The 72089-nt window shown below is 36.3% G+C and overlaps 1 protein-coding gene and 1 long non-coding RNA gene across 2 annotated transcripts; both read right to left on the minus strand.

Annotated features, from left to right (window-relative positions):
* Positions 1-23245: 23245 nt before the first annotated feature.
* On the minus strand, positions 23246-24385 carry LOC145016577 (F-box protein At2g27310-like). The gene has a single exon (XM_078974848.1). It carries the CDS (start codon positions 24383-24385, stop codon positions 23246-23248), a length of 1140 nt encoding a protein of 379 aa, XP_078830974.1.
* Positions 24386-41313: 16928 nt separating this feature from the next.
* On the minus strand, positions 41314-41890 carry LOC145014547 (uncharacterized). Its single transcript, XR_013665559.1, has 3 exons — positions 41724-41890; positions 41566-41652; positions 41314-41466 (listed from the first exon to the last, which is right to left on the minus strand). It is a non-coding gene; the product is annotated as an uncharacterized LOC145014547 (long non-coding RNA).
* Between the last annotated feature and the right edge of the window lie 30199 nt (positions 41891-72089).

Here is a 72089-nt window from a genome sequence, read left to right on the forward strand (position 1 = left end):
TTAGCGGCAACACCAATAGCGATGACTATTTCATTAGTCACCGCTAAAGACCCATGTTGCCGCTATTAGTGTCGCCGCTAAAGGTTGAATACTACGGATCCGCTTTTTGATGTTCTAGTAGTTACGAACCGTCCGATCATGGTTATAATCCAATGGCTAGGGTGCTCGTGGAAGGGATAAAGGAAATATTAGCGACTTTTTTCGCCTCTAAGGACCTAAATTAGTCGCCGCTAAAGATCAAAAAATGAAGCGGTAATAATTCCCTCCTGATAGTCGCCGCTATTGAGAACTGTCGCCGCTAAAGCCTAAAGTGGCGTTGGTAAAGACGTTGTCGCTAAAGTCCTACACACTTAACCCCAGAATCGTCGATCTTCTCCGATTTTCTCTTCTGTTTCATTGCAAATCCCGTTTCTTTCTCTCGTCTGCATCGCTTCCTTCGTCACTTTCGTCGATTAGAGTGGGAATATGTCACATTTATGAAGTTTGGGTGAAGATACCATTAGTGAGCAAGGATTTTATGGTGAGGACCAAATTTTTTCCAGCGAGACCAAGAATATTCCGGCAAAACTAAGCTTATCGGTCACTTTTCTCTTGTAACATTGATTTTAAGCTTATTGGAGTGGTTAATTGCAAAAAAAATCAATTTCAGTTTTGTTAATTGTGTTCCCGACCACAACCCGCCACTACCGCCACTAGACCACCACACGCCACCACATGTTTTCTTCCTTTTATTTATTGTGAAATATTAGTTTAATTGCAAAATATATGTAGTTGTATCAATTATTTGAAAATTGTTAATTGTATATATATTTGAAATTTGTATGTGATTATATGTAAATTTGGTGTGTGTAGGTTAATGTATGTGTGTTTGATGTATATGTAGTATATGAGTATTTGGTAGAAATATGATGTTACTATATATATATATATATATATATATATATATATATATATATATATATATATATATATATATATATAGGTGTGTGTGTGTGTGAAATTATGTGTATTTGGAATAAGTAGGATGTTATTATATGTGTATGTGAATGTATGTATGTTTGTTATATATTTGCTATATGAATGTGAAATTTGTGTATTTTGTATAAATATGTTATTATATATATATATATATATATATATATATATATATATATATATATATATATATATATATATATATATATATATATAAGTATGTGTATTTGGTATAAATAAGATGTTATTATATGTGTATGTGAATTTATTTTTATTTGGTGATTAGTTGCAAAATATTTTCAATTTCAGTTTTTGATTGAGTTAACCTTAATTGTTGTATACGTTGATTGAAATAAGCAACTTGTTAATTGTTGTATAAGTATTTTACTATATTATATAGCAACATTATACTACTGAAAATATATGTTGACTCAAATAAACAACTTGTTATCTCAAACATCAACAAATGTTGTGTTTTGGCAAATGCTTTTTGTGGGAACAAAACTCATAAAGTGGAAGATGCTTTTATTTGTAACATTTTACATTTATAGCATCTTAATATTATATATATATATATATATATATATATATATATATATATATATATATATATATATATATATATATATATATATATATAGTAAGATGCTATAAAAGTACAATGTTACTATTTCTAGGCTTTAGTTTGTGTATACCACAGCCGTCGCAACCACCACCACAATCATCACAACCATCACAGGTAAAGCAAAATTTTTAAAAATAGCGATACAATGCATGTTGATTTGGTCATTTTGATTTTGTAGTGAGTATTTGCTACAAGCTTTGGTATTTGAGTTTTTGTCTCATGTGCAAGAAATAACAATGTACTTTGGTTTTTTGTCTTTGTTTAAAAATAGCAATGTACTTTGGCGTCATAAAATGTATGTGGATTTGGTAATTGTGTTTTCGTCCCAAGTGCAATAAATAACAATGTATTTTTGTTTATCTTGTATTTAAGTGCAAGAAATAGTAAGGTACTATGGTAGTTTTTGTTTATGTTTGATAATTTAACTTATAATATATATATATATATATATATATATATATATATATATATATATATATGTTGTTATTTATTATGTAGTTGGAAAATCTTCGGGCATTGCTCAACGACCCGACATGTAGGGAGGAACTTTATTCGTTTTTTCAATCACAGAATTATCAAGGAGGAAATGATGGGAACGAAGATGATGATATGTAGTAAGGAGCTTTATTTGTATGTTATACTTGTTGTCACACTTTGCTACTTGTTAGAATTATAAAACTTACTTTGCTACTTGCTAGAATTGTCAAACTTTTGGTTGTTTTATTTTGGTATTAAATTAATTATAATAGTATTTGGCATTTAATTTGATGTTGTTATGTAATTTTTGGTATAGAATTAATTATAACAGTATTTCGAATTAATTATACCCAAAATTGCTAATCTAAAAACAAATGAAAAATGTTATTACCGGCAACACTATTATCGGTGACATGAGTATTACAGACGACGTTCTCTTTAGCGGAGACAGGAAGTATTACCGGTGACAGGTGCATTAGCGGTGACAATCTAATCAATAGCGACGAAGCAGTAGCGACGAATCTTTACCGACGATGTGTCACCGCTATTAGCTTTAGCGGCGACATCTCGACCCTTTACCGGCGACTTTTGTTGTGACAACCCGATATTTCAACTATATGTAAACGACCTAAAAAGTCAAGTATTATAACCACGTTCGTTATAATGAAATTAACTTCGAAAATAAAATATACAAAAATCACTAATTAAATTACCTATTATGTTAGATGTCGATAAACCGTGATCGTACGTAAAAAGAACGCCCAAATCCAACTTCGTATAAGAAAGTTAGGAATTTTCCAAGTTCGGCTTAGCAACGGACAGCTAAAAACTCGAAACAGAGATCGAGCAACTTTTGACCAGAATGACCTAAACGAGAATTGAAGGTCTCGTCAATGGTTTTTCAACGGTAAAAAGTCTGGCAAAAACAGACGTCAGATAATGAAGTTATAAATTTTTAAAGAAATTTTCTTACCGTGACCTTTTAAAAATAAATAATAAAAATACTTTCAAAATTTGCCGACGGGATCTAAACGAAAGTTCTAGAGTATGGTATCACCTACGCGTGGATATAAAGAACGTCGAAAACAGAGTTTGTATGAAGAAGATATGAATTTTTGAAGTTTATTAAATATTAAATATATATATTTCTCATGAAAACTTTGGTATTATCCGAAGGCTGAGTCACACGAGTACGCCCAGCGTACTCGAGGCCTTGGCCTCGGATCGTCCACGTCGCACCCTATGCGAGGCTATGCCGCGTCCCATCCGGAGTCCAAAGCAGTCGAGGATGTGCTCATGCGTGACGCACAGGTACGCCTCGCGTACGCCCGTACGCGCCGCGTATGAGGGCGGTTCACACCCCCTATAAAAGGGATGTGAGGGTTCCGAAGAAAAGGGTCTTTCTCTCTCATTTCTCTTGCGTTTTTGCCTCGTTTTCCGTGCCCGTGCTATCCCGAAGTCCTGAACACATTGCTCAAGTCCCGAGGGTCGTTTGTGCTCCCGAGATTCTCGAGAATCCCGAGAAAATCCGCTTTCTCGAGTCAAAATTCTGTTCGGTTTTCATCCCGCCTTCTCCGATCTTTCAAGTGAGTTCATACTCCTATAATTCACACTTTTAAATGTTTTATGAGTACTTTTATATGCTTTTAAGGGGGGGGGGGGAATACATGTAAAACACTCGATTATTATCGTGTGTTATATAAAGTTTCACTATACGCGTTTTATCAATGGAATCATATGTGATTTATAACTATTATAGGGAAACTTTCATATACAAATTATAACACGACAACATTTTATCTTTTGAAATAAGAAATGATTTATGTATTTATGTAAATTAGACACTCTGCTTATACTATATTTATGTGTGTCGGTTTTGGCACTACAAAAACTATACTTTTCATAACAAGTGAGCATTTTCACTAAGGGTTTATTATACAAACGAAACACACTTTTAGGAAACTATAATAGGTATAGTTTTACGAGAATACTACGAACTTTTACATACATGGAAATACTATTTCAAGAAGCTACTTTCATATACAATAACAAACGAACATTTTCACACGTAAATCTATTTTATACTAAGTTTTGTGAGACATTAAACTTCATGTACGCACGAGTACACATTTCAAGTCCTGTATTATATACCAGAATCCCTTGAAGGGGGAGCATGGTGTTTGTGTATAGATCTATACGGGATTGACAACCCTGCGCCCTGACTGTTATCTACAGTACACCATTTGGGCTGACAAACGTCAGAACATTCCAACGCCTGAAGAACGTTGTGTATAGGCATTCCTTGTCAATAGCATGGTTATAAAACTCACATAGAGTATTAAAAACACATTGATTTACGGGGGTTTTTAGATATAATAGAGGTTTTATACATACATAAGTTCATTTATTTTATGCATTAAAAAACCCAATTGTGATATAAGTTTGGAACTTCTACCACTACTCATAGATGGGAAAACATCAACTATTTAACATATATTGTTCTTGATTTAAAACTACGTTTATACTTGTAGAAAATATAGGATTTTCTAGAGACTAACAAACAAAAACGAACCATTTCATTTTCATACAAATACTATCATTAAATGCTTATGAAACTCACCAGCTTAAATGCTGATCTACTCATTCAAAACTACTTGTATGTCTCAGGGACTCAGTAATTACAGATACTAAACAACTTTTGAAGAAGGAACGCTATGGCACTAGTTTAAATTCATATTTTGGCATCATATTCTAATTGGTTTTGAGCATGTACTCTTTTGAACAATGTAAACTTTCAATCATATATATGATGGTTGTATTGCTTTCTTTACTGTGTATTCATTTGTTACGTTACAACATGAAGTCATCTGCCCCCGAACGTTTCCATCGTTCTAGTTTGGGGGTGTGACAGATTGGTATCAGAGCAATGTTTATAGTGAACTAAGTATATCGAACCTCATAAGATATACAAACTATAAATTCTTAGGGACTCAAAGTCTCTAACAAAAGGTCTTCACACTTAAAATCCTTATTTTATTTAAATAGATTATTTTAAGTCATTAAAATACAAAATACATGCATACAACGACATATTTTCACGATGAGAACTATACAAAAAGTATGAAGACAAGTTGGACACTACGATTAGTTCTCGAGATATGTAATCAAATTTGGGACGAATATAGCCTGATCAACTATATTTATCCGAAATTAGACTAACGTATATAGAGGAATGATCGTAGTGAGCAACAAGTCAAAACTTAACAAAATGGACACTAGTATCAAACGTACAATTTAAATACTATAGGAGTATTTGGTGCATACAATAGATTAATTAGTATTACATGTTCTTAAGTTTTGTTCAAATCTTATAACCCTATTCTCGTATAGTCAAATGGTTGGATTTCACCCACAAGGGGACCCCTACTACCCGAACCAACTCAATGGAGGATGGGTAGAGGAGGATCCGGAAGAGGATGAAGAACCTATCAAGTTGGAAGAAGGGGACGACTCTGGTATAGACTCGGAACCAGAACAAGGGATACGCTCTCCCTATGGTATGTGTCGAGACTTCTACGACATCAGGGACGGAGGTTCAGCCGACCGAGCACTTCCGGTCATGGTAGGTAAACTAGCCAACCAGTCCTACTAATCGGGGGTCCAAGCAAATCGAATCCGCGAAGTCAAAGTGGAAGTACAAGTTCACGCGGCCAATATCTGTCGCCTGGATATGTTGCAGAATGACACCCACCTCCACGCTGATGCATTCCAAACACAGATGAATGCATCCCTCGTAGAGTTGAGGGAACAACAAGCCGTCTTCGATAGGCGTCTTATGGAGTCAAAGCAATCGGATGCGGAGTCAAGCTCCAAGCGCAACACACGTTGCAAGTAGTACTTGCGAAAACCTCAAATTTTATTATAAGTTAGGACCTCGGATAAAAGTTTTTACTTTCTCAAAATTCTTGTAATCAGAGACCCTTTTAAGGGTCAAATTTTCGTGATCGTTGTATCATCTATTATATTAATATAATTCGCACGCTATTATTACTATGTTGAGTATCTCGTTCAATCTTTAAAATATTATGGATAAACCATACGCTTGTTCATATATTCAGTTTACTAATAATCTTCGTTCTTCTATCATTGAGACTTATACTATCTTCTGATGTTGAACTATAGCAATTTAGTTCATGAGACACATACATTTTCTATACTATGGACTTCTTACCCTTGTCATTTCAATCTTTAGTTGAAGGATGTCTCCGTGTAGAAATCCGAGACGAAACAACAGTGGGGAAACACCGATACCACCACCACCTCAACCTCCTCAATTTGATGCTGTCATGTTCTAGGCAGCAGTCACCGCAGCTGTAGCAGCTGCCATGTCACATATCAATACCCTTATTACTATTGGTTCAGGGATTGGCATATATCCTTCCAACCATGGCGATAGTCATGGGCAACCCCGAGAGTGCACCTATAAAGACTTTACGAATGCTAAATCCCGAATGTTTAATGGAACGGGTGGTGTGATGATTTTAAGGCAGTGGATTGAAAGGATGGAATCAATCTTTGAAATCTGCTCTTGCCCCGAGCACAGTAAAGTCAAATTTGCAACTTACACACTTACTCATAGGGCTTTAACTTGGTGGAATGGCCACGTTAAGGTACTTACCCTGATAGTGGCAAACTCAATAAGCTGGGAGAGCTTGAAAATCATGCTGATGAGGGAGTACTGTCCACGAGGAGAGATTCAAAAACTCGAGCATGAACTCTGGACTCTGGGAATGATTGGTACTGACATAGCAACTTATACCATCAGGTTCTACGATCTGGCAATCCTTTGCCCAGATATAATTGCTCCCGAGAGCAAGAAAATAGAGCGATACATTTGGGGACTGTCGCTCCAAATTCAGTTAAGCGTGTTAGCTTCAAAACCTGACACTTTTGAAAGTGCCAAGGAGCTGGCACAATCGCTTATTGATCACGGAAATCATCAAAACTCAACAACTTCTGCACCATAACCACAAAAGGGAAACAACAATAACAACAACAAGAAGAGGAGAGGGTGGAATTAGGGGAAGGGTGGGTCTTCCCAAGAATCCTCGAAGAAACAACAACTAGTTGCCGTAAACGGTGCGACGGTACCTACTACTGTTCCTACAAATCTCTACCCAACAAAGCCTTATGTGGGCAACCTCCCAAAGTGCACCAAGTGCAATTACCACCACCACGAACCTTGTCGGGAAATGTAGTGCTCCAAATGCAACAGAAAGGGACACACTGTCCGTTTCTGCAAGGCCCCCGTAAAGCCGATCACTCAAGTTCCCAATGTTGGTGTATGCCAAGCATGCTACGGTTGTGGCGAGGTGGGCCACTACAAAAGAAACTGCCCAAAGGAAGCGAATACCGACGGAGTGGGACGAGTATTTGCTATTGGTCACGAGGAAGCCATTGATGATCCTACAGTAGTTGCTGGTACGTTTCTTCTCGATAATTCATATGCATGCATCCTATTCGATAGCGGAGCAGAGAGAAGCTTTGTGAGCCAAAACTTTATTCACTTACTTAAACGTAAACCTAGCATGTTAGAAGAATCATTCACTATAGAAATGGCAAATGGAAAAACGGAAAACACTAATTGCATATACATGGGTTGTACATTAACTTTAGATGGTCACTCTTTCCCAATCAACCTCATGCCAGTCCAAATAAAAAGTTTCGACGTTATAGTTGGCATGGATTGGTTAAGTCCTCTTCGCGCCGACATCATATGCTTTGAAAAAGCCGTTCGTCTAAATCTCCCTAACAATGAAACATTACTGATTTACAGCGACAAATCAAGTACAAACCTTCGCATCATTTCGTGCATCCAAGCTCGAAAGTGTTTACGGAAGGATTATCAGACCTTTCTTGCACACATCATCGATACGAGTCGGGAAGTAAAGGATATTAACAACATTCTATAGGTATGTGACTTTCCCGATATCTTTCCAGAAGAACTACCGGGATTACCACCACAACGCCAAGTCGAGTTCAGGATCGATTTAATTCCAGGGGCTACCCCTGTAGCAAAATCGCCTTATCGTCTGGCACCAGCAGAGATGCAAGAACTTTCTAGTCAACTTAACAAACTCCACCAAAAAGGATTCATTAGACCTAGTTTCTCACCTTGGGGAGCACCGGTCTTGTTTGTGAAGAAGAAAAACGGATCGTTCCGGGTGTGCATCGACTACCGAGAGCTGAACAAACTCACTGTAAAAAATTGTTACCCTCTGCCCCGCATTGATGACTTATTTGATCAACTTCAAGGAGCGAGCTACTTCTCGAAGATAGATCTATGATCCGGATATCACCAATTACGAGTGCTAGAGGAAGACGTTCCCAAGACAACCTTCCGAACCCGTTATGGACACCACGAATTTGTAGTGATGTTGTTCGGATTAACCAATGCACCAGCAGTATTCATGGACCTAATGAATAGAGTATGCCATTCTTACTTGGATCAATTCGTCATCGTATTCATCGATGATATACTTATCTACTCCTGAAGTAAGGAAGAACATAGTCAACACCTACGAAGAGTCTTAGAAACACTACGATCGGAGAAGCTCTATGCGAAGTTCTCTAAATGTGAATTTTGGATTTGAAGAGTCGAATTTTTGGGCCACGTTGTTAGCGGAAAAGGGATATACGTGGACCCCTCCAAAATTAAGGCCATTAAGAACTGGTCGGCACCGAAGACACCTACAGAGATTCGTCAATTTCTAGGTCTAGCTGGCTACTATCGCAGATTCATAAAGAACTTCTCTAGCATTGAGAAATCTCTTACTACATTATCCCAGAAAGGTGTGGCCTTTGACTGGGAAGCAAAACAAGAGAAGGCGTTCCAAACACTGAAACAAGCCTTATGCACCACACCGATACTATCCCTCCCCAAAGGGATAGAAGATTTTGTAGTGTATTGCGATGCATCGAATCAAGGGCTTGGTTGTGTTCTTATGCAATGAGGGAAGGTTATTGCTTATGCCTCCCGTCAGCTTAAGACACACGAAGTAAACTATACAACACACGATCTTGTGTTAGGAGCAGTGGTATTTGCTTTAAAGATTTGGAGACACTACCTGTACGGAACGAATAGTACTATTTACACCGACCACAAGAGCCTTCAACACATTTTCGATCAGAAGGAGCACAACATGCGACAACGAAGATGGGTCGAGTTACTCAATGATTACGAATGCGAGATTCGTTCTCATCCTGAAAAGGCCAATGTAGTAGCTGACGCCCTTAGTCGAAAAGAATACACTGGTCGGAGAGTCAAATCTCTGAATATGACCATCCATTCCCACTTATCCACACAAATTAAGGAGGCTCAACTGGAAGCTTTACAACCCGAGCATGTGACGGGTGAATCCCTGAGAGGAATGGAAAAGAATCTAGAAATAAAGTGTGGCGGAGCCTATTATCTCATGGACCGTATCTGGACACCAAGGCATGGTGGTTTCAGGGATGTGGTCATGACTGAAGCGCACAACACAATGTATTCCGTTCACCTAGGTTCAGATAAAATGTATTTGGATCTTAAGAAACTATACTGGTGGCCTAACATGAAAGCAGAGATTGCTACCTTTGTAAGTAAATGTCTTACTTGCGCTAAGGTTAAGGTCGAGTACCAGAAACCTTCAGGATTACTACAACAACCAGAGATACTGGAATGGAAATGGGAACGGATTACTATGGATTTCATAACCAAGTTTCCCAAGACAACGGTGGACTTGATACCATATGGGTCATCATCGACAGATTGACCAAATCCGCGCATTTCCTACCAATCAAGGAGACTGACAAGATGGAAAGGCTTACAAGGACTTACATAAGGGACATAGTGCGACTACATGGTGTTCCAATGTCCATTATCTCCGATAGAGATAGTAGATTTACATCAAGGTTCTGACAGTCACTACAAAGTTCCCTGGGGACTAGACTATATATGAGTATAGCCTACCATCCACAAACAGACAGGCAAAGTGAGAGAACGATACAAACTTTGGAAGATATGCTGAGAGCCTGTGTGATTGACTTTAGAAAGGCATGGGATATCCATTTACCTCTTGTCGAATTTTCATACAACAATAGCTATCATACGAGCATAAAGGCTGCTCCATTTGAAGCCCTCTATGGCCGCAAGTGCAGATGCCCTCTGTGCTGGACCTAAGTTGGCGATACACAACCAGCTAAAGGACGAGATACTGAAAATACTCTCACCGGTCCGGAAATCATACGAGAAACGACAGAGAAGATCGTTCAGATTCGTGAACGGTTGAAAGCCTCTAGAGGCCGATAGAAAAGCTACTCTGACCAACGGAGAAAACCTTTGGAATTCCAAGTAGGAGACTGTGTTCTATTGAAAGTCTCGCCGTGGAAAGGCTTAATACGCTTTGGAAAGCGTGGAAAGCTAAATCCAAGGTACATATGGCCTTTCGAGATTCTAGCCAGAATCGGCCCTTTAGCTTACAAACTTTATCTACAACGGGAACTTAGTAACATACACCCAAACTTCCACATATCGAACTTGAAAAAGTGTCTGTCCGATTAGACTCTTGTTATCCCACTCGACGAGATCGAGATCAACAGGAGCCTCAACTTCGTGGAAGAACCGGTAGAAATCATGGACCGAGAGGTCAAACAAACGAAACAAAGTCGTATACCCATCGTGAAAGTCTGTTGGAACACTAAACAAGGACCTGAATTCACATGGGAATGCAAAGATCTGATGAAACTCAAGTACCTACATCTTTTTCTCTGATTCACTTGTATCTTTCTTACTTTAAATTTCGGGACGATATTCCCTCTAACAGGGGGATGATGTGACAACCCGATATTTCAACTATATGTAAACAACCTAAAAAGTCAAGTATTGTAACCACGTTCATTATAATGAAATTAACTTCGAACATAAAATATCCAAAAATTACTAATTAAATTACCTATTATGTTAGATGTCGATAAACCGTGATCGTATGTAAAAAGAATGTCCAAATCCGACTTCGTATAAGAAAGTTAGGAATTTTCCAAGTTCGGCTTAGCAACGGACAGCTAAAAACTCGAAACAGAGATTGAGCAACTTTTGACCAGAATGACCTAAACGAGAATCGAAGGTCTCGTCAATGGTTTTTCAACGGTAAAAAGTCTGGCAAAAACAGACGTCAGATAATGAAGTTATGAATTTTTAAAGAAATTTTCTTACCCCGACCTTTTAAAAATAAATAATAAAAATAATTTCAAAATTTGCCGACGGGATCTAAACGAAAGTTATAGAGTATAGTGTCACCTACGCGTGGATATAAAGAACGTCAAAAAAGGAGTTCGTATGAAGAAGATATGAATTTTTGAAGTTTATTAAATATTATATATATATATATATATATATATTATTTTATTAAAACTTCGGTATTGTTCGAAGGCTGAGTCACGCGAGTACGCCCAGCGTACACGGGTACGCCCAGTGTACTCGAGGCCTTGGCTGTCACAACTGGAAATTTTGTGTCATGTAATCTATACATTCAAGCTAATGTGAATCAAAACTTCAATCAAATACATCATACAAGTACTACAAATAGTCATCAAACAATTGGAAATCCAAGAAGTCCTTGTTTAAGTCCATGTTGGATTAGGACTCCCATATTGGATCCACGTGGACCAATAAGCTTCCAATTTGGCTATCAAGGGCTTAGAACCCTAATTGGATTCTAATTGGACCCACACTAGTTTATTTCAACATTTTGGGCCATGTTGGGCCTAGAATGAAATGAATTAAAAGCTTTGCTCCATGAATAATCTAAACTAGTCCAACAAAAATGTAAAAATCCTACCACATTCTTTTAGGTATAAAACACACCCTAACTAACTCTAATGTTGGGCTTAGGGGCAAAGGCCCAAATTTTTCCTTTTCTTGCCAAATTCTCGGCCCAAATGCACAAGCCCAAGAAGATGGAAGAGTTGACTTATTGTGCCACATCATTATTATCCAAAGGACTTCCATGCAAAATATCTCACATACCTCCATGCACATCACTTCAAAATCACTTCTCTTCTCTCCTCCCTCTCCCTCTCGACCGAAACACACACACACACATTCACAAATCTCTAACAAATTCTCTCTAGATCACTCAAGAACTCTCCTTCCTCTCCACTCAAAAATCTCGAGTTTTAAGAGGCATTCAAGAGGAAATTTCCACAAAATTCTCCATCTAAGGTAAGAGTTGCTTGGATCTATGAACTAAATTCTTTGTTTTATCAAAATCCCTTCCTAATCTATGCAAAAATCGTGATTTTGCACCCTAGAACCATCTCAAACTCGAGATCTACCAAGGAAGGGGGTTAAGGCCAAAAACACTTCATTTTCCTTCCATCTTCTTTGCAAAACCGAGCCCCCACACCCAAGGTGAGCTTCATACCCCCTATTTTCTGTTTTTATGAGTTTTGTGGGGGGGGGGGGGGGGGGGAATACAAGTGAAAGTGTAGATCTATATGTGTTTATATGCCTTGTATGATTTCCATGCTTATATGTATGCTTTTATGTGCTTTAATGTTGGATCTAGCCATAAAACTCCTCAAAACCGTGATATAACTTATGTTATATGATTTTAGCATCAAATGTATTTCTACATACAAAGTGTTTCAAGAAAAATAGCTAAGTGGTTTAGTGACAATTTTCTTTAAGCTAAAAACACAAATTTTGGGCCTAACATGTGAAAAATACAAAATTAAGGGCACAAATTGACATTTCACGAATTCTGATGGATGAAGTGTGTCAAAACAGTTTCAATAAAACAATTTCGGGAATTATACTCATTTAGAAGGTTAAAAACATAAATTTCAAGCTTAATGGGCTAAAAATGACAATTTCGGCCCAATGAGGCCCATTATGCGAATTTTTCTGTTTTGGAGGGCCAAAACTGCGATTTTCTGTAAAACAGTGGACCATAAGTGATCCAAGTCCTTTTTAAAGGTTTAAAATGCTTTTTAAATTTAAAAAGGACCAAAGTTGCAAAAATTTTACAATTTGGGCCAAAATTGTCAAAATTGCGAAAAGAAGGGTTATAACCGAGAAAAACTGAAATTTCAGGGACTTAAGCTGTTTTCTATGAAAAATATGCTGGAAAATATTTATTTTAATAATTTTTGGTGTTAAAATGTCAAGAAAATTGATTTAAGGACCAAACCGGAAAGTATTTTAAATAAAGGGTTGAAAAAATAAATTTTACAAACAAGGAGGGGCTGAAAACAGAAAATTTCCAAGACTAATTCAATACATGCAATTTGACCAAATAATGGTACTACGACTATCGACAAAATACAATACATTACAACACCAAAAGTCGTTGTTAAACGAATTGGTTCGGTCTCGAACTAATAAAAATCCGAAACCACTAACACGACGACACTATGATAATTCAATACTACGATTCATACAACTAACGATTGGGAATTCATTATACATGCAAATGTGCACAGACGTATACGCACTATCTTTGGGCCCCACAAGTGTAAAATCTTGTTCATTGAGCCTAGCTAGCCCGACGACCTGATCTTAAGGCCTAAAGACTTCATCTTACGAAGTGTGGGGTTTTACCAATCCGACACGACGTAACCGGACTTTCAATGGCTTGTAGACTACTGGTCCCCAAGGGTCCTTTAGTGTCGCTAGTAGAACTTTCAATGGCTTGTAGACTACTGGTCCCCAAGGGTCCTTTAGTGTCGCTAGTAGAGTCTGCCTTTTTGCGAGGCGGGTCTGGGACCCCTCGTACCTTTTTATCCCCAACCGGCTAATGGAGTCGTCGAGGCCTTCGTGTCCTCCTTCTCTTCGGATGTGGGACTACACGTAATCAGGACGGTTGGATAACGTGATTAGTACGGACGACGCCTACGGGATCGTTAGTATTGCTATAGACTAGTCGTTTGTGTAACGCGTGTTTGTAGCAGATAATCATGCTAAAAAACAATCCAATGTCGTCTGGTAATGATAACTTCATGCGTTGCAATGGTTTCAAAGTAAATTCATGGAATTCAAGGAATTAGGAAAACATCGGGTTTTCCTAGGGTTTTCAATACATACAGATTCAAAATACATACGATTTCAATAAACAATTTTTTTACAAGTATAGAAAACAAACAAGCATACCTATAGATCTTCACACCTTTTTGACTATACTATTTTCAGAAAATATCGGATTTTCTGGCGGTTTTCAAACGACACGAAACATTGTTTTTCAAATACAACTTATGAACTCACCAACATTTCATATGTTGACGTTTTTTTCAAAATACTTGTATTCTCAGGAAACCAGTGAATAAAAGGAAATCGTATTCAGTGATGGCTCGCAGTATATTTATGTACGAATCGAACAGTTTATTTTGGAAATGTAATGTTTAAACAATGTACTTCATGTAAACTTTACTGGTTGTACAATATTAATGCATGGTGACGAATGTTGTTACGTTTCATATATATACAATGTTATGGTATTCAATTGAGTCACGACAGCCCCCGAACGTTTCCGCCGCCTGGTTTGGGGGTGTGACATTGGCCTCGGATCGTCCACGTTGCGCCCTATGCGAGGCTATGCCGCATCCCATCTAGAGTCCGAAGCAGTCGAGGATGCGCTCATGCGCGACGCACGGGTACCCCCCACGTACGCCCCGCGTACGAGGGCGGCTCACACCCCCTATAAAGGGATGCGAGGGTTCCGAAGAAAAGGGCCTTCCTCTCTCATTTCTCTTGCGTTTTTGCCTTGTTTTCCGTGTCCGTGCTATCCCGAAGTCCCGATCACATTGCTCAAGTCCCGAGGGTCGTTTGTGCTCCTGAGATTCAGAAGAATCCCGAGAAAATCCGCTTTCTCGAGTCAAAATTCTGTTCGGTTTTCATCCCGCCTACTCCGATCTTTCAAGTGAGTTCATACTCCTATAATTCACACTTTTAAATGTTTTATGAGTACTTTTATATGCTTTTAAGGGGGGGGGGGGGGGAATACATGTAAAACACTCGATTATTATCGTGTGTTATATAAAGTTTCACTATACGCGTTTTATCAATGGAATCATATGTGATTTATAACTATGATAGGGAAACTTTCATATACAAATTATAACACGACAACATTTTATCTTTTGAAATAAGAAATGATTTATGTATTTATGTAAATCAGACACTCTGCTTATAATATATTTATTTGTGTCGGTTTTGGCACTACAAAAACAATACTTTTCATAACAAGTGAGCATTTTCACTAAGGGTTTATTATACAAACGAAACACACTTTTAGGAAACTATAATAGGTATAGTTTTACGAGAGTACTACGAACTTTTACATACATGGAAATACTATTTCAAGAAGCTACTTTCATATACAATAACAAACGAACATTTTCACACGTAAATCTATTTTATACTAAGTTTTTTGAGACATTAAACTTCACGTACGCACAAGTACACATTTCAAGTCATGTATTATATACCAGAATCCATTGGAGGGGAAGCATGGTGTTTGTGTATAGATCTATACGGGATTTACAACCCCGCGCCCTGACTGTTATCTACAGTACACCATTTGGGCTGACAAACGTTAGAACATTCCAACGCCTGAAGAACGTTGTGTATAGGCATTACTTGTCAATAGCATGGTTATAAAACTCACATAGAGTATTAAAAACACATTGATTTACGGGGGTTTTCAGATATAATGGAGGTTTTATACATACATAAGTTTATTTATTTTATGCATGAAAAACCCAATTGTGATATAAGTTTGGAACTTTTATCACTACTCATAGATGGGAAAAAATCAACTATTTAACATATAATGTTCTTGATTTAAAACTACGTTTATCCTAGTAGGAAATATAGGATTTTCTAGAGACTAACAAACAAAAATGAACCATTTCATTTTCATACAAATACTATCATTAAATGCTTATGAAACTCACCAGCTTAAATGCTGATCTACTCTTTCAAAACTACTTGTATGTCTCAGGGACTCAGTAATTACAGGTACTAAACAGCTTTTGAAGAAGGAACGCTAGGGCACTAGTTTAAATTCATATTTTGGCATCATATTCTAATTGGTTTTGAGCATGTACTCTTTTGAACAATGTAAACTTTCAATCATATATATGATGGTTGTATTGCTTTCTTTACTATGTATTCATTTGTTACGTTACCACATGAAGTCATCCGCCCCCGAACGTTTCTGCCGTTGCGGTTTGGGGGTGTGACATTTGTCGCTGCTAATTGCTCATTTCCTTGTGTGAATGATTTGGAAAGGATGTATCCTGATGGTCAACTTGAAACATATTATCACTCTTTGATTGATGATGAGAGATTTGCTAATTTGAAGGGCATTGCATACCTTTCTCATTTGATGGTGGAAACTGGGAAACATCGTTCTCTTCCTTTATTTTATAGGTTATTAAAGTTAACTTTGGTTTTGCCTGTAGCAACCACAATTGTTGAATGATGTTTTTCCGCAATGAAGCTCTTAAAGATCGACTTACGTAATAACATCGGTGATGATTTTTTGAATGATGCTTTGATTTGTAGTATAGAAAAAGAAGCACTTATGGATGTTAAGATCGAACGAGTGATAGAACGCTTTTGGAAAATGGGCAATCGTAGAGGTCAACTTTAAAATGTTATGTACAAATATTGCGCTAGTTTGTTATTTATATTGAAATCGTAATTAAAAACTTTATTTTACTATCTTTTATCAAATTTTTTATGCTACCTCTTTTAAATGTTTCTGTTCCGGCACTATCATGATCAATGTAGTGACATAAGAACATGGTTTGGCATGCAGAATTAAAGCTTGCACAATTGAACATGGTGATTTGGGTGTTTAAGAGATGTATTGATTGTATATGGTGTTACAAAAAGGATCTAGATCTAGACTACATAAATAACACACACTTACACACTCAACTTTTACTTCTCTCAAGCACACCTCTACAAGTGGTATGAACCCACTATTTACAGAGGTGTTTACATATCTCTCTCACTCTCTATCTCTCATGTGTCACAAGGCTAATACTCTACATGCAAGTGGGTTTTACAAAAGTCAAACATTACAAAGTCATTCATGGAAAACTTTGTACCCTAACATTTTCCTCCTTAAAGTTAGGAATGAATGACCCACTTCAAATCTTTCAAAATCAAGCAACTACGCGGTTCGAGCCTCAAAGGTGACACATGTTGAAATGAACTTCAATCTTCAATTCTTCCACGATTCTTGAATTTGGGCTCTAGGATGTGAGACCATACAATCCGAGCAGCAACAAATGATCAAGAGTATTCCAAACTCCAAATAATCACCCTAAAGTTGCGCATAAAAACACACCCCAAAAATCTTCAATAATTCCAAACCCATTTCGAATACATCACTTCCGAACTTCCAATTGCATCATCTCGTAGGCTTCAAAACTTCAAGATCACTTCGGTCTTCAAATCCGTGTAATATGAAAAATTCAAGTTCGAATTTCCATATAAAACTTCTCCCCCTTTTTATAATCGAAATTTGATTATAAAACTCTAAGGAAAAAGAACGTGCTCTATTTGGAATTTTTCATATCAAAACTCCCCCTTAACATGTGGTATAAACTTTGTACTTCAATCCGGAAAACCAAAAAATATTCAATTTTTATTGTCGTTCACGGATTGCCTTTGACAAATTTTCTCAAAAATGGGTAGAAATTGTCAATTTCAAAATTCTGCAGTGCTATCAAAATTGAACATAGTGATTTGGGTGTTTAAGAGATGTATTGATTGTATATGGTGTTACAAAAAGGATCTAGATCTAGACTACATAAATAACACACACTTACACACTCAACTTTTACATCTCTCAAGCACACCTCTACAAGTGGTATGAACCCACTATTTATAGAGGTGTTTACATGTCTCTTTCTCACTCTCTATCTCTCATGTGTTACAAGGCTAATACTCCACATGCAAGTGGGATTTACAAAAGTCAAACATTACAAAGTCATTCATGGAAAACTTTGTACCCTAACATTACAGGTCAAGTAGGAAGGAAATGTAAACAAAAGTGATTCTATTGAAAACATAGAAGCCACATAGACGCTAAAACTTTTAGAGAAAGAAACATAAATGAAGGAGGGAGGTAAAAAGAACTTGAGAAATCAATTTTTACATTTAAACTATTGGAAACAAATTCATCAACCACAAAAGAATAACTATGAAAATTATACAAATAACAAATTCAAAGGTTTTAAGACGAATCGATGGATTGTATTTGAACTTTCAACAAATGAAATAATCTTTGTAAGAGAACAATTTTGACAATTAATCTGTTGGAAATAAATCTATCAACCACAAAAGAATACTACGAAAATTACACAACTAACAAATTCAAATACTTTAAGACGAATAACGATGCATTGTATTTGAACTTTCAACAAATGAAACAATCTTTGTAAAAGACAACGGCATAGAGTACTGATATTACTGTGCAATTCGTATCCATTGGAATACTCCGTAATGTCTGTTGATAAGTCTTTGTGACTTTGTACATAGTCATTACAAGAGGGTCTGTGCATATATGTTTAAAATCTAACAAATTTCAATAAATGATAGGAATATGGAATTCTTACTTTTTTGATAAGCATTTGGGATTGTGAAAAGAGAATCATTGAAATTATGTTCAATCGATCTAGTTCACAAATTAAGGATCATAGACAAACATAGATTACATACTTGGTGTATGGAAAAACTATTATTTATAAGAACATAGTGTACATGCTTGGAGCATAGGACAACTATTGTTTTAATTCAAGTATAATGTTGATAGTTTGAAACAATATGCAATGAATAATGTGTAATCAATATGGTGATAAATAAAAGATGTTTTATTTATATTCATAAGTTCTGAAACGATATTGGATTCAATTATTCTTATGTTTCATTTTGCATGTTTTGACTTCCGGTGTAACTAGGTTGTTCTTCCTGAATGACTAAGTTATTCAAACCATCCACAGTCGGTCATATGCTGGAAGTAGATAGGAATCAAGACTGTCATGGGTTGGCTTGTAGAGGTCTAAGATATTGGACAAATTGGTGCTACAACACTCATGAGTTCTCATAAGTTTTGAGTATTGGATTCAACCCACGCTCATTGGAATCACTTCATGGATTTTATCATGAGTGATCATGAGACGATAATATCTTACATTATTCAAACCTAGAGATATGAGTTGTTACTATGAGTTGGTTATACATTGATTGCACAAAAGCGCATTGGTAACTCAATGTTATAAAACGTGCCTTTGTGTGTGATTCAACAAGTAGTAGAACAAGCCATATGAGTCGAAGTTTATCCATTCCTTTTACCTTCAGGATAAAAGCGATATATGTTGGCCTCTAGATGATTTAATGATAACACATGTGAGTGCTTGGCCAAGCTAGGAATGATTTGATCTTTTCAATTAGTCGGTCGTTATGAATCGGAAATCGGGAAACAACAAACAGAGAGAATGATTTTAATCCATGTCTCAGTCCATATGATATATAGAATGGAGGAATATATGATCTCTTATCTAATGGACAATTCATTGATGAATTTCAGAGTTCATCGACAAGGTTAGAGTTCGACAACGGCTTTTGAGAGCTACGATTGCCAGTTAGGTTTTAAAGTCATACTCAATAATATTAATAGACTTATCTAAGTGGGAGACTGTTAGATTAGTGTCTAAATCCATAACTATAATTGGTATGTACTTGACCCGACTCAGCATGGTCCATTTGGGTTGCATGACATCAGAACATTTGGATAGACCGTTTGTGAGAAGAGGACATTTGTGACGTACTAATATATTATAATTTCTAATATATTAATATAAAATCATGTTATTTAATTAATATTAATCAAGAATTAATTTGGATTTAATTTAGTGATCAAAAGAGACTAATTAAATATATGAGGATTGATTGTGTAAATCATTCATTCTTATATATGTGGGCTTATGATCTATGATTCCTTATGTTGGGTTTAACCTATGTGGTGACCCATGAATACTCCATGGAGGTTAAAACCCATGGAGCATAAGGAATGGGTAAAGTCATGGGTTACATGGTGTAAGCCTAATGTGCTCACTATATAAGGACCCCTTTAGCTCAAGAAATCAGCACTAGTGACACATATATGAGGGCTAGCTGATTTGAGCATGAAGTGTCTGCTTCTCATGGTTATTCCATGTGTTGATGATGTTGTGTGAATCATTTGAGGTGTCACACGTGGGGTACTAGGCTCTCGAGCATCATGAAGTCAAGTTATATCAAGAGGTATGTATTCTAACTTCTTATATTACCCAAGTATCAAAAGATTGTATGCTAGATAGGGTAATACCTTGGAATATTCATATTTGCATGTATAATAAAGAAAACATAGATCCAATGTATTTAGGGTTGCATGTATACTTAGGAGTGTTAGAATGCTCAAAACCCAACACATAGAGTATACCTTTTATACCAAAAATACATATGAACTCACCAACTTAAATGTTGATACACTTTCAAAATCACTTGTATTCTCAGGAAACTAGTAGATAGGTACACGCACAGGAATTTAGAAGATGGAGCATAGTAGCTTCATATCTTTGTTTTGTTATTTACTTTTGGAAGTCAATCTTTTGTGAATCGAATACAATGCAAACACTTTAATATTAATACAATAATTGTTGTTGCTTGTATTACTATTCTTCATTTATTGTGATACTGAGCATGACGTCCTTCGCCCCCGAATGTTTCTGCCGTTCCGGTTTAGGGGTGTGACAAATCTCAACTACCATGACCCTTTGGGTGATTTTCCAGAAACCATAACTCTTTTTATTTCTCCCTCCCTCCCTCTCTCTCTCTCTCTCTCTCACACACACAAACATATTATTGAGCTTATGGTGGATTTTTGAGCTTTTTTATCCATTTTTGAGTGATGTATGAAGATCTTGAAGTTCTCATGGTGCCATTGAAGGAAGGATCGAGTATAGATTCATCAAAGTTACTTCATTTATGGAATATTGTGAGCAAAATACACACATCAACAATTTTACAATTTGAGATTCCATATTGATTTCCTTTATAACTCTAAATTTGGATTGTGGTTTATGAACAAATTTTTTTGACTTGATTATAACATTATGATAAAAAGATGTTTATTCTAAATCAAATGAAAAAATTATTCTGAAAATTAAGACATTACACCTTACCTATACATGACATACACACACCTATTAATAGGAAAAATAAACTTAAGGTATGTGTTATCCAATCAAATAAGGACACTTAGGACTAGACCACATGGCAGTCTAACAAACACGTCATTACGATTAGGAGCGTAATAATAGTCTTAAGCATGATTCTAGAAACATAATATCTTAAATATAAAATATCTATTACAAAAATACAAAATACATAACTGATTAATCTTCAGAAGCTTCAGACTTGGTACAACAAATACAAAAATCTACAAAATAAATATGGCTACATGGTCTATTTCATAGTCTCAGGTTGAAGATGTAGAAACCAACTTTGTATTGTGGCAGTCATAGTGCATTGAGTCTAGCAGATAATCCGGTATATCATGAGAAATGAAACATATTAATATGATGCTGAATTCCATTCATGGTGTTATTGAAGAAGATATTTTCTGTATTGAGAATATAATAATTGAAGAGAACCCAATAATTATGTTAACAAAGACGCTACCAATGGTGAAATTCATATTTCCTAGCTGGATGTGGTGAATATCCGCAGCAAATAAGACTCTTCAAGGAAAACTAGCAAGAAGGAGATGACTATTGGGAATCCTTGATTGTTGAGGATAATTCATGTCACATTGAAGATTAAGATTGTTAAAATGTGACTTGGAACTTGGTGACCTCCTAAATAAATAAATCGACCCAGAATGAACAGAACAAACCCGAACAACGAGTTTGAAGTAGGGTGAGGGATGTTAGGCCTAAAGTTGTAGACCAGAAACACTTATCCTAGGTGGGGTTGCAGTGCGTGTAGGCCGCTAGGATATGGACGTTTTTAGTTATTACAGATTTACTTTTATATGATTTGGGTCCAACAGTTTCTAAGGTTTATGGATATAATTATTTATAATCATTTTGAAAACAATTGAGAGTAATAAAAAAGTTCTCCGGTACGTGCAGGTGGAGGCATGTCACATCCACGAAACCATAATTATATGCTAATTATCTTAGTCGTTTCTTTATTGTTTTTCCTGATCACCTGCGTAACACAAAGAAAACAACCAAATGGACCAATTTAGTAATTTTCTTTGAAAATAATATCTGGCACATCATCCTCGGACATGTACATTCAAGTGTTAACTCTTTGTTAAGTGCGTGGTAAATCACTGTGTGAAATGTAAAAGTATCTATAAATAAGATTTGACATTTAATAGACCAGCCGTTGCTAATTAGAGAATCTGGGGAGTTTAATGGTAGAGTTGAATGATATGTCATGTCTAGTTGTCATTCAATGGATACAACTCCACCATTGTGAAATGCCACCTTGATATTTAATGTATTTGGAGTTCAATGACCATTGAACTCTTCAATGGGAAAAAAGAAAGTTTTTAAATCTTTAAATAATTTTTTTTAATATGTTCTATTGAACTTGTAGAATTTAATGCATTGTGGGTTAAAAATGAATAGAGTTGTATGGAATAGTGAATGATGATATCTTGTGGATGCCCTTATATAAGCAACTAGTATTAATAACATAAAAACTGTTCATTTACAAATAATTAATCAACAATGGTAATCATTGATCTAACCTCAACACATCACAGGTCAAGTAGGAAGGAAAGGTAAATAAAATATTTGTCGAGTGATTCTATTGAAAGCATAGAAGCAACAAACACGCTAAAACTTTTAAAGAAAGAAACATAAACGAAGGCCAGAGGTAAAAAGAACTTGAGAAATCAATTTTGACATTTAAACTATTGGAAATAAATCCATCAACCACAAAAGAATAACTACGAAAATTACACAAATAACAAATTCAAATGTTTTAAGACGAATCGATGCATTGTATTTGAACTTTCAACAAATGAAATAATCTTTGTAAGAGAACAATTTTGACAATTAATCTGTTGGAAATAAATCTATCAACCACAAAAGAATAACTACGAAAATTACACAACTAACAAATTCAAATACTTTAAGACGAATAACGATGCATTGTATTCGAACTTTCATCAAATGAAACAATCTTTGTAAAAGAAAACGGCATAGAGTACCGATATTACTATGCAATTCGTGTACATTACTTTGTATTTTACTTTGCATGTCGAAATGAGAGTTCATGGAGATCCTCTTGAACACTTGGTAACGACGTCGTCTCTCCTCAGCATCAACCATTTTCCTCCTCACATTATTTTCTTCCAAAAGTGCTCCTTGTATAATTACCAAAAAGTCCCTACCCTTTAATCGGCAAAAATCCAAGTCCATTAGCTCTAGCATCACCTCTTTCACATGCAGTCCCACGCCTCCGGCAGCCACCGCGAGTACCACCTGTATTCTACATTGTACCATCTTATTCGGATCACACCCGGGTAAAACAATGGCGTATACGAGATATGTCTGGTTAGTCATCCAGCCTTGCCTTACACCAATCGGTTTGATACTCGATATATTTCCTGCCCGTTTTTGGGTTGGGTCGATTATGATCCAGTTTAAACTAAGGGATTCTTCCAAATGCGAAACTGTTGCTTCATCTGCCCCTGCAAACTCGTCAACATTCAGGTTGATTAATCGCAAGATTCCAGGTGCATGTTTGGATTCGATGTCATGGTTTAGTTTAATCCGTAATACCGACGACATAAACTCATCTGTTGTGTCTGTAAATTCAACTTTGGAGTAAATAACGTCATTTTGGTAACGAATGTCGACGGCTGATATGAGTTGGGATGGCCAACGATGAGATGAACAGTTAAGATCATGAAGATGGTTGTGGTGGTTGACGTCGGCGACTAGGGCCGGGAAGGAGTCTTGGAAAAAAGAGCGGTGACCGGCGGAGAAAGTGGAGATGATATCATGGACACGTGGGTCGGCGATTGAGGGCCACGTGGATTTGCAAATATGAGACCAGAGATTTTCATCGGTGACGAGGTGTTGTAAGTATGATGATGCGGCTGCGGTGGAGGAGAGAGATAGACCGTCGAGACGTGGTAAAACGTGGGTCTGAATGATGGAGGGGTGGACATCGGAAAATGTTGTTGCCATGCTAAACAGAAGTGGTAATTTTGGGTATGGATAAGAAGCGCTGTAAATTTAGGGTGTATTTGAAACCAGCGGAAAGTGGCGCAGTCTACGTTTAATATTCTTAGTTGATTTTTTGACGAAAATAGTATATGTGAGTTCATGGTGCAAAGCTTCTAGATGCCATGATTTACGTGGCAAGATGAGAAGCTGGCTGCTTCTCCTACAGTTATTTTGAATGAAATAAACGTGTCAGGTTAATTATATTTGGATTCTAGATACATTGTTATTGTGTTTAACTCGGTATTTGGCTGTCACTTTTGTAGTTGTTTCTGATTATAAAATATAATACTAATATATTTGTTATCGTAAGCAATATAACTAAGTAATATACAATGTGGGGCGAATCCAAGGTAGAACTCAAACCCACTTTTAATACTTATTTCCCAGTTAGGTTCAAATATATTATCAAACCCACTTTTGTTTTTTTGTTCTGATGTGTCTGTAAGAAAAAGAAGACATGATGTGAAATGTGTAAATGCGTTTGATTTTGGAATGATCGCATATGGGATGAGTTTATTTTCAGAAGTGTCAAGTGGCGTTCAAATGGGGTGTCTCTTTGGTTGGCCCCGGTTAAAAATTAGATGTGGGTGTGTAATCGCAACTTTTGATCTTTTGGTTTTGGTTGGCATTTGTGTCTGTTCAGATGTCGTTCAATTAAGTGTGCTTCCAATCTAGTATATTGTAACAAGTTGGGTTTATACCCCTCCTTATTACCTTCATATATAATCCATGTGTTTAGTGTCTATATAAATGATGGATATGGTTGATATTAGATATCATTTTTGGTACCTTCATATATAATCCATGTGTTTAGTGTCTATATAAATGATGGATATGGTTGATATTAGATATCATTTTTGGAATAGTTATAATGAGTGAGATATATTCGGTTACTAGTTTATAACCCGTGTGAACCACGGTTACAAAATTAATTAAACTTTTATACTAAAAATTTAAAGTTATTAATCAATTATTTTAAATAAATTATTAATTAAAAGATTTTTTTAGTTATATAAAATTATAATCATTAAGTTAAATAAATATGTGAAATTATATCATTTTATAATTTGTATTAATTTTATTTTAGTTTTTATTTTAAGGTTATTAATTTAATGTAGATAGAGTGAAAATTTAAAATTTAAAATTTGAAATGAATAATCAATAGGTTGACTAGTGGCAAATATTAATTATGAGACATAATAAGGTGATACGTGGCAAAAAAAAAATATGCATTAATTAAAAGATCTAATAAGGTGATACATATCAAAAGGAAAATAAAACTATTCTTTTATTAGAATAGAGATTCACAATATCACTTGATTAATGAAGTAAGATTTATGCGAACAACTTGAAGTTCAAACGACGTTTTGTTTGTTTATGGAAGCTAACATTTTAACTGTAGAGCGTGTTCGGCAAAATTAGCCGGTAGCTTGTAGCGGGTAGCGGGTAGCTAGTAGCTTATAGCTTGTAGCGGGTAGCTTGTATGGTTTTGTTAAACGCTACATAAAGTAGCATTTGGATTTAAAACTTTTTGTTTAAACTAAACGCTAGAAGCTTGTAGTGCCAAACAATGTTTCCTATTCAAAACGAAACGTTTTGTCAAACGTTAGAAACTAGAAGTTATTAAACGCTCCCAAAAGCTCCATACCGAACATGCCCGTAATCGTTTGAAATAAACAGATGATTTTAATGGACGAGAATATATATAATTATCATATCAAAAGTCAAAACTAAGTTTTTAACGCTTTTATTTGCATTAATATAGTTTTGGGTAGTGTTATCCCTATCTTTGAATTTTTAAACTAAATAAAATATAAATATGTTTTATGTATAAATTTTAAAATATATAAAATATTTTAGTAACTAAATTTAAAAAAGTGTTAATCCTTACATACTAATAATTACAAATGCACTCATAAGCTAATTAATTAGAATAATGATTAATGGGGAGGGATAAGCAAGAAAGGGATATGAATAAGGCTACCCGGTATGGGGCTTCTTCAAAACGCGTGAATGCTGATTTGGCAGTCCCAAGACACGTGAACACCGTCCCAAAGGCCGGTGCTTTGGCTGTGGCGTGAGTGGGAAGACGGAAGAAGACGGAAGCTTTAATGGGTGGAAATTGATTTCATCCGTTTTGGAGCACCATTTGACAGTTAACAAATTAAAAAAATAAAAATAAAAAATCATTCACTCCCCACAGACTTAAAAGAAAAATCACACTTGCAGGTATTGAAATGGAGGAATGGAGACGTCATTTAGATCAAGAAGAAGGAGCACATTTTCAACAATTGTCAGTTATAGTTTCTTGCGTTTGGGTCAAAAGCAGAAACAACCTTTTTAATTTTCTTCCTCAAAAATAATTTATAAAATGTATTAATTCCACCCTAGACTTTTGTATTATTATTATTATTATTATTATTATTATTATTATTATTATTATTATTATTATCTGTGTTTTTATTAATTATGTTTTTTTTATTTAATTTAATGTTAAAAAAAGATAAATATTGTGGAGTGGTAACCATTTCCAATCTTTAGTGGGTTGGATGTGAAACTGAAATGACGTAAATGTGTCAGTACTTTTCCAGTGGGATGAGTGTGACCACTCCCCATAGCCTAAATAAGGCCTAAGAGCATTTACGGCTACCGTCAGAATGCCAACCACCAACCAACATTCAGCTCGAGCGAAAGAGAACAAAAATGGAAAAAATAAAGTGAATCACTATCGGATCTGCCGGTGCACCATTTTGACCAACAGCGCGCAGCGTCGGCTGTTGCGGGTTTTCCTGCCATCATTGGCGAGCAGCACAAACCAGTTTGAGGATAAGAGAAAAAAGGGATCGGAGGATGAGAGAAAAGGAGTAGCGGCTAGGGTTTATAACATAACCAATTTCATATCCTCTATTTTACATTACAACCTATCAATAGTGATAATATTACATTAGAACCTTCTAATATTAATTTATTTTAATTCATATATATAGGTGATTTTTAATACACGAACATAAAATAAATCATATAAATGATGATTACTATTAATATTTATGAGTTTATAGATACCATATCATGATTATTATTAATATTTATGTATTACTGGTAAATAAACTAAATAAAATATAAAATATGTTTTATGTATAAATTTTAAAATATAAAAGATATTTTAGTAATTAAATTTAAAAAGGTATTAATCATTACATACTAATAATTATAAGTCAAATCAGAAGCTAATTAACTTGAATAATGATTAATGGGTAGGGATAAGCAAGAAAGGGGAAGTGACTTGTCGATCCGTATTCATATTCTGCAAAACTGTTTAGGCAATCCGCGGAAGTGATTTGTCAGTTAGTAGAAGTTATTGAACTGGCAGTCCGCGTAACTAAATGAATTGGCAGCCCGCGTAACTAAATGAATTGGCAGTCCGCGTAATTGACTTGGGAGTCCGCGTAATTGACTTGGCAGTCCACGTAACTGACATGTCAGCCCGAGTAACTGACTTGACAGTCTGTGTAACTGACTTATCAATCCGCATAACTGATTTGACAGTCCGCATAACTGACTTATTAGTCTGCATAACTGACTTGACAGTCTGTGTAAATGATTTGTCAGTCCTCATAACTGAATTGACAATCACGATAACTGACTTATCAGTCCGCATAACTGACTTGGCAGTCTGCATAAATGATTTGGTAGTCCGCATAACTGGTTAAAAGGAACCGAAACATGGTATCATCCAAATTGTTGTTCTTGTGGACATTAATATATGCACGAGTAAGAAGCAAATACTCCTAAGCGGTCCATGGTTTTGCACCCATTGTAAAAGATACAAAGTAGATGAAGCGATATAGATTAGATGAAATGATACCCATTTTTGAGTCATTTTATAGTGAAATGATAGTTTGCGGAAGTGATTTGGCAGTCCATGAAACAAATATAATAACAAAATAAATAAGAAACATATTTGTATTAAACAAAATTACTAAAACAGGTATTTCATATTAATATATACAAAGTTCCTAAAATCACGATATATAGTATCGCAAATAATATTTGTCATCGTATTTCTGTAGAGAAATCCCACATCTCTACGTGCCTTATCAATCTTCACCGGTACCCTCAAAACAATCATTTGCATAAACATACATACGGATACTCCACAATCCTCTATATCTTCAATATATTCCTGCTAAGGCGCATCTATAGTATCAACAAACTCAACAATTGCGTTGGCTTTGTGTCACAACCAGAAATTTTGTGTATTGTAATAACTATACTTAAGTAAAATGTTGAATCAAAAACTTAAGAGCATGTGTGATGCTTCAAAATCTTCAAACAAATACACTATACAAGTACTCCAAATAGTCATCAAACAATTGGAAACCCTAGAAGTTCTTGTTTAGGTCCATTTTGGACTAGGACTTCCTTATTGGGCCCAAATGGACCAATAAGCTTCCAATTTAACTATCATGGGCTTAGAACCCTTAATTGGGCTCTAATTGGACCCACATTCATTTATTTCAACATTTTGGGCCATATTGGGCCTAGAATGAAATAAGTTAAAAGTTTTGAACCATGATTAACCTAAACTAGCCCAACTAAGTGCTAAAATGAAATTATATTTCTTTTAGGTTAAAACTCATCCAACTTAACTTCTACATGGGCTTGAGGGCATTAAAGCCCAAAATTTCCCTTTTCCTTAAAAAATCTCGGCCCAAAACAAGCCCAAGAGGAAGGGTTGACCTTGTGAGTGACACCTCACAATTAACCAAAGGACTTCCATGCAAGGAGACTCATACTTCCATGCATCATCCTTTCATGCTTCCCTCTTCTTCTTCGTCTCTCTCACTCTCGACCGAAACACACACAAACACATACAAATCTCTCACAAACTCTCTCTATATTACTCAAGAAACCATCCTCCCTCTTCATCAAAAATCTCAAAACTTTGCTTGTGAATCAAGAGGATTTCAAGAAAATATCATCACTTCTTGGTAAGTTACACATATCTAAGGAATTTATAACTCTTTTTCTCATGATTAGATCCTTTCTCTTAAACAATTTTGGTGAATATACTCCTAGAAAACTCCACAAACTCGAGATCTTCATCAAGGGGTGCTAGGGTCAAAAATCACCAAACTTTCTTCCATCTCTTCTTCAAAAACCGAGACCACACCCTAAGGTGAGCTTCATACTCCCTATCTTTCGGTTTTATAAGTTTTGTGGGGGGGGGGGGGGGGGGAATACAAGTGAAAGTGTAGATCTATATGTGTTTCGTATGCCTTGTATGATTTCTATGCTTATATGTGTGTTTTTGTGTGTTTATGATGTTGGATCTAACCATAAGCCCCTAAAAATCGAGATATACTTTATGTTAAATGATACTAGCATCAAATATATTTCTACATACAAATTATTCCAAGAAAAATAGCTAAATGTCTTAATAACATCTTCTTTAGGCTAAAAACTCAGTTTTTGGACATAAAATGTCAAAACAGTTTCAATAAAGTATTTTCTGGAAATATACTCTTTTGGAGGGTTGAAAATATAAATTTCAAGCTTAATGGGCTAAAAATGACGTTTTTGACCCAATAGGGCCCATTATGCGAAATTTTCTGTTTTGAGAGGCTAAAACTGTATTTTTCTGTAAAAAAGTGGACTATTAGTGTTCCAAATCCTTTTCTAAGGTTGAAAATGATTTTCATAATTTAAAAGGACCAAAGTTGCAAAAATTTTCCAATTTGGGCCAAAAATGTAAAAACTGCGAAAAAGAGGGGTTACAACCGAGAAAACTGTATTTTCAAGGATTAAAACCATTTTCAACTAAGAATATGCTGAAAAATATAAATTTTAATAAGTTTTGGTGTTAAATGACAAGAAAAATGGTTTAAGGACTAAACCAGAAACTTATTTATTCCAAAGGTTGAAAAAGTAAATTTACCAAATAAAGAGGGGCTGCAAATAGAAAATTCTCAATGTTAATTCAATGCATCCGTTGTGATTAAATAATGGCACTACGACTACCGACGAATTACAATATACAACAATACCAAAAATCGTTGTTAAACGAATTGATTCGGTCTCGAATCAATAACAACCCGGAACTACTAACACGACGATAACTCGATTTATACAAGTAACGTTTGGGAATTCAATATATACGTGAGAGTGCACAGACGTCGACGCACTATCTTTGGGCCCCAAAGTGTAAAATCTTGTTTGTTGGGCCTAGCTAGCCCAATGACCTGATCTTTAGGCCCGAAGACTCCAACCTTACGACTTGTTGGGTCTTACATGATCCAACACAGCGTAAAAGGACTTTTACTGGCTTTTATACTATTGGTCCCCAAGGGCCCTTTGGTACTGCTAGTAAAGTCGAGATTTCACCAAATGCGAGTCGGGCCAAGGGTTCTTCGCATTCACTATAGCCTCGACCAACTAATGGGATTATTGAGATCTTCGTGCCCTCTCTTCTCCTCGGTCATGGGGCTACACGAAGTCAGGGCGGATGGGTTACGTGAATAGTACGGACGACGCCTACGGGATCGTTAGTATAATTGTAAACTGGTCGTTTGTGTAACGCGTGTTTATAATAATTCACCATGCGAAATAATCCGACGTCGCCTGGAGTCAATGACTTCACATGCCGCGATGGTACAACAACTACATGGAATTCAAAGTGTTAGGAAAACATCGGGTTTTCCTAGGGTTTTATTTTCAATACCTACAGTTTCGAAATGTACACAAGTTTAATGAACACTTTTTACAATTATAGAAACAAACAAGCATACTTATGGATCTTCACAAACTTTTTCATAAACTCTTTTAAGAAAATATCGGATTTTCTGGTAGTTTTCAAAACAATACAAAACGTTGCTTTTCAAATACCGCTTATGAACTCACCAACATTTCATATGTTGACGTTTTTCAAAATACTTGTATTCTCAGGTAACAAGTAAACCGAAGGAAATGTATTCAGTGATGGCTTGCAGTTTGTTTATCTATGATCGAACAATTTATTTTTGGGAATGTAATATTAAAACAATGTACTCAGTGTAAACTCTACCAGTTGTACTATATTAATGCATGGTGATGAATGATGTTATGTTTCATATATATTCAATGTTATGGTATTCAATTAAGTCACGACAGCCCTTGGACGTTTCCGCCATCTGGTTCGGGGGTGTGACAGGTTGGTATCAGAGTTTTGTTTATAGTGAACTAGCATATCTAGCCTCACATTGATATGCAACTATAAACCATAAACCAAAAAGAGGGATTAACTTAACTCTGAACAAAACAAGTAAAAATACAACAATAAAACATCTTTGTTTGCAGTAGGAACAAGGAACATAACGCCGAATCAAACAAAAATAATACTAGTATCTCAGTTAAATTTAGGACTGTTCTTAGTGGTATCAAGGGGTGGATGTAGCCTGATCAACTACATTCCCTCCAAGGTATAACTAATACATGTCCCGATGAAATCATGATATCTAGGGAACCTAAAACTATACCCCTATACCACCAAAAAGAGAACGCCTGTTTAGCTTATGCAATAGCGATAGAGTCATAGGAAAGTGATAGCTTATTTGTATACCTTCTCCCAGTCTTCATGGATGGAGAGCATCAGGGCATTCAGTTTCACCAAGCCCTAGTGGCACACGGGATACTCAAAGACGAACCAGAAGGGAATCAAGAGGGGGTCCACGGCGTCGAACTTGACGAGTACATGGACACCGACTACGAGTTCGAGGAGACCGGCGATGACATGGAGGAGGATCAGGCCCCGGACATGGATCACGTCGCATCTCCTGTTAGCGAAGTGCAACAGGATCACCACGCCCCACTAATGAATCCCGCGAGGGAGAATAGCTCCCCAGAAGCCGAGATTGCCGACTTGCGGCAACAACTGTTCGCCATGGAAGCACGCGCAGTGTAAGCAGAGCATGAGAGGGATGAGGTCATTGTAGACATGACCGAGATGGCTCAGTTGTTGGCTCAGAACTTCGGCATATGATTTCACCGTTATATCTGGACGCAGCTCATCGCGGTTAGGGATAGACTTATCTTAGTAGGTCGTTAGGAACTATGCTATGTACCCCGACTCTATGTTTAAGTGACTACACTACTCATAGAGCCGTTATGCTGTCGAACTAGTGTCACTCATGTATGCTCTTACGAGCAAAATTTTCATGTATCAAATGCGGATAATATTAATAAACTTTTACGTGTTTTGTTACAATATTACAAATTGCTATGTGTTGAGAAATTATGATTGAATGGTCAATGGTAGTAGTAGTGTTTAAGTTCGTACCATGCACCTAGTCAGTAGGATCACAACCTCACGGAAACCACATACACTCAACATCTTTCCGTTTCGTGACAGAAAGATGCCTCTCCGACCTCCTCGCGGAAACCCAGGACCAACTCCACCCGAAGTTGACTCACCCGCGTTCCAGGCAGCTGTATCTGCTGCGGTCATTGCAGCAATGGCGCAAATTCCTCAAGGGAACAATAGATGAGTCAATGGACAAGGAGCCGGAAGTTCGAACAACGGAACGAATCAAGGACCCACCAAAACATGTACCTACAAGGACTTCACAAATGCCAAACCAAGAACTTTTAATGGCACTGGAGGGGTGATCACTCTGAAGCGATGGATCGAAAAGGTGGAGTCGGTATTCGAGATATGCGATTGTCCTGAACAGATGAAAGTGAAGTTCGCGGCCTACACTCTTGTCGATCAAGCGCTCACCTGGTGGAACGGACATGTAGAAGCCATGACGCTCCCTGTAGCCAACTCTATGCCGTGGGCGGAGATGAAAGAAATGTTAATGGCTGAATACTGCCCGCGAGGCGAGATACAGAAGATGGAGCAGGAGCTGTGGAACCTCACTGTGCAGAACGCGAATATCGATGCCTACATATTGAGATTTAGTGAACTATCTCTGTTGTGCCCGGGTATGATCACTTCGGAAGGGAAGAAGATTGAGCGATTCATCTGGGGACCAACAGCACCAATTCAAGGGAATGTGATAGCTGCAAACCCCGAAACATTTGACAATGCAAAAAGATTGGCAAAGAAGCTGTATGACCATAACAACAAGAAGGGAGAGAAGCCAGTGGAGACTGAGAAGAAGAAGGAAGGTGATGGCAAGAAGGGAAGGAACAATAAGAGGAAGGGGAGCCAGGGCCCCGAGACCTCTAAAAAGCAACAGACAGTGGCAGTTAATGCTACCACCGCACCAGCTCCAGCCGCACCACATGCTCCAGCCTCAACGGCTACAAATGCTTTAATACCTTATTCCGGTAATCTTCCCAAGTGCAATAAGTGCGGTTTCCATCACAATGGAGAATGCAAGGATTTTCAGTGCACCAGTTGCAACCGAAAGGGACACACTGCAAGGTACTGCAGGACTTACCCTCCCCAGAACCAAAATCAGGGAAACAACAACAACAACCATCGCAACAACAACAACATCATCACCGACGGCAACAATGCAGGACCTAGCCACACCTACTATGGGTGTGGAAGGACTGGGCACTTCCGTCGAGACTGCCCTCACAACAACAATTCAGGAAACGGAGGAACAGGAAGGATGCTGACCATGGGTCAGGGGGAGGTGATTCAGGACCCCTCAGTTGTTACCGGTACGTTTCTCCTAAATCACATTTATGCATGCATCCTATTTGACACCGGAGCGGAGTGAAGTTTCGTAAGCAATAAGTTTAAACATTTACTAAAACAACAGTCCCAAAGGCTAAATGAAACCTATACGGTGGATATAGCCAATGGAAAAACCGAATCCACTGGAGAAATCTACATCGGATGTACCCTAACCCTTAATCAACGCGCCTTTCGAATAGACCTAATGCCAGTATCAATTAGGAGTTTCGATGTGATCATCGGCATGGATTGGCTAAGCCCCCACCATGCTGAAATTATATGCCACGAGAAGGCCGTTCGTCTTCGTCTCCCAAATCACAAAACCCTAGTAATTTACGGAGACAAACCCAACATGAACCTTCGCCTCATCTCGTGCATCAAGGCACAAAAGCACCTACGAAAGAAGGATTCGGCATTTCTGGCTCACATAGTGGATAAAACCAAGGAAGAGACTAACATTCAAGATATTTCGGTAGCGTGTGAATTTCCATACGTGTTTCCTGAAGATCTTCCAGGAGTACCCCCAGAGAGACAGGTTGAGTTTCGAATCGACCTCATTCCAGGAGCAACTCCTCTCGCTAAATCACCCTATCAGCTGGCTCCTACTGAAATGCAGGAATTGTCCACCCAACTCAGTGAGCTTCTGGACAAGGGATTTATCCGACTTAGTAACTCGCCATGGGGAGCTCCAGTACTCTTTGTCAAAAAGAAGGACAAATCCTTTAGGATGTGCATCGACTACAGAGAGTTAAATAAACTCACTGTTAAAAATCGCTACCCACTCCCACGAATCGATGATCTATTCGACCAGCTCCAAGGAGCTAGTTATTTTTCAAAAATAGATCTACGGTCCAGATACCACCAACTCAAAGTCCGAGAAGAGGATATTCCAAAAACCGCTTTCTGAACCCGCTACGGACATTATGAATTTGTCGTAATGCCCTTCGGTCTAACAAATGCACCTGCTGCATTCATGGATCTGATGAACCGGATCTGTCGACCATTCCTAGACAACTTTGTCATTGTCTTCATTGATGACATTCTCGTTTATTCCTGAAGCGAAGGAGAGCATGGCCAACATCTCCGACAAATCCTAGAAACGCTGCGATCAGAGAAGCTATACGCAAAACTCTCCAAGTGTGAGTTTTGGCTCCGGAGTGTGAACTTCCTAGGTCACGTAGTTAGCCAAGAAGGAATACATGTGGATCCCTCTAAGGTCAAAGCTATTGAAGGGTGGGCAATCCTGACAACGCCCACAAAAATTCGTCAATTCTTGGGTCTAGCAGGCTACTACTATAGGAGATTCATTCAAAACTTCTCTAAGATCGCCAAACCACTTACCTCTCTTACGCAAAAGGGCGTACCATTAATGGACAGACAAACAAGAGATTGCATTTCGGACATTAAAGCAAGCTCTCTGTAGCGCCCCTGTACTATCTCTACCGGAAGGAACGGAAGATTTTGTAGTCTACTGCGACGCGTCTAATCAGGGCTAAGGTTGCGTCCTCATGCAACGTGGAAGGGTGATAGCATACACATCCCGCCAATTAAAGACGCACGAAGTAAATTATACGACCCATGACCTAGAATTGGGAGCCGTGGTCTTCGCTCTGAAAATTTGGAGGCACTACCAGTACGGTACGAAGTGCACCATCTTCACGGACCACAAGAGTCTCCAACACATCTTGAACCAGAAGGAGCTGAACATGAGACAACGAAGATGGGTTGAATTGCTAAACGATTATGAGTGCGAGATCAAGTACCACCCAGGCAAGGCCAACGTGGTAGCTGACGCATTAAGTCGAAAGGAGTACTCTAATCGCCGCGCGAAAACTCTCTCGATAACTATTCAATCTCATCTGGCCACTCAAATTGCAACAGTCCAGTCGGAGGCCATTAAGACGGAAAATAGAGCAAGCGAGGCATTACGCGGGATGGAGAAGAATCTAGAGGCAAGGGAGAATGGAGTATACTACTTCATGAACCGAATTTGGGTCCCAAAAACCGGAGGGTTTAGGGAGGTTGTTATGAAAGAAGCCCACAAGACACGATACTCCATTCATCCCGGTTCAGACAAGATGTATTTGGACATTAAACAACACTATTGGTGGCCTAACATGAAGGCGGAAATTGCGACCTACGTTAGTAAGTGCCTTACGTGCGCCAAGGTAAAGGTGCAGTACCAGAAACCCTCAGGATTGTTACAGGAACCGGTAATCCCGGAGTGGAAATGGGAGAGGATTTCTATGGATTTCATGACCAAGCTACCCAAGACGTCAGACGGACTGGACACCATATGGGTAATAGTTGACCGACTGACGAAGTCTGCCCATTTCCTGCCTATAAAAGAATCCTACAAGATGGAAAGATTGACACGTCTGTACATTCGAGAGATCGTGAGACTCCACGGAGTACCAACATCTATTATCTCGGATAGGGACAATAGATTCACGTCACGATTTTGGCAATCACTCCATAAGGCGATGGGAACAAACCTCGACATGAGCACCGCTTATCATCCACAAACGGATGGTCAAAGCGAGCGAACCATCCAAATGCTCGAAGACATGCTCCGTGCATGCGTGATAGACTTTGGGAAGTCTTGGGATACCCACCTACCTTTAGTCTAGTTCTCATATAACAATAGTTATCATTGGAGCATCAAGGTGGCTCCTTTCGAAGCATTGTACGGGCGTAAGTGTAGATCACCGTTATGTTGGGCTGAAGTAGGTGACACCCAGCTAGCAAAAGCACATACGTCGGATAAAGCACTAACGGGACCGGGGATCATTCGCGAAACCACGGAAAAGATCGTTCAAATCAGAGCTCGATTGCAAGCATCACGTGACCGACAAAAGAGCTACGCTGATAAACGGCGAAATCCCTTAGAATTTTAGGTCGGGGATCGAGTACTATTGAAGGTCTCACCCTGGAAAGGGGTTATACGTTTCGGAAAACGGGGAAAACTGAACCCACGATACATTGGACCTTTCGAAATCGTCGCCCGAATAGGTCTTGTAGCATACAGACTGCAACTACCCACAGAGCTAAACAGTGTACACCCCATGTTTCATGTCTCTAATCTGAAGAAGTGCCTATCAGATGAAACCCTCGTCATTACCCTTGACGAGATCGAAATCAACGAGAATCTCCTGTTCGTTGAAGAACCGGTTGAAATCATGGACAGAGAGGTGAAGCGTACTAAGCAAAGTCGCATCCCGATCGTGAAAGTACGGTGGAACGCAAAGCGTGGGCTAGAATTCACGTGGGAACGCGAAGACCAAATGAAGCAAAAGTACCCTCATCTATTCTAGCATTCTCAAATCTAGCTGTCAAACAGAATTTCGGGACAAAATTCCCTCTAACGTGGGGGATGATGTCACAACCAGAAATTTTGTGTCTTGTAATAACTATATACTTAAGTAAAATGTTGAATCAAAAACTTAAGAGCATGTGTGATGCTTCAAAAACTTCAAACAAATACACTATATAAGTACTCCAAATAGTCATCAAACAATTGGAAACCCTAAAAGTTCTTGTTTAGGTCCATTTTGGACTAGGACTTCCTTATTGGGCCCAAATGGACCAATAAACTTCCAATTTGACTATCATGGGCTTAGAACCCTTAATTAGGCTCTAATTGGATCCACATTCATTTATTTCAACATTTTGGGCCATATTGGGCCTAGAATGAAATAAGTTAAAAGTTTTGAACCATGATTAACCTAAACTAGCCCAACTAAGTGCTAAAATCAAATTATATTTCTTTTAGGTTAAAACTCATCCAACTTAACTTCTACATGGGATTGAGGGCATTAAAGCCCAAAATTTCCCTTTTCCTTCAAAAATCTCGGCCCAAAACAAGCCCAAGAGGAAGGGTTGACCTTGTGAGTGACACCTCACAATTAACCAAAGGACTTCCATGCAAGGAGACTCATACTTCCATGCACCATCCTTTCATGCTTCCCTCTTCTTCTTCCTCTCTCTCACTCTCGGCCGAAACACACAAACACACATACAAATCTCTCACAAACTTTCTCTAGATTACTCAAGAAACCATCCTCCCTCTTCATAAAAAATCTCGAAACTTTGCTTGTGAATCAAGAGGATTTCAAGAAAGTATCATCACTTCTTGGTAAGTTACACATATCTAAGGAATTTATAACTCTTTTTCTCATGATTAGATCCTTTCTCTTAAACAATTTTGTTGAATATACTCCTAGAAAACTCCATAAACTCGAGATCTTCATCAAGGGGTGCTAGGGTCAAAAATCACCAAACTTTCTTCCATCTCTTCTTCAAAAACCGAGACCACACCCTAAGGTGAGCTTCATACTCCCTATCTTTCGGTTTTATAAGTTTTGTGTGTGGGGGGGGGGGATACAAGTGAAAGTGTAGATCTATATGTGTTTTGTATGCCTTGTATGATTTCTATGCTTATATGTGTGTTTTTGTGTGTTTACGATGTTGGATCTAACCATAAGCCCCTAAAAATCGAGATATACTTTATGTTAAATGATACTAGCATCAAATATATTTCTACATACAAATTATTCCAAGAAAAATAGCTAAATGGCTTAATAACATCTTCTTTAGGCTAAAAACTCAATTTTTGGACATAAAATGTTAAAAATATAAAGTTAAAGGGCCCAAAATGACATATTACGAATTATGATGGATGAGAAGAGTCAAAATAGTTTCAATAAAGTATTTTATGGAAATATACTCTTTTGGAGGGTTGAAAATATAAATTTCAAGCTTAATGGGCTAAAAATGACATTTTTGACCCAATAGGGCCCATTATGCGAAATTTTCTGTTTTGAGGGGCTAAAACTGTATTTTTCTGTAAAACAGTGTACTATTAGTGTTCCAAATCCTTTTCTAAGGTTGAAAATGCTTTTCTTAATTTGAAAGGACCAAAGTTGCAAAAATTTTCCAATTTGGGCCAAAAATGTAAAAACTGCGAAAAAGAGGGGTTACAACCGAGAAAACTGTATTTTCAGGGATTAAAACCGTTTTCAACTAAGAATATGCTGAAAAATATAAATTTTAATAAGTTTTGGTGTTAAATGACAAGAAAAATGGTTTAAGGACTAAACCGGAAACTTATTTATTCCAAAGGTTGAAAAAGTAAATTTACCAAATAAAGAGGGGCTGAAAATAGAAAATTCTCAATGTTAATTCAATACATCCGTTGTGATTAAATAATGGCACTACGACTACCGACGAATTACAATATACAACAATACCAAAAATCGTTGTTAAACGAATTGATTCGGTCTCGAATCAATAACAACCCGGAACTACTAACACGACGATAACTCGATTCATACAAGTAACGTTTGGGAATTCAATATACACGTGAGAGTGCATAGACACCGATGCACTATCTTTGGGCCCCAAAGTTTAAAATCTTGTTTGTTGGGCCTAGCTAGCCCAATGACCTGATCTTTAGGCCCGAAGACTCCAACCTTACGACTTGTTGGGTCTTACATGATCCAACACAGCGTAAAAGGACTTTTACTGGCTTTTATACTATTGGTCCCCAAGGGCCCTTTGGTACTGCTAGTAAAGTCGAGATTTCACCAAATGCGAGTCGGGCCAAGGGTTCTTCGCATTCACTATAGCCTCGACCGACTAATGGGATTATTGAGATCTTCGTGCCCTCTCTTCTCCTCGGTTGTTGGGCTACATGAAGTCAGGGCGGTTGGGTTACGTGAATAGTACGGACGATGCCTACGAGATCGTTAGTATAATTGTAAACTGGTCGTTTGTGTAACGCATGTTTATAATAATTTACCATGCGAAATAATCCGACGTCGCCTGGAGTCAATGACTTCACATGCCGCGATGGTACAACAACTACATGGAATTCAAAGTGTTAGGAAAACATCGGGTTTTCCTAGGGTTTTATTTTCAATACCTACAGTTTCGAAATGTACACAAGTTTAATGAACACTTTTTACAATTATAGAAACAAACAAGCATACTTATGGATCTTCACAAACTTTTTCATAAACTCTTTTCAGAAAATATCGGATTTTCTGGTAGTTTTCAAAACAATACAAAACGTTGCTTTTCAAATACCGCTTATGAACTCACCAAAATTTCATATGTTGACGTTTTTCAAAATACTTGTATTCTCATGTAACAAGTAAACCGAAGGAAATGTATTGAGTGATAGCTTGCAGTTTGTTTATCTATGATCGAACAATTTATTTTTGGGAATGTAATATTAAAACAATGTACTCAGTGTAAACTCTACCAGTTGTACTATATTAATGCATGGTGATGAATGATGTTATGTTTCATATATATTCAGTGTTATGGTATTCAATTAAGTCACGACATCCCTCGGACGTTTCCGCCGTCTGGTTCGGGGGTGTGACACTTTGTGTCCATCAGGAAATCATTCCAGTACTCAATGACATCTGCTCTGAGATAATACTATCCCCAAAACTTTTTAATTCTCCACCAATCAAGTCCTTTGAGAAGAAATTCATAAATCGTGCTGAATCATAAATGTGTACTTTCCAGGTATTTAAATGTAGCACTGCCCAAAATCAATGCACACCAACAACGTTTATGGGGAATAGTACCTGCAAAAAAAAATAGTCGTAAATTCAGTTATATATATATATATATATATATATATATATATATATATATATATATATATATATATATATATATATATATATATATATATATGGAGAGGATCAAATGAAAATACCTAAAAGGTTGAGAACGCAAGAACAGTTGTGGACCAATCATTTTATAAGGGTATATTAGTAACTTTATAATAATATTAATTAATGATTTCCTAAAATTTAGGGATAATGATTTTAATTACCTAAAAAAATTAATAGTTCTTTTTAGATAATGAAATATATATAATTTTTTTTAGGATGATTTTTCCGAAAAATAATTTATGACCGTTTCTTTTTCTTTAAAGGGAAATCGGTACAACTCAAATCACAAATGAATCCACTTTTATTTAGAATCCCATTTTAATACACTTTTATTTACAATCACAAATGAATATACACTGTTATTCACAAATATCACAAATAGATATTGTTTTAATCACAAATGAATATAACAAAATAGTACATAAATTACATCTAAAAGAAAATGATAAACACGAATTTATGTTCATTATAATTTATTCAACCAAGATACAAACACCTCTAATCAATATTGAATACAGTTCAATCACAAATGAAATATACTTCTAATCAAAAATAAAATTACAATACATAAATTAGCTGTTTTCTAACAGCATAAGAAAATACATATATGAAACATCAAGCTCCCTTTTCTTGAAAATTTGCTTCCAATTGCTATTTTGTTTCCCCATTTCTTCTCAATGGACCTAACACAAAAATCACTGGATCAATTCATCAGTTTTAACCTTTTATCAACGACCATTGTCTATGATGTATGAAATTTTTTTAAATAGATATGATCTTACTTGTATTGTTAGTAGAAATTGGTGAGATTGAAAACCATATCATTGAATAATCTTGTTAGTTCATTTATCTTCTTTAATATCCAAAACCTACATCAAGTGTTATAATCATTAATGCATCAAAGTGTTATAATAATTAATGAAAGGGACTTAACGCTTACCTCTTGATCTTTGGATTGCTAGTAATCGTTAACTGTTAATGATGCTGGTGCTTTTAGCCTTTTGTATTGCAACCAAATCTTGCTTTTATCGTCTCGTGCTACCTTCTTGATTTATATGCCTCTTATATCCAAATCTACTATGAGTTAGAGTGAGACTCAACCAACTTTGATTTATGATTTTCAACTAGTATCCAACATCACACCAAAAAACAAAGGAATTTGTGATCATTGTTATTCTTAAATTCATTCATGTAAAATGAGTTTAATGATATTAAAAAAAAACAATTCACAAACTATAATAATGTATAGGGAATGTATATATACATCTTCATTTATTCACAAATGCTTGTATATATGGTTATAGTTATATTCATGTATAATTATAGCTATATTCATGTATGATTATTGCAGAAAAGGAAGAAAAAAAACAAATGGCAAACAGATAGAAATATTTAAGTAATTTTGTTTGCATCAATACAAAGAAATTTGAATGTTCTATTGTTTTTGCTTGTCATTGAGGGTGTAGCAAAAGGTTAGGTTTGATTTTCATTCATTGAATATCGTTAGAAAAAAGAAATCAAAGAAAAGATTGAGAAAGAATCGAACATGCATTCAAGTTTCAGTTTTCTGAATTCGGGCATTTCATCTAGCACCTTATGTGCACAACTTATCTTCTTCCCCTATTAGTCAATTTAAATGAGTAAAGTACCATACCTGAGGAATATGCACATGAAAAAGAATGTTGCCTCTTGAATCTAGATGTAGGTCTGGAATATTTGAAACCAAAATGATATGCAATCAAGTAATTGCTCGAATAGGGGAAGAAGATAAGCTGTATGCGATTTATGTATCAAATTTGAAATCCAATTTATGTAGAGAATTACCTGTATGCGATTCAAACGACACATTGGAAATCGAGAGATTCACTTTAGAAATCGACATATTGTCACAATACCCATCGATCAATTTAAAGTAGATCAGGGGAAGGTCGACGCCTCTTCTACACCAATGATGAGTAGATTAGCCGTTCATTGTCACTCGATCAGACGAGGATCGAAAATTCCCCAATCGATTATCCCTCCCGATCCCTGCTCCGTTTGTGAATCATGCTCCTCCGATCAACAACAATTTGGAGATCCTGTTTCCATTTCCTTTTTTTTAGCTTCATTGATTCCCTTTTGGTGGTGGATCAATGATGTAGGGTGGAGGCATACCTAGGTTTACACGGAGAGATGAAGAGAGAGATGTGAAATGGAAGGAAATAACTGAGTGATTGAGGAATTATAGGAATTAACTAACGGTGGTAAAAATATAATTACTATAATACCCTTATCACCATTTGAAGTTACACTTTAATACCTATAAATTTTAAAACTTTACATAAATGACCCATTCGATAATAACCTTAGATTTAGTTTTTTAAATGGTTCAGATCCGTTCTCGCGTTCTCAACTTTTTTAGTGTTCTCATTTGATCCTATTCCTATTCCTATATATATATATATATATATATATATATATATATATATATATATATATATATATATATATATATTAAACTTAAATAGCCATATCCACATCCTTCCATTTAGGATAGCCTCCAACACGACTTCTACATTCCTAAAAGAAATGATTTTCTAGGTTGCAAATTGAGTTCTTGAGGGTATATCGTCCACCTTGCATTCACCGGTCATCTTTCCATGAGCAAACCACTCCATATCGCAATATGCGATACATTTTAAGATAAAAATGTTACAATTATTTGTATAAATAATCTTCTAAAAAATAGTTAAAATTTAACCAATGTTACCGAAGAAATTAACCACCCAAAGTCTGTAACTGTAAGTAACCTTGAACAAAACTCCACATCCAGTGGGAGTATATGCAACCTGTGTGTAATGTTGAGGTTGGAAAGTATCATATTCCATTCTTTTCAAAACCCTAACATACTAGCAGCATAAAGACTATCTACCAGGAGATGATTTGAAACATCATTACTCTGTTCATTCACAATGTCTTCATTTGCTTTTTCCGGAATTTCCACTCCTTTTTTTTCCTTGGTTTGATGATTTTCTTCAATTTTGGTGTGGATTGCATCTAAAAAATTAAAATGTCAAATAATTATCAATAACTTAACATTCTATAAATACACTAAAATTAAAATATGAGTTTTGTACCATTGTAAACGACATCCGCTGATACCATTCAACACTCCTCTTTCGTTGCAACCTAATAATAGGAGTCACTGTTTTGTTGTGATGTTCACCCACATCCAGTGACAGCTCAACATGCGTAGGTTACACCCAAACTTCCCCTCCAAACCATGAGTTTATGTAACAACATACTCCAGTTGTGTACCATGATAATATGTTTCTTCCTCCTCTTCATTTACCATGTCCTCCTCCTCTCCAAACCCTGTATCCGAATCATTTTTTTTCTTTTCTATAATACACGGTCTGCTTTAGAAGTTAATTCATCCATAACGCATATTAGACACTTCATCAATGCCTTTGTGCTCGTCTTATTCTTCTTTACCGACTTTGCTGATGTGTCGCTTGACATATAAATTCTCTCTATTTCAGGCTGTTGCGAGGAAGAAGCATTTGTGGCGGTTTCAGTCGAAGATGTTTCTGACTTGTACTTCTTTCTTCAAGAGCGAGCCAACAATAGGTGGACTATGTTTCCATAGGGGAGATTCTTCATGGTGAAGAGTCCAATTGACGTAGCGAATATAAAACGACAACATGAGCGTTGTCGTGTTTTCCACGACAACAATAGGATGTCTGTTAGTCTGCAAAATTCATATTGTTAGTTTGACATGAAAAAACATTGGAATTTGTAATTATATATAATTATAATATAAAAAGCATACCACAGGCACATTGATTATTCGACGACATCAAGCCGAAGATAAATGTGTTTTACTTTTCCACGACCTCATTCGTGGCAATTCTATCGGCATGTGTATATAATACTGGGTTGCCTCTGGGAACGTCTTCAAAATCCATATCTATGGAAAGAAAAGGTAAGTATGATGCTATTATAGTATAAAAACGAAAGTACAATGATATTATATTGTACAAACCGAAGTAGAATGTTATTATTGTACAAAAAACGAAAGTATGATAACTATTTAAATGCATTAGAAACTAACGTTAAACGGAAGCATAAAACCAACAACGATATACTTGTGTACTTTCTTGTATTCTGGATTGGACTGCTTGAATATTCTAAATTTTTGTGTTTTCTAAAACATTCGATGCATCAACCCTGAAGTATAGGTCCAAAAATATGTACCCCATGCAAACTTGCAATTTTCAATTTATTCATTATAATTGTTATTGTATTTATACACAATTTTTAAATATAATACCTGTTCCAATCATCTATATTATCAACAAGCGTGTATACTGCTGCAGGAATGCCCATTTTAATGTCTCGTCCGTGGAGACCTTTCAACATAAAAACAAGTTGGATAAACATTACAACATCTTCATCATGAAGTGAAAAATACTTCTGAGACATAATGTAGTCTTCTAAATCTTTCAGCCGCAAACATGCATCTGTAATGTCTGAGAACAACCGAGCACGAAGATTTGAATTTGACCGACCTCTTTCGTCATGGAGTAAATCCACATAAAGACCAACTCTTAAACCATAAATTAGAATATATACAGTTTCACGAAAATCCAATTGCATCTCCTGTATCTCAAAAAGAAACCTCCCCATTTCAAACACTTCTTTAGACGTTACTTCATGCAACATCATCAAATGCACAAGGGGTCACCATGGGGGACATGCATTCCTAAGAATCTTCCAAACGACAAATCTTCAAATAATACTTGTTGGGATTGTGTTAGGCATGGAAAATAGTCTTTAATGATCGTACCGACCACACCTTTTAAAGTTAAATCTGCTTTTTGATTGAGATCATCGTGCTACAAAACATATACATTTAATTTAATATAACACTTTAGTAATTGAAAAAAACAAGGTTTCTAAATTACTTTTCTAATTCGGTTTACGAAATAAATAACAACATACTTTTTATATAATAAATAGTTGATATAAAATGGCAGAAAAAATGAGGAAAAAAGCATTTTAAGGTCATTCCGCGGAGGTTAAAGGTCATTCCACGGAGATCCCTCTGCGGAGTGACCAACACCTCCGCGGAGACGAAGTTTTCCCTTTTTGATTCATTCTGTGGAGAGAATACGTCAATCTGCGGAGGTTCCTCTGCGGAGTGACCTATCCTCTGTGGAATTGATCTTCCTAAATTCAAAAGTTCTTAATCCTACATATTGAAGGTTATCAATTGGATTTTTGTAACATTTCAATCTTATATATATATATATATATATATATATATATATATATATATATATATATATATATATATATATAATACGACATTAATCCAAAGAGGGGAAGGTGAAAAATACCCGGGAGCTGTATCCGTCGGCGAAAATATTGGGAAAATGACGTCTTTGAAGTCCTTCTCGGCTGGTTTGAACTCCTCGCCTAAATCGGAACAGCCTTCCGATGCGGAGACAGGAACGACAATTCGAAGTGGAAGAGGAATCGGGGGGGGGGGGGGGGGGGGGACCAAGGAGACCCGATTTTTTAAAAAAGGAGTGGGGGGAAATTACAAAATACCCCCTCTCTGCAGATAATTCGTCATTCCGCGTAGCCCTGTAGAGGTTCCTTTGCGGAATGTGTGTCTATAGCCGAAAATGTGTGTTTTCATGACTAAATTTTGAAATACCCTTCACCCCCACCCACACACACAAATTTTTTTTGACTATAGCCGGTATTTTCCATAACTTTTATCATTGATTACAACAACAATTTTTGTGTCCATAATTGATGTATGGTAGCTTATTATTGGGGTGCAAATGACAATAATTTCATAATTTAATTGTCATATTTCCAAAACCACCCTTTTTCAAAAAAAAAAAAAAGTATCACAATTTATGTGCAGTTACACAATGACATCAATTTTAAAACAATTTTTTACAATCTCAATCGCCATTTCCAAAACATCAAATGATAGACCCGTTTTACTCTATTAAACTATAAACATTAACTGGTAGCCAACCTTGAACCTTAGTCTTTGAAATGACAACAAACTTCTACGTATCATCATCACCTCATCCATTTCTCTAATCTATAGATAAAGAATCAAGTGTTATGCTTTTTTTTTTTGTTTAAGGACCAAAATATAATACACTCAAGAAACATCATAAATCAAGCATCTTTCTCAAAATACAATTTCAAATAACATCAAGCTGATCAAAGGTAATAATATCAAAAGCGATAATGTTAGCATGCTAAAAGCAAAGCAACTATGCTTTATTTATTAGACATGACAATGATAAAAAAATTACAAAAAATGATAATACGTAAACTCTTGTGAAATATTTAACTAAAAGTCATTAGAATGACAAAATCATGTAACTGAAATGGTTAAGGAAAATAGAATAATAATACACCATAAGAGCCTAGTTGGGAAGATACATTTTTTAGCACATTTGTAGAAGGCTTTTAATAATCAATTAGCTAAACTGGCAAATTGAGATGCACTTTGGCAGGGGATTCTTATCCATCACCTTATATGCATCCGCTACCTCATGTCTACAACTAAGCTTACAACTATACTAAAATCCATAAAATGCTTCATCAGGTTTGCTATATCAGATTCATACATAAGGTGTATTTTCTTGCAATTCAAGAATCATGAAAAATCATACATCACAAATGCATTAATGCATACCATGAACAATACATAGAGCGAATCCTTATTGTGTCAAAACTAACACCAGATCAAACAAAAAAAAACATTTCGATTGTACATGACAAACATAATAGTTCAATCACAACATAGAATACTTATACTGCTTTTGGTTATTTAAATACAAGAATTAGGCTTCAAGAAAAGCTTACTGAACAATGCAAAGGAATTGAATAATATGATTTCAAGTGATTCTAGCAAATCTATCACTTCCTTTTAACATCTCGGCCATTATTTGATGATAGGTAGCTTCCCCTAAAATAAAAAAATGCATTGTAATACCTACTTTCTACAATAGGAGAATTTACAAAATAAAATATTTAGAGTCGATATTTGAGTTTTAAAAAGAGGAACCACAATATGAAAAGAAGAAGAAGATCTGAGTTTTACCTTAGGGGACCCAAAACATGGTTATGGCATAATGGTTGCCAAATCTGCAAAACAATAGGTAAAATCTTATGGTTATAGGCACCATGATAGCATGAATCTTGCTTTCCTATCTCTCACAAACTAAAGAAATCAAATTAAAATGAAAATTAAAATAAAAACTTAAAATGAGATTTTCCAAAAGAAACAAAGCCCACCTTTTGGATATAGGTCTCATTAGGGGTGAGCAAAAACCGAACCGACTAAAGAAAAACCAACAAAACCGCAATAAACCGCAACCGAAAAACCGAAACCGATGCAAAAACCAATGGTGCGGATTTAATTTTTGCAAAAACCGAAGGTCAACGGTGCGGTGTGGTTTCTATCCTAAAAACCGGTCCATCAAAACCGAACCGCACCGCAAGCGTGTATAGTAATAAGTCAATCAATGTATATTATATACATTATATTTAAAATAGTTATAAACGATAATATATTTATTATATGTTTATTTTGTGTTTGTATAAAACTATATGGGGTGCAAAAGATATGTTCTATTATTAGCCAAACATACTAATCGATTACATGTAATAAGCTAGTAACAAAGTAACTCAAAATCAACCAACCTTCAATCATTAATTAGTTTGTAAGAGTGGTCACAAGTTCTATTTTAAGCGACTTACAATGTTTTATTATGTAATTTTGTTTTGAGCTGAAAATGAATATATTAAAAAAAACAGCACAATAGAAACTTATATGCACATGGTTTTCAGTTCTTACAGTTTTAAAAAACCGCACAAAAAAACATAAAAAAAACTGCACCAAATTCTTAACACGGTTTAAAAACCGAAACCGCACCGATACAAACCGAAACCGCATTTAAAAACCGAAAAACCGAACCATTGCAAAATCGCATCCAACGGTTTTAAGAATGCAAAAACCGCACCATGCGGTTTGCGGTTCGGTTTGGTCTGAAAACGCACCAAACCGCACCATGCTCACCCCTAGGTCTCATACTTAGACAACGAGAGATAGCTATGTGTGCACGTGTACTTGAAAAGAGTGGTCCCATGGTATATGGTGTGACAAAGAAGCATACAAATCCAAACCATTTACTCTTGGAACATATACGTCATTCTTCTTTAAAATACATCCTCTGCTATTACAACAAAACTCAAAATCAAAAATTGATGCGAAAAGGAATAAATCTGGTAATCATTACCTCTCCGCCTGTCGGATCACACTACAACTCCGTTTCCTCCTCCCCGTCATCTCCATATGTACACTCTCTATTTCCTTTCATCCCCCTTTTTCGTTCAGCGCTAAAACACACACAAACATAGACCATCTTGGAAGTACGATGATGATAGAGATGGTGGGCAGCGTATTGTGGCGACTGGCTGTGAGGGTGTGGCTGATGGTGGGTATTTTAGGGATCGTAGAGGTTTAGAGAGAGAAATATTTTCCGATGGATTTGGAGTCAACATACTCAATCTGGGATTAAGGGGCTAAGTCAAAAGCTTCTGAGATAGATAAAGTATCAATGTATTAAGAATTGTACATACGGTTTCATATTTTGTACAATTTGCCTATATTTTAAAATTCACACGTATATTTCAAATCAAAGGAATTGTATTTAAAAATTTTAAATTATTTTATTTATAATTGGTTGTACTTTAAGCTTAGCGATTTGAACGTCTTAAAAGATATTATCATTATATTGAACCTATTTTTAGAAGGAATAAGATTTCATTTATAATGTAGTATAGATAATCAGGCTTTGACTTCATTAAGACTAAAGAATGTGGTCCATGCAAAGTATAATTGTACAATCTACTATAGAATCAGAATACACTGCTACTTGAGAAACTGGAATCAAACATAATTTGATGAATGAGTTTATTTAGAAACTAAGTTGATTCCTTCCATTCAATGATCACATAGAAATATTTTGTGAGTTCAAGAGTATACTTTCCCAAGCTAAGAAACTCTATGTGATATTAGAACGCGTATCACTCTTACTCTCCAAGATATCTAACTATAGTTAGAATAAAGTTAATTATGGAGATGATCGTAATCGGAAAATCCATATTGGGGTCACAATTTAGCTATAGGACTTTGTTATTCTAGAAATGAGATTTGATTTAGATTTAGTATTTGGATAGTAGAACATTGTGGCAATAACTATTGTATTTTTTTTGACATAGGGGTTATGCTCTTCAAATAAATATTTGTTATTTATTATACAAACATGTATAATCCATTAATAGTGAAATTATTCTAAAACATCATAGTTAGTCATAATTGTGGGAGCAATTACGAAGTAAGACTAATATGAATTGGATTGGTTAACTTTCATAAGATGAAAGTGGGCAATACGTTGTAACCAAGATTCATATGTATTTGTTTGGGAACAAGTATTAGACATGAACCACATTAAAATGACCTCATGGATCTCTATCATGAGTGATACTTGATAAAATGTACTATATTTTTATCCTTAATATATGAAATACATATTCAAATAAAGTGTATGGAATTTTATAATTTGATGTGGTTAAATGTTGTTCTATGCTATGAACTGTGGAAGAGCCGTATGTAGTCAAAACGAAAGTTGTTCCACTTATGTGTTGAGAGCTACACATCTAATGAGTGTTCCCTAAAGTTGAACACCAAATGATATTGCTTGCAATCTACGTGTTAAAAGTTCTATCGCGCATGATTTAAACAAATAATAAACTTACTGCTTGGTTACACTAAATGATTGTAACACCCGCAAATTCGGGCTAGTTAATTTAGAGATAATAAGTGTTAAAAATGAATTTTTGATAGAAGATTATTTAGAATAAATAATATTAAATAAGTTATAATATATGTCACAAGGGTTCTATACATATAAAGAACGCTGAAATCCGAGTTATAATGAAGAAGTTATGACCTGTCGAAGTTTTATGGTAAAATCAACACGACACCGTGAATCATAAAAATTGAGTTTAGGATAAGATACTTTTTAGCCTTAGTGATCTAAACGATAGTCGTAGTATACGTTAAACCAAGAGCACACATAAAAATAATGTCCAGATCAGACTTCGTATGAGGAAGTTATGATTTTTCTAAGATTTAGCATGGGAGTGCACACCCGGAAATTGAATTTTAGATAGATCGATTTTTAGCTGACACAACCTAAATAAGAATTGAATATATCATTAATAGGAGCTCAACGATATAATGACATTCGAAAATGGACTTCGTATGACAAATTTATGAATTTTTAATTGATTTTAACAGTCTAAGGCTGTTAAAATATATATTTAAAAATAAACTCAAAATTATCCGACAGAGTCTAAACAAAAGTTGTAGATCCTGTCGGTACCTATGTGTGGAGATAAAGAATGTCAAAAATGGAGGTCGTAAGAAAAAGTTACGAAATTTAGAAGATAATTAGTTTTTGGAGTAATCTGCGAGTGACACATGGCACGATCTGAGCCATTGCTTCTTCCCCACGCCTTGCCACTAGATGGTGACACTTGGCACCTCAACATGATGTGTTGGGGATCATAACACGCCATGTTGGCCATTTGCAGGCTATAAATAGAGGTGTAATTCACCCCATTTCTTCACACCTTTCCCATTCTTTCTCTCTCAATACTACCAAACTCTCCTTCCCATTCCCTATTACTTTCTAAGTGCTAGAGGCGAGTCCCGGAGCGCCAGAAGGCTCCGAGAAGAAGAGCTTTCAGCTCAGAAGTGCTGCCCCCATAGAGCCTGATTCCTAGCCAAACCTCCTAGTAAGTGAGTTATGCTTACCCTATTTTAAGTATAACTTATGTTTAAATAAACCTAAAAATATATATGTATCATAAAATATAATATAAAAAGTGTTATTATAATATCTTTTAACTGATCGGTATGTGGAATCTGGTTTGTAGGGCCGCATAGAGTTGTTGGATTTTAGAAGTGTGATAATGCCAAAATGGTCCTACCCTTCGGTGTTTCATGTCTGGCCCCTGTGTGTACATATTGAAAAGTATTGTTTATCACTTATAAAACAATGTTTCTCATAATTAGTCGCAATACATATTATACTAAAATATAGCGGTGATGATACTAGGTTTCATCGAACGAAAATATAATTGTTAGAAGCTAAGCGCTGCCCGAGTTTGGAATCATCACTTTAACAAGTGAGTGCATAGTTACTTTTATCTTACATATGGATATGAAGTATTTAATATAAATTACATGCTATGTGTGCATATTATCTATGTTCTAATATCTATCTTGGATGAATAACATATACATGTTTTATTCGATTTAAATTGTATATGTATTTTATACCTATAATTATGATGGGTAAAGATGGGTAGATTAAAGATGAGATGATAGTTGAAAGTTGAGATAAATGATGAGAGATGAACGATGATATAGATATGACAGGTCAAAGATGATGAGAAGCGATGAACCAAGCGATGGCCCAATTATCTAGCATACTATATATGACAACCACAGACTATTCTAGCCAATCCATTGGAACATTAGTAGGCTCACAACATATAGGTGTTGTGAACGATGTGTTCACCAGATGTACTCTAAAAACCCATTGATATATATTGTGGGTGGACTCCCTAAAATAATACCATCAATAAAAGAGATAAAACCTGACAACTATGGATTTAGTGCCTTACAAATGAACGTTGGCAGCTATGGAATTAGTGCCTTACAAATAAACGTTGGCAGCTACGGATTTAGTGTCTCACAAACAAACATTGGCAGCTATGGACTTAGTACCTATTAAATAAACCCTGGCAGCGATGAACTTCGTGCCTATTCCTTAGGACAATCCTTAGGAATAATATTGAGGAATAGATGATTCTTAGGGAAGATACTTATGAATAAAGAAGATAATGGGGATGGGTAATCGTGTTAATTGTTTTGATGATGAAACCTAATAATTATATTATTGTGAGTTGAAAACCCTATGTACTCACCAGGTTTCCTAACTTGGCCCACTCAGTTTATTTGTATCACATGTATTGGTACGAAGCTACGTTACACTGAGAGATTAAAGCAGATGTAAATCGTCAGTGTAAATAAGTTTTGTTTATGCTTATGTTTATGTATTGACAATGACATCCGAAAGTTTTAATATAAACAAAATACATTTCTTTGGAAATGCTTTGATAATATATTTATCATGTTTTCTGGGAACAAGTTCCGCAATATTATTCTTAAAAATGAATATTCTAATTTTCAAATAAGCATAAATAAAAATTTTAAAATAACCGTGAATTTGGGGATGTCACAGTTGGTATCAGAGCATTAGTTTAAGTGAACTAGGAATAAGGATTTATTTCTAGACTTAAACTTAGAATGTTAAGTGATGATCGTGAGGAGTGTGTCCACTATATTAGCTAGTACACATGAATAGACACAAGCACTAGCTTATTTTAGAAAAGATGCCTAAATTGCTTTTATGCGCTAAATGAATTATGTTATAGGTATAAAGATGCCTTATATGCTATTATTTGATCGGATCTATAGTCTATTGCCGACCGGATCTGAAAACTTTATGTGTTCAAATTTCTAAATGTTTAATTACGGTATTAGAACTGTCATGTAACTTTTCGTAGTGACATGGAGATTTATACGCCTATCATAAATAAAGCTTTCCCTATCTTAATTCTCGTCTGTGCACTCTGAATGACTGATTTGGTGTATAGATCGATATGGTGAATGTTGGGTTTTATGTACTCTAACATCCCTATGGTGCACATATAACCCTAATGCTTTGGATCTAATTTTTCTCTAATTATACATGCAACATTGGGTTCCAAAGCATGAAGCCTAAACTAGCATACAAAAATTGACATATGAATCATAAAACAAGTTAGAAGATTACATCTTGATGCAGCTAGTAGGACTTTATCCATAAGTGAGCTTAGCACCCCAAGTGTTGTGCCTCAAACAAGTCACAAACACCAATAAACAACTAGATGAATATGAGAGAGGTTTAGGAGACTAGAAATCAGATTCTCTTCTTGAAATGCAAGGTGGCAGTCAACTGATTTCAGTGCATAGGGTTACATATTTATAGTGTAGAATTTCAAGAGTCATATGTAACCCTAATCTTACAATTAAGCTTATGATCCATGAAATTGATTTGGATTATCACTTCATGGATTAAACCATAAGCATAGCCCATCAGAAATCAATCATGGATCGTTAGCCTAATCCATATGTTTTACTTGATTTACATAATATGTCCCTATTAATTCAGTTAGTCTCTTTTGATCACTAAATTAATTCCAAATTAATTCTTGATCAGTACTAATTAAATAATATGATTTCTTAATTAATATATTTTACTTATAATATATTAATAAATCACTAATAACCTCTTACTCAAACATCCATCTATCAAATTGTTCTGGTGAAGGCAATACGAAATGGACCATGCTACTATCAGGTCAAGTACATACCAATTATGGGCATAGACACCTAATCTAACAGTGAGAACTCGAAGCGGACTTAGAAACGGTAACCATCAACCTGAGCCACAAGTGATTAAGCGTGCACAAGAATTAACAGTTGCACCTGATCCAATCACAATGAGAGAAGTACAAGCGATGATGCATATGATGTTGGATCGTCAAATGGAAGAGACAAGACATTTACCTCAAAAAAATAAGGACAGACCTACTGTGCCAATAGGCTAGGCACATACTCTTGAGGAAGCAATCTAGAAATGATCAAAGGAAAAACCACCAAAAAGTTAAAGTTGGCAAGAAAAGGAAGATTGAGTTATCCTCAAGATCTGATAAGAAAGGAAGATCCATGAAGCCCAACCGAGACGACCAAAAGTATTGAGGTGGTGGTGGAACCAAGTGGTGTGAGAAGTGCAAGAAGAAGCACCTCGGGAGATGTGATGGGGAAGTGACTGGATATAATTGTGGTGGGAACGGCCACTATTCCAGAGATTGTACATTTGACAACAAGAAGTGTTATGAATGTGGAAATGATGGGCATATATCTAAGAACTTCCCAAAGAAAAACAAAGCCACAAAAGAAAATGAGCCTCCAAAGCCAAAGTCAAGAGCATCTCAGATGATCCTTGAAGAAGTAGGTGATAATACAAGGGATCAAAGGTGAGGATCTATATATCCAAAGAACGGGATATGAAGCAGTCATATAGATAGTATCATATGGTATAGCCTAATATAAAAGGCCTAGTGTAGGGTGAACTTGAATTACCAACAATACCCAATACTTCTTACAAGATCGAAAGCATAAAGGTATGAAATTTCAATTTATATCAGAGTTAAATCCCAACATAGAATCAATCTGATGCTTGTTACTTATTACCAGTTTACAAGAACAATTACGAATTCTATTAAATAATTAACTAGGTTGATTAAACCCTAACTATATGATCAGACTAACAAGAATTAAAAATCAAACATTCATTAAGCTTAAACTAAAACAACTAGATAAAAGCACACAATGAAAAACAAATTTGATAACTGATCACATTAAAAATACTAATCTTTTCCAGAACAGAAAACTAGGGTTTTAGTCAGACATGGCTAAAATCTGATAAAAACTAGTAAAAAGAAACATTAAACTACTAGATCTTACTAAACTAAATGTAGGACACGATCCATAGTCTGCATATCTTCAGAAATAGCTTAAATTAGAGAGAAATTGCCTCAAAAATTGGTTTTTCGTCATTTAGAGATTCAGGAATTGACTGGGCATCAAACTGATCAAAGGGTTGTATTTATATGCATGCAGGTAACTTCTGGAGCAAGATAAAGAAAAATTCGATCCTAAATACCTAAAATTCGATCACATTTTTAAATTTTTTTCCCAATTTGATGTTTAATTAAGTATGATGCTATTTTTGACCTTTTTTGAACCTTGACACAAAAGCTATCATTTCTATGATCGGATTTTTTTCCCATATGATCGCATTTTTCATATCTTTTTCCCAGATGATACTTTTTGACCTTGCAAATCCTTGATCAATTTATGCGATTGCAAAAGTCTAAAAATGTGATTGCATTTTTGGCTTTTCGGCACGTTTTGTTCGGGATTATTCTGATTTAAAAATTCCAAGTCATTCCCCATCATCCTTCTTCAGTTCCAACTACATTTAAGCTCCAAATATGCATCCAGTTGCTCCCAAATTACTTCTACATTTGAATTATCTAAAAACAAAATAAATATGCTAGTAGTACAGGAATTCTGACGATAAACATGAGCTGAACATTATTTAAACTAATCACATGAAAATATGTAAAATATGATGCTAAATGCTAATAAACACTACCCTAAAAGAGGCGTAAAATGAAATCTATTAAATCTCCGCACACTTTAACCTTACTTGACCTCACGTAATAAAAAGATTTAACATTATAAACAAATGAAAAAATATAGATGACCTAAAAAGAACTTAGAACAAAAACCAAAATAACTTGAGACTAAAAACACTTCACTCTTTTTTTTCCACATGACCAAATTTTACACTGATGAAGCTGATAGGTTTTACATGTATTAATGCGGATAAATCCTTAACACTTATGGGTACAAGCAACGTAAAGATTTAAGTCATAATAGTATTGATGTAACATTTTATCGAACAACACAAACCCTAGGAACACACTATATATTTAGATAAATCAATATAAAGGTTACGGTTTACATACCTTATTGATTGTTGTAGTTACCAAAAAAGAATCCTTTCTTCAGTAACTTGGAAACTAGCACCACAAGTGTTGTGCCTCTGATGGTTCACATCGAACACTAGCAACAAGAAGCTTTTGAGAGAGGAGAGAGGATCAATTTTCAGATATGGCTCTTAGAAAAGAAGTAGTCGATAATTGTAGGTCAATGGTGCCTTTATAATGAACCTTGGAAACCTAAATAACCATAATTCGAATAATGTAATACTAATTCAAATTCGTAATTATCTAACTTCCTATTTATCTGCAAGGAATATTTCAGATACCCTGGAATATCCTAGAAATCATCTACCTCCTTCCAAGGAAGGTTCTGGACATTTTCTTGTTCAACTATTGAACAACTGCACTTTAACCCTTGCACTTTTGGTTAATACAATTAATCCCAAAATTAATTTTAATTAATTTATGATTAATTATCAATTAAATATTACTATTTCTAATTAGTCTATTATTTTCGTAACATATTAATAAATTCATTTATTGATATTTATTAATCATATAATGAATCAATAAATCTGTCTGTCACTCTCTCTCTCTCTCTCTCTCTCTCACTCTCACCCACTCAATCACTCATACACACACATACACACTCTCTCTCTATCTATCTCTCTCTTTCTCTCTCTCTCTCTCTCTTTCACTTTCCCTCTCTCTCTCTCTCTCTAAAAGTTAAACTGTTCAATTACTAGGTTTGAGGGCAACCTAAAAGGACCTTGCTAATAGTTAAAGATTATACCAGTTTAGTTATTGGCTGGGACACCTAATCCAATAGTCTCTCACTTGGATAAGTCTATAACTGAAATTACCAGTATAAATTCTAAAATAAACAACAAAGGGTGCTTCCATAGCAGCTGCCAAACTCTAAACTAAACAGACATTTGTGCCAAGATAAGTAATTAAATATTCCTCCATTCTTCTAGATATCGTACATATATGAGACGTGGATTAGAATTAATCTCATTGTCCATGTTTTGTTTCCCCGATTTCCCGATTTGTGATGATGATATAAGACTTCTAATTGAACATATCAATTCAGTCATGGATGGACCCAACACTATAATTCAACACCAAATCATCAAGGGGCCCAAGGATACTGCCTTTTTGTCTTAGGGTAAAAGGAACAAATAAACTTTGACTTATATGCTTGTGCGCTGTACTCATCAAATCATACATGACACTATATTTTATAATATCATGTTACTAATGTGTTTATTCAACACCAATACACAACCTACTTTCAAATTACAACTTATATATCTCCGTTTTAAGAATATAATATATTATCGTCTCAAACTTACTCGTGATATAATCCATGAAGTAATTCTCTGAGCGTGGGTTTATCGAATACTTAAATCTCCATTTCTAAGTACTCATGAATATTGTAGTAATAAAATTGTTATGTCTAACTCCATTATACATTCTACAATGCATATCATGACATTATTGATTCACTACTTACTTCCTAAAGTATGAGCAACTGTGGAATTTTAATAATTAAACTATTCAGGAAGTAAAACATGCTATGTCTAACAATTGCACGTTAACCCTTACACTTTTTGATTAATACAAGTAATCACCAAAAGTTAATTAGAATTATTTGGTTACAAGTTTTAAACTAATCATGTAACTACTAAAACTAATTTCATCTCTCAACTTAATGCTCCTAGCATGTTGTCTATGATTAATCCTACTCAGAGCCTTTGTGAGAGGATTTGCATGATTCTCTTTTGACGATACACTTTTCACTATGAGATGACATTCTTTAACTCTATGTCTAATATAATGGTACTTTCTATCAATATGTATTGATTTTGCCATGATCTCTCGGTTCTTTGGCCAAAACAACCGCTCATTCGTTATCATAGAAAAGTTTCATTGGTTCTTGAATGGTTGGGACAACTCCAAGATCTCCAATGAAGTTCTTCAACCATGCTGCCTCCTTTGATGCTTCACTTGTAGCCATGTATTCTAATTCCCAGGTAGAATGATCCACTGTGTCTTGCTTGGAACTTTTCCAAGTAATTTCTCCTGCATTTATTGCAAATACCCAGCCAGACTGAGAACGAAAGTTGTATCTATCTATTAGAAATTTAGCATCACTATACCCAATCATCTCAACGTATCACTACAACCAATGACTAGAATCATATCCTATGTCCTTCATAGATACTTGAGAATGTTCTTTACTAGGGATGAGCATTTGGACTCGGGAACCGGCTGGAACTGGTATCGGAACCGGAACTGGTACCAGAACCGAAACCCGATAGAACCCATTGGGTTGGGACCGGGACAATATTCTTGTGGATTTTTGGACCCGTGAACTGGTAGAATCGGCAAAAATTAGAACCGTATATTGCTATTTCTCAAGGACCGGTTCCAACATCAAACACATGGAAAGAACCAGTTGGAACCGGTACCGACTCTGGTTCGGTTCGTATTTTCGACCAGGTTCGGTTCCCGGGCTAGTTCCGATGCTCATACCTATTTTTTACTGCTGTTCAATGACCTCTAGTAGGATTTCACGGATGGCAACTGGCCATGCTTAAAGAAAATGACACATCAAAGCGAGTACATGTCAAAGCGTACCTAATCGATCCTGCAACCAAAGCATAAGGAACTTTATGATGGGTTTTGAGTATTGTAACACTCCTATGGTGTACAGGCAATCCTAGAAACCTTGGATCTATGTTTTCTCTATTATACATGCAAACTTTCTTTTTCCAAGGCTTTCTTCCTAACTAACATATTATGGGGTATATTTATTACAAAACTTAGTAGAATGACATACCTTTCTTGTAGCTTGGATTCTGTAAGACCTTGTGAGCCTAGGACCCCAAATATGATGCCTCAAATTCTTCACACAACACCACCAACAAAATGGAATAACTTGAGAGAAGAATATTAAGCACCATAATTGTCTAGCCCTCACGAGAATCACTTAGGTGCTAATTTACTAACACGAGGCTTCTTTATATAGTGTGCATATTAGGGTTACACCATGTAACTCATGAATTTTACATTCCTCATGATCCATGCGTTTTAACCTCCATGGAGTATCCATGAGTAACCACATGGGTTTAGCCCATCATGAAGAACTATGGATCATAATCCCACTATATAAGAATGAATGATTTACCAAATCATTCCCCATTTATTTAATTAATCTATTTTGATCTAATAAATTAATTCCAAACTAATTATTGATCAATACTAATTAAATTATTCATATTAATATATTAGAACTTGTAATATATTAATAAGCCATAAATATCCTCTTCTCACAAAAGTCTATCCAAATTGTTCTGATGCCATGCAACCCAAATGGACCATGCCAATTCGAGTCAAGTACATACCAAATATAGTTATGGACTTAGACACCTTATCCAATAGTCTCCCACTTGGATAAGTCTAATAACTATAGCTACAAGTACGACTTCAGGATCTGATAAATGATCACAAATCTTTCAAAGTCTTGCAGAACTAAGATGATGCGCCATTTTAGATAAGTGACCATATAATCCTCTATTCAAGATATCAGCTAGAAGAATACATGGAACAAAGTCGTACTTATTGTCCAGTAGTTTGTTTCCCAATTTTCCGATTTATTTGACATAGAACATAATCAAACACATCAATTGAGTTATGACTGGGCCCGACACATAGGTCAAAACAAAATCATGGAGGGGCCCAAGGTATCACTTTTAATCCTCCAAGGACTAAAAGGAACAGATAAACTTCGACTCATATGCTTGTACTAACTAATCATCACAACAACACTTTTTATAACATCAAGTTACTAATGCGTTTTCATACTATCAATGCACAACCAACTCACAGTTAACAAATCATATATCTTGGCTTGAAGATTTATATGATATTACCGTCTCACGATCACTCGAGATAAATTCCATGAAGTAATACAAGTGAGCATGGGTTAATTCCAATACTCAACACTTATGAGCACTCATGAATGTTGCAACAACAATTGCTATGTCTAATACAGTTCAGACAAATCTACAAACCTAATTCATGATAGTCTTATTTCAATACCTACTTCCAAAGTATGATCGACTGTGGATAGCTTTGAATAACATGATATACCATAACATAATTATTCTGGATGTCAAAACATGCAAAATGAAACAATAGAAAATGATTGACACAAGACAGTACTATACTATTAAATAAAACACCTTTTATTTAAACACCAAATGTCAATTACATTTCAACTATTACAAGTTTTGGAAGCTATCTAATTACTAAAACTAATATCATCCTTCCGCCCAATGTGCCTCCCATGCTGTAAATGCTTAACCCTACATAGTCCTTCGTGAGGGGATCTGCTGGGTTCTCATCCGATGATACCCTCTTTGCCACGAGGAGTCCTTCGATTCAATGTCTAATGAAGTGGTATTTTCTATCGATGTGCCTGGATCTACCGTGATCCCTTGGTTCCTTGGCTAAGGCAACTGCACTCTCATTATCATAGAAACTTTTCATAGGATCCTTTATAGTTGGTATAATTCCAAGGTCTCTAATGAAGTTCTTCAGCCATATTGCTTCCTTCGCCACCTCGCTTGCTTCTATATACTCTGATTTGCAAGTTGAATCAGCTACTGTCTCCTGCTTAGAACTTTTCCAAGTAATTGCTCCTCCATTTGGGGTAAAGACCCAGCCCGAATGAAAGCTGAAATTATCCCTGTCAGTTTGAAAGCTGGCGTCAGTATACCCTACTACTCTCAAGTCATCACTCCTACCAAGGGTAAGGACCCAGTCCTTAGTCCTCCATAGGTACTTGAGAATGTTCTTTACCACAGTCCAGTGAGCCTTGGCAGGATTCCCTTGATATCTACTGACTGTTCTCAAAGCATAGGTCACATCTGGGCCAGTTCAATTCATAGCATACATGATCGAGCCTACAGTGGAAGCATACGACACTCGACTCATCTTAGCTATCTCAGCCTCTGTACTCGGGCTCTGAGTCTTACTCAGTTTAGCGTTACTCTAGATCGGTAAGTCACCTTTCTTGGAATCCGGCATGCTGAACCTATTCAATACCTTATCTAAGTAGGTACTTTGACTAAGTCCAATTAGTCTCTTACTCCTATCTCTCAATATCCTTATCCCAAGAATATAGGCGGCTTCTCCAAGGTCCTTCGTAGCGAAACACTTCCCAAGATAGGACTTAACCTCTTGCAATGTTGGGATATCATTTACTATGAGTAGTATGTCATCCACATACAATACCAAAAAACTAACTATACTCCCACTAGACTTAACATATACACATGACTCATCCTCGCTCCTTGAAAAGCCAAACTCTTTGACTTTCTCATTGAAACAAAGATTCCATCAGCGAGATGTTTGTTTCAATCCATAGATGGATTTCTCAAGCTTACATACTCTTTTCGGGTACTATGCATCGAAAAAACCCTCTGGCTGACTCATGTAAACACCCTCAACCAACTTTCCATTAAGGAAATCAGTTTTAACATCCATTTTCCATATTTCATAATCATGAAATGCAACAATGGCCAGCATAACCCTAATAGACTTAATATTCGCTACTGGTGAGAAGGTCACATCATAGTCAACTCCTGGAGTTTGAGTAAAGCCCTTGGCAACCAATCGCGCTTTATAAGTATGTACATTCCCATCCATGTCGGTCTTCTTCTTGAAAATCAATTTGCACCCGACTGTCTTACGACCCAGTACATTGTCAACCAAGTTCCAAACTTGATTGTCATACATGGATTGAATCTCACTGTCCATAGCCACTTTCCATTTGGCAGATTCAGAGACTGTCATGGCTTCCTTGAAATTGTTATGTTCATCCAAATTTATCAGTGTACTATCACTGATAAACGCATCACCTTCTTCAATCATGAGCTCCTTCAGAGCTTCCCAGCCCATAGCATTAGCCATTGCTAGAGTTAGTGACTTGAATGGCTATTCCACCATGTTAGGGCTCTATCAGCGAAGGTGCAGCCAAAAAATTTAACCTTGCTCCCTTCCGGACAGGAGCAGATCTCAAAGATCGACTTCATCTTCTCGAACCATTGTGAGAGGCAAATGATTCCACTTGTCCCGTTAAAGGACCTGGGCTTACAGTTGGTGAAGTCCTTATACAAACACTCCCTAATGCGCACAGGAGCATTACCTTGAGTAGATTGCACAGCATCATCACTCCCGCTAGTACCACTAGCGCTGAATTGAGCTAAGGCTGCCATAAAAACCACAAATACCGCAGCTTGAAGAGTTGCAGGATCGTTTTTTGGAGGAGGTGGTTGATTTGGAGTCATCATAGGATTACGCCTTGTCACTCTTTGTCCATGACTCGATCGATGGCCGCCCTTCCCTGCTCCCCATTGCGACCAATCCTGCGAACCAGGATACGTAGGACTCTATCTGCTAAGCCTCCTGCGCTAAAATTGTAGAAGATTTGGTCATCGTTGTAGGGTAAGGGTTGACCCTGCTCGTGACTCCGTCTGTTTAAGTTTGTTGCCCACAAAGGGGTAGGGCCTTGAAATCCTGGTTGAGGGTTAGGAATTTAGATAGGAGCCACTAGGGGCAGATTATTGACTTCTGGCTTGGAGTCAGAATCCTCTAGGAATTTTTTAATGAAGTCATCATCCAAAGGAATTTCATGATTCTCCTCGGGCTATGCATCGAGCCATCCCCCATTGCCTTGGTTGGGAAAGTATGGGTCGCCAGGAGGATGGATTCCAACCATGATATCTATGTGAGAATAGGGGTAAGAAAGATAGATAATAGACGTACTACTGGAGATAATTATAGAATGATCCTTACTGGTTACTTCAATACTTGCATAGTGCACCAGTTATATGAAATCAAAACATGATAGACCTTTAAATAAGTGACCCTAACTCTAAATCCACAACCAAACAAGGAACCATAACTAATGCAAAGGTCACAGATTCTAAGTCTATGACACCTTAGTCACATATAACCTTAGCGTATCCACTCAACAACTATTGATCTACTACAAAGGTCAAAGACCCTTTAGTTCTCAAATAAGTTCTTATAGTACACGATATACTCCTATAGTACTTTTAAGTTTATGTTCCGTTCTAAAGTTTTCATTGTAGTAGTGCTGGTAAGTTTTTAGACTTGTTGCACACCACAACCATTCCTAGGCGCATGCTAATCACTTCTCTGAAAGATATAGTTGTTCATGCTATATCAATCCTAGATCTGATTATATGTTCCCAAGCCTACTTGTGCTGTCCAACAATCGCAATACTTTTATTTTCTCCTAGTATGACACTGATTTTAGTATGAATGCATGTATGTATACTTTAGTTTTATATTTTGTTATTTAAAAGTATAAACTCTTGGTCAGAGTATTTTAATCCCGATGTGTTTATAGTTTGTATATCTTTTATGGGTTGATATACTTAATTCACTATAAACAATGCTCTGATACCAATCCATCACACCCCCAAACCGAATTGGCAGAAACATTTAGGGGCGGAGGACGTCATGTACAATATCATAACAACGCATAATAGTAAAACAAGCAACAACAACATCCATTGCATTAATAGTATAATTTATACATATATGTTCTAAATGTAAATGTAAGACACCAAAAATATATATTTCAACAATAAAAGACGAGTCTGAAAGTGCTCCGTCTTCTCAAAACCTGTCATTTGTACCTGTCTACTGTTGACCTGAGAATACAAGTTATTTTGAAAGAGTGGATCAACATTTAAGCTGGTGAGTTCATAAGTATTAGTGTCAATTGTTTGTATAAGTTTGAAGAAAGTGTTTCCAATTGTTTGTTGTAAAAGTTTGTAAGTGTTTTTAGTACATGTTTGTATGACCTAGAAAATCCTATATTTTCTACTAGAAATGTAGCCTTCTACCAAGACCCGACTGTTCTGAAAGTTTGTTTGTTTGTAAAAGTGAGTGTTTTTCCCCAGTATGACTATCATTACCAAAAAGACAGCTTACATTACTGCTTATATGAGAAGATCACAATTTGAATGCAATGGGAAAAATAATGATGTATTGTAGTATTGTATATATATTAACTAATGTTGTACTAACTTCCTTAAACCAATTGTTAATGAAGGTATAATGTGATATGGTTGTAACCATGATTGATCGACCTAGTGAAAACACGATGCTCGAAGACGTCGAAATGGTATGACATTTGTCACCCGTAGACCTACAGGTCCCACTATAGCTAGCAACAAGGTGTAGGATGGTTAATCCAGTATAGATGTATACACAAATTCATGCTCTCCCTCCAGGAGACTCTGGTTACACAACGTGACACAGCAGATACTTCCATGCCATGAAGTAGTGGCTCACATTAATGTTATACTATTCTTTTATTTGTATAGTATGCACTATCTGTTCTAGTGTATTGTATGTTCTCTTTGTATAGTATGTTCCTCCCTATTTCTTGTTATAGTATGTTCTTTCTGTTTCTCGTTATAGTATGTTCTTTCTGTTTCTCGTTATAGTATGTTTTGAACAGACACATGCATGAACTGACTCTTGTATGTTTCATTGTACTAGAAATAAGGAGTAGTAATCTCCTAAACTATACTTATTATAGTTTACTAGAAATGTTGTTTGAATAATGAGTATGTTTGTACAGCTTTGATACTCAAAGGCATTAAGCTGATATAAGAATTTTAATATCTATACATATATACATAATATATAACTAAGATCCAAACGACATTTGGAGAAACAACTGATACCCTATGTCCATAACCAAACAAGGAACAGGAAATAAAGCGAGTTATCAGTCCTAAGTCTTTTCAATCTTATTTATATAACTATATCTAAATAGACATGATTTTTGACAATAAATAAGTTTAAAAGAGTTTATCATATAAAAGAGTTTGATAAAGATTTTATAATATAAAAGAGTTTGATAAAGATTTTATAATATAAAAGAGTTTGATAAAGAGTTTAGCATATAAAAGAGTTTGATAAAGAGTTTAGGATATAAACGAGTTTGATAAAAGGTTTTGAAATAGTTTGTTTGATAACACTGTCTTGAAGTATAAGAAATCCACTTGTTTGATAGTTATTAATCACATGTTATTGATATAAAAACTATATTGTTTCAACTTGTATCCCCCCTCCCCATAAAAGCATTTAAAATCATTTAAAAGGTAATTTAGGGGTATGAACTCACCTATAGTGAGTGGTTCGAATGAAAGATCGGTAAAGGATGCTGAGTGCTAAGTGGAATTTCAGGCACAAACAGATCCTATTAAGCATATAGTGGTACATATATGGATGTAATTAGTGTATATACAACTAATTATGCAAGCAAACCACCTTAAGGACTAGGAAACACTTAGATTGAAGTGTTACAATCATAAATGATTTCGTCAAATGGGTTTACGGACACACCAAGGTGTGTACGACCAATGTGGTATACAGTCATGGAGTGTACGGTGATGGAGAGTACGGCCGTACACTTATAGAAGAAACATGCAAAAAGGGTGTTTATGGCCCTCTCTAGTATCCATTAAGTGTTCACGGTCCTAGGTTTGGACTAAAGACTAGTTTGCGGCCAAGACTTGCACCAACACAAGGGTTTTTAGCCGTAAACTATTGATGTTCATGCACTATATGATGTTTCAAGGCTAGGAATCAAGTGTTTATCAAGCCTAACTAGAAGATAGAAGATATTTACCCTTTTAAAGTTTCATAGGAAGTTCATGGTTCAAGAACTAGTAGGTGTTCTTGGTGAAAGTGATGAAGACTTGAAGATCTAACCAAAGGAGATAATTTCATGGATGAAATCGTGGATCTTCACTAGATAAAGGAATGTATCAACTAATCATTGGAAGGAATACTTATATTTTTGGACGATCAAGGTGAAAAGATTGATGATAGTACAGAGAGAATTGAGTTTCTTGAGTTGGAAGTGGTAAAAAGTGGTCAAAAATGATGGAATATCATATATGAGGGAGGATTTCATGGCCATCCAGGGTTTACGGCCGTAAACCCTAGTTTATGGCTGTAAAATCCAATACTTGGAGTTTTCCGGCTTGAATGCTGCACAATGAACTCTGTAATTTACTTCCTAACACTCTAACCTTGAAGGTACTAGGCTGATACCACTCAAACAGACCCTAAACAATGCTAAAAGATAGCAGAAACGAGTCTGACTTTGATTGAATTGAATGACGGTACAAGATAGAAATTTCGGGTTGTCACATCATCCCCCCGTTAGAGAGAATTTCATCCCGAAATTAGAGTTTAAGCAATTAAAAATATCTAAGTAAAAAGATGAGGGTATTTCATTTTCATTTGATCTTCACACTCCCAAGTGAATTCAGGTCCCTAATTGGCATTCCAACGAACCTTCACTATCGGGATATGACTTTGCTTCATTTGCTTGACCTCTGGTCCAAGATCTCTACTGGTTCTTCCTCGAAGTTGAGGCTCTCATTGATCTCAATCTCGTCGAGTGGGATTACAAGAGTCTCAATGGATAGACACTTTTTCAAATTCGAAACATGGAAAATAGGGTGTACGTTACTAAGTTCGTGAGGTAGTTTGAGTTTGTAAGCTACAGGGCCAATTCTAGCGATAATTTCGAAAGGCCCTACGTATCTTGGATTTAGCTTCCCATGCTTTCCGAAGCATATCAAGCCCATCCACGGTGAGACCTTCAAAAGGACATGGTCACCAACCTGGAATTCTAACGGTTTCCTACTCTTGTATGCGTAGATTTTTTGTTGGTCTATAGAGGCTTTCAATCATTCACGAATTTGAACGATTTTCTCTATCATTTCCCGAATGATCTATGGACCTATGAGAATAGTGTCAGGAACTAGTCCTTTAGCTAAATGTATGTCACCCACCTCGGCCCATTATAGAGGGATCTGTACTTCCGGCCATAGAGGGCTTCAAATAGAGCAACCTTAAGGCTTGTGTGATAACGGTTATTGTAGGAAAACTTGAAAAGGGGTAAATGAGTATCCCATTCCTTCCCGAAGTCTATCACACATGCTCTCAAAATGTCTTCGAAGGTTTGGATAGTCTTCTCACTTTGTTTGTCGGTTTGCGGATGAAAGGCTGTACTCATATCCAGCCTAGTTCCTAGGGAACTTTGCAGTAACTTCCAGAACCTTGAAGTGAATCTACTATCCCTATCAAAGATAATGGATATAGGAACATCATGCAGTCGTACGATCTACCTAATGTATGTTCTCATTAGTTTCTCTATCTTGTCAATCTATTTGATAGGTAGGAAGTGTGCGGACTTTGTTAACGTGTCTTAGATCACCCAAATGGTATCGAGACCACCCGTTGTATTGGGCAACTTGGTTAGGAAGTCCATCATGATCTGCTCCCACTTCCATTTCGGTATCTCCAGTTGCTTAAGCAAGCCTGAGGGTTTCTAGTATTTGACCTTAACCTTACCGCAAGTAAGACACTTACTTACGAAGGTAGCGATTTCCGCTTTCGTGTTAGGCCACCAATATAGATTTTTGAGGTCAAGATACATCTTATCTAAACCTGGTTGGACGGAATATCGAGTGTTGTGAGCTTCTGTCATGAACAAGTCTCTGAAATTGCCGTGCTTCGGTGTCCAGATTCGGTCCATGAGATATAAGGCTCCGCCACCCTTGACTTCCAAGCTCTTATCCATCCCTCTCAGGGATTCACCCACCACATTTTCAGGTTTCTAGGATTCTAGCTGAGCCTCCTTAATTTGTGTCGACAGATGTAAGTGGATAGTCATAGTCAATGACTTGACTCTACGACCAGAGTATTCTTTCCGACTTAGGGCGTCAGCTACTACATTTGCTTTACCAAGATGATAACGGATTTCACATTCATAGTGATTGGGTAGCTCGATCCAGCATCATTGTCTCATATTAAGCTCCTTCTAGTTGAATATATGTTGCAGACTTTTGTTGTCTATAAAGATAGTGCTTTTTGTACCATATAGGTAGTGTCTCCAAGTCTTCAGAGCAAATACCACTACTCCTAACTCAAGATCGTGTGTGGTGTAGTTGACCTTGTGTGTATTTAGCTGTCTTGAGGCATACACAATGACCTTACCTCGTTACATGAGGACACAACCGAGCCCTTCGTTGGATGCATCACAATAAACTATGAAGTCTTCTATCCCTTCCGGGAGGGATAGTATCGGTGTGCTGCATAAGGCTCGCTTTAGTGTTTGGAATGCCTTTTCTTGGTTCTCTTCCTAGTCAAAGGCCATGCCTTTCTGGGTTAATGTAGTAAGCAGTTTCACGATCCTAGAGAAGTTCTGGATGAACCTGCGATAGTAGCCAGCGAAGCCTAGAAATTGACGAATTTCGATAGGTGTTTTCGGTGCTGATCAGTTCTCAACGGATTTAATTTTGGAAGGGTCCACGTGAATTCCTTCTTCGCTAACCATCTGATCGAAGAATTCGACTCTTAGGATCCAAAATTCTCACTTTGAGAAATTCCCGTAGAGCTTCTCTGACCGTAGTGTTTCTACGTTCTGTCGTAGATGTTTAATATGCTCCTCCTTAGTACGAGAGTAGGTAAGTATGTCATCGATGAATACAATGACGAAATGATCCAAGTAAGGATGACACATCCTATTCATTAAATCCATGAATACTGCGTGACACACCCCAAAACCACAAACGACGGAAACGTTCAGGGGTGGAGGATGCCATGTACAGTATCACAACAGTGTAAAATAGTAAACATGCAACAACATCATCCATTGCATTATAAGTAAAGTTTTAATACACGTGTGTTCTTTCATTGTAAATAGGACACCAAAAATATAATCAAAATAAAAGACGAGACTTGTCTGCTCCGTCTTCTCAAAACCTGGCCTCCGTATCTATCTACAGATGACCTGAGAATACAAGTTATTTTGAAAGAGAGTATCAACTTTAAAGCTGGTGAATTTATAAGTATTTAAGTGTCATTGACTTGCTTTGAAAATCTGTTTGAAAAGTCAGTAAATCTTTAAATGAAAATGTTGATGTAAGTACGAAAAGCCCTATAAAATCCCTTATTTTCTATCAGTGTGAGATGTAGTCTTCTACTAAGACCCGAATGTTTTGTAAGTAAAATGATTGCTTTTCCTTCTATAGACTAGTACTAAAGTACTTAGTCTAACTCATTGTTTATGTGAAAGTATCACAAAATAAAGTAAACAGGAAAATGCACTACTGTAAGTGTTGTCACTGGGTACTAGGACTAACACAACATCGCATTAAGTGAAAAATGCAACTTAATGAACATCCGAAGATTATCCATAAAAGTAATAATGTAAGTGTCATCGCTGGGTACTAGGAGAAACACAACATCGCAATAAGCGAAAAGTATAACCTTATGAACAATCGAAGATTGTCCACTAGTCCTCTGTAGCAGCAGCAGGTGGGTGGTGGGGTTACCGCCAGTTATCGATCTTCCTAATATAAATAGTAACCTTAGACCTCCGTAGATGGTCATCGACCACTGGTGCTAATCAGTGGGGTTCGGAATGGTATGTCCCGCCGAGATATCCCATTGAACCGGGATAGGAAAGATAATTTACACATAAAGTACTAATAAATCATCCTCGTAGTTCTAAGTACAAGTATCCAGGTAAGTGAATAGAGGATAATGCATCTATGTAACAGTGTTCCTGTATGGTATTCATGTATGTGTGTTCATGTACCAGGTAGGTATATGTAAACATGTTCATGTATCAGGTAAGCATATGTATATGTACTCATGTATCAGGTAATGTATTGGTATAGACTCGTGAATGAACTGAGTCTTGTTTGATTCCTTATATAGGAATAATGTTTGATAACTTCAAATTATCCCTATGATAATTTACTGAAATGTAATTGGCTGATCAAGTAGGTTTATACACTCTTACTACTCAAGGGTGTGTGAATCTAAATGAAAGATGTAAACTATAACATCAGTACATATATACAATATAAGTGTACATGCATAGTTTAGTTCAAGATTGTAAAATGGTTTTGTAAGACATCCAAAGGTTTTTGAAACAACAATAAAGTGACTTGATGTCATTTTGATAAACATTTCAAAAGTAATACATTTGATAACAAATTATTTTAAAGATAGAAAACCATTTCCTGCATCACATTTTGTAGTATGTGAAATCTGTTGAAAGAAAACACAGTTATAAAATACATATAGATGATTTAATAACATGCTGTTTTCTACTTGTATTCCCCCCCCCCCCCCCCCCTCATTAAAGCATTTAAAATCATTTAAAATATTGATTAGGGGTATGAACTCACCTGTAGATGGTGATTTAGATGAACTGGACGGTGTAGTATTGTTAGGTGTCAAGTGAGGACTTGTACACACACTACGATCCTAATGAACATATAATCACACATATATGCACTCAATTAGTCTTAAATTACTAATTGATAATGTTAAGACATCCTAGAACATAATAAACACTTTATATAAGTGTTTTAAGACCTAAGGATTGCATCTAAGCCATTGTGGGACAAGGCACTTGTGTTTAGGGTTCCAAGGGATCCCATATATGTGTTTACTCTTCAAATACCAACACACATGGAGCATACGGTTGTAAACTCTTGAGTTTACGGCCGTAAACTCCCAACCATGGGGGTATTGTGTGTTTTGAAGTTCCAAATGATTCCTAGAATTATTCCAACTTGGTGGTTAAATTCTTGGAAGGGTTTAAGACCTAGAAACACTCTTTTGAGGAGTTTACGTCCCTAATACCATTTCCCTTAGAGTTTATGGTCGTGAACTCTTAAGGATGGGTGTTTTTGATGATTTCAAGTCTCATGCACAAGTGGTATAGGTACTACGCTTTTATTCCGAGCATATAAAGACCCTTGACACACTTTTGTGCACCTTTAATGAGTTTACGGCCCATGAACCATGTCATGGCCATAAACTCACTTTGTAAGGTGATTTGGTTGTGTTTAAGGTCATTGATTTATTGGGAACAAGTCTAGGTAAAAGTCTAAGGCCTTAGGTGCCTTAAAAGCACCATTTTGAGCATGAATTTGGAGTTTACGGCCTAAGATATTCTTGGGCTGTGAACTCCCAAAATTGGGTGGTTCTTGCTTGATTTCATGTCCTTAATACACTCCTATATAAGTCCAAGGCAGTAGTATAGCACGGGGGATAGTTTAGGCTCGGTTTCGGGAGTTTACCGCCCAAGAACACCTTGGGGAGTAAGCTCCTAAATCTAGTGATTTAGCCTTCTAAATCATGTTATGAACACATATAAAGCTTTCTAACATTACTAGAAAGAGTTACTCACGTTTTGGTATAAAAACCCGAAGATCCGTTAGAGAGAAAATGGATTTTCTCTAGTCGGAAATGCGAATAATGAATGAATTTGGTTCAGAATTCTATTTATAGTCCTGAGATATTTTTGGCAGAAAATATTGTTATTCCTGAAATGATCTGTAATATAATAGAGTTTTGGAATAACAGTGTTGCAAAA

The sequence above is a fragment of the Lactuca saligna genome, chromosome 9 (genome assembly GCF_052625555.1).
Source record: "Lactuca saligna cultivar CGN05327 chromosome 9, ASM5262555v1, whole genome shotgun sequence".
NCBI lineage: Eukaryota > Viridiplantae > Streptophyta > Magnoliopsida > Asterales > Asteraceae > Lactuca > Lactuca saligna.

Excerpts from the sequence above, each read along its gene's own strand:
- LOC145016577 (XM_078974848.1), bottom strand. The coding sequence starts at position 24,385 with ATGGCAACAACATTTTCCGATGTCCACCCCTCCATCATTCAGACCCAC.